General features: G+C 41.1%; 3 protein-coding genes across 5 annotated transcripts; 1 reads left to right on the top strand and 2 right to left on the bottom strand.

The window, feature by feature from the left end:
• Positions 1-29,293: 29,293 nt before the first annotated feature.
• On the top strand, positions 29,294-39,095 carry LOC130989012 (uncharacterized). Of its 2 annotated transcripts, XM_057913009.1 has the most exons (9): positions 29,294-29,486; positions 29,725-35,016; positions 35,144-35,367; positions 35,456-35,537; positions 36,340-36,538; positions 36,628-36,951; positions 37,040-37,503; positions 37,636-37,737; positions 37,980-39,095. In XM_057913009.1, the coding sequence occupies exons 2-9, from the start codon at positions 29,890-29,892 to the stop codon at positions 38,598-38,600; spliced, it is 7,143 nt and encodes a 2,380-aa protein (XP_057768992.1). In that variant the 5' UTR covers positions 29,294-29,486; positions 29,725-29,889; the 3' UTR covers positions 38,601-39,095. The 2 variants fall into 2 exon arrangements, with proteins under 2 accessions (XP_057768992.1, XP_057768991.1); XM_057913008.1 differs by having other exon boundaries at positions 37,040-37,737.
• A 1,629-nt stretch (positions 39,096-40,724) lies between these two features.
• Positions 40,725-43,906, bottom strand: LOC130989013 (pentatricopeptide repeat-containing protein At5g27110-like). Its single transcript, XM_057913010.1, has one exon. The coding sequence runs from the start codon at positions 43,828-43,830 to the stop codon at positions 40,960-40,962; it is 2,871 nt and encodes a 956-aa protein (XP_057768993.1). The 5' UTR covers positions 43,831-43,906; the 3' UTR covers positions 40,725-40,959.
• A 3,477-nt stretch (positions 43,907-47,383) lies between these two features.
• LOC130989014 (uncharacterized) lies at positions 47,384-49,974 on the bottom strand. 2 transcript variants are annotated; one of them, XM_057913011.1, is made up of 5 exons: positions 49,818-49,974; positions 49,565-49,628; positions 48,851-49,027; positions 48,546-48,605; positions 47,384-48,260 (listed from the first exon to the last, which is right to left on the bottom strand). In XM_057913011.1, the coding sequence occupies exons 1-5, from the start codon at positions 49,820-49,822 to the stop codon at positions 48,156-48,158; spliced, it is 411 nt and encodes a 136-aa protein (XP_057768994.1). In that variant the 5' UTR covers positions 49,823-49,974; the 3' UTR covers positions 47,384-48,155. The 2 variants fall into 2 exon arrangements, 1 of the variants encoding a protein (XP_057768994.1); XR_009090400.1 differs by having other exon boundaries at positions 47,389-48,260; positions 49,565-49,653.
• Between the last annotated feature and the right edge of the window lie 22,115 nt (positions 49,975-72,089).

A 72,089-nucleotide genomic window follows, 5' to 3' on the forward strand; every position in this document is an offset into this window, starting at 1 on the left:
AGATGAGGGAGAGAGAGAGATAGGCGTGAGTGATGGGTGAGGAAGAGAGAGAGAATTTTTGAAGATTTGTTTTGATACATGAGATCTTAGGGGAGATTTGAAATCTTAGTGAATATTTGGCATTAAATGCATTGATCCCCTAATCTCTACACTCTCAATTAATGCTCTAATCCACTTGGCAATTTTTGGTATTTAGGCACATGCTTAGGGGATTAAAATAATCATGTGAGAGAGTGTAGTAATTGAATAATTACAATAATTATGAAATGTTACACATTAGTGAAATGCCATAGCATAATTATTCATGTGACCAAAATAAAATAAATATAGCACTAATATTAGTGCACTCACTCAATTATAATATTCCTCATCATAGGAAAAATAATTTGAAAATATTTTGTTTGGAAAAAATTTATAAACCGGCATTCTTTGGTTTCTCGATAAAAATAAATCGCGCTTGCTTCAGAAACTCAATTAAAAATCTCAAGCGCTATAATTCTCAATAAAATCATAATAACTTGCTCATAAAAACACACGTAACGAAAATCACATAATCAATCAGTCACGTAATTTCACATAATATCACGTCAAAGCAATCGGCAAAACACGGACGAACTAAACGTCTCTCAGACCGACTCTTTTTATCAAGGGTTCTCACTCCTTCTTTCTCGACTCTATTTCCAACTCATTATTCCTATTTCTTAATAGGACAGTCAATCTCTCTGATAACTCGGTATCCGGTAACTCTATTCCCGATAGTCGGAAATAAAATAAAATCTCAACTCAATTCAATCAACATCTCTAACTCAACTCATTTCTCAAATCTCTGCACTCTAACTCTATCATTGGTTTGTCCATTCATATCTCTTATTTAAAAGACAATCTGTCTTATCTGATCATAAAAAAAAAGTAATCTAGCATTTCGATATCTCAGTATTCTCAATAGTGTTAAGACACTATTTCTAAACAAGGAAAAGTACGGGGTGCTACAACTTAACCTTTTGACAAAGAAATTAATAGTTGGACCTTAACTAGACCATATCATATTCAAGAAAGGACTCCAATGGGGAGTTGTACATTATACTTGAAATGATATCTAAGCAGCGACCACAATTTAACCTCGATAGTTAAATTCTTGAAATTAGCATACTCACGAGGACCATACCGCTTTCAATTTAACCTCTTGGTTATCTTATTTAAAATCCATCTTCTAAAGTACTTATGAAAATCATGCGAGTAAGCCACGATCGTGTGGACATTTACCGCATAACTCCCACTACTTAAATGGATTTAAATATTTTTAATAGAAACCTCAACTTAACAAACTTGTGAAATCGAACATGAAGTAAGCCACGATCGTGTGGACGTTTACTCACATTCCCAATCACTTTGTCTTGAGACCGCATGTGGAGGTCTGTATAATTTTAAGAATAAAAATTATTAAACAATAACCACAATCTAACTTTGAAATTAAATTCTCGAATTTGACATACACACTAGGACCATGTCGCATTCAATTTAATTTCTTAGTTATCTTATTTAATTCCATCCTCTAAAGTACTCGTGAAAAATTATACGAGTAAGCCACGATCGTGTGGACGTTTACCGCATAACTCCCACTACTTAAATGGATTTAAATATTTTTAATAGAAATCTCAACTTAACAAACTTGTGAAATCAAATATGAAGTAAGCCACGATCGTGTGGACGTTTACTCACATTGTCAATCACTTTGTCTTGAGACCGTTTGTGGAGAGTTTAAATAATTTTTAATCATCTATAAAATTATTAATAGCTTAGTCTTTTTCTTTCAAAAGGTTTGATCATGCTCAACACATAATCCTAAACATGTTTATCTAGAACGCAACATGTAAACAATGCACGCAGAATTCTAAAACATGCTTAAGAAAACGATAAACCTAGCATGCTTGTCTAAGCGCAGTTAATAAACACATATTAATAAGCAAAGACAAAAACAGCATGCATAGAGCATAAAGGATTAACACCACGACATGCAAAGAACAGAATAAAAGAATAAAGTTCTTCGTGACCCATTCGTGGAATCCCAAATCTAATCTATTACATTTAAAATAGAAAAGAAAAGGCTCAAAAACGTAAAACTCGGCCCGAACAGCTTCATCAGGCCCGTCTTTGAAATTAGGGTTTGGGCCCCCTAGGGTTTGAGAATCGCGCCACCTAAGGTTTGAAACCCTAGGTGCCGCCGCCACCTTGCCTCGATAGCAGCCGGATCAGCGCGGCGCGAGCAGCAGCAGCAGCCCGGCGCGCAGCAGCAGCAGCAGCCTCCCGGCGCGCAGCAGCAGCCTCTTGGTGCGCAGCAGCAGTAGCCCGGCGCGCAGTAGCAGCAGCCCGGCGCGCAGCCCCGGTAGAGCGTGCGCGCGCCGTGGCGCACGGGGCTCGCGCAGTGCGCAGCCCTTCGTGCCCTCGGCGCCCGCCTCCTCCCAGCTCTCTCCAACCTCCGTTCATTCGATGTTGATTCGTCGTCGTCTTCGTCTCGATTTTCAATTTTTACAGATTACAACGGAAAAATAAATACAATTTGAAATTCTAATCTAACCAAGGATTTTCTCGTGGTGAAAAACGATTACAACGTCAAAACGACGTACCCCACGAATCAACAGACCACGAAGAACAACAACAATAAAAACAACGCATATTATTAATCATACATAAATTAATAATAGAGCCAAGAAATTAATCCTGGGCTCTGATACCAATTGAAGGAATATTAAACTGAATTAATACTCTAATTGCCCAAAGATCGTTTCTTGGATTATTATTAATTTATCATACAACGATTAATCCTAACATGCTCCTATGAATTTAATTGCTGCACGTTGGAGATAGAAATACTTACTTGAAAAGTGTATGCAGAGGCTGTCGATGATTGAATCGAACGACTCCAGTTCTGACCTTCTGAACTGTATCCCGCTCAGCTTTCACCGTTGGATGGACAACGTTCTATGAAACTCCCAAGGGAGAATGTGCCTACACGTTTCTGGCGCCTCTCTGCTCTCTCAAAACCCTAATTAATTAGTATGTGTTTTTCCTGAGAGCAGACAGCTGTATTTAAATAATTAAAATACGAGGAGGCGCCAGTTTCTTAGTAATAGGCGTGTTCTCTCTTTGCTAGGGCAAGGAGACTTTGGGCCAGTCCAGGACCAGATACAAGGAATAAAGATGGGCCTCAAATAAATTAATTCTCCATGGTCAGCCCAGACCATAATTGATTTATAAATATTAGTTGATTCCACTAGAGAACCAATACTGACTTACCCCTTTATTACCGGTGATGAGTCGGGGCTTGTATTTAGACTTATTAAATCTCCGTATTTAAAATATCCGACATCCATTAATTAATTACAGCTCGGACAGCTTAATTTAATTAATTTCTTTGTAATCCTTAAGCAGTACCACTCAAACCTTATTATTGCGCCTGAACTTAATCAACCTGCAGGGTTTGACGCAATAAACCTTATTGAGCTCCTTAAGAAGATGTCATTATCCTATACCGGATACGGGTACTAATACAGATAACCAAATATCATATATTGACCGCTATCACCCAAGATACAGAGTACTCAAGTTACTATATAACTCTCACCCATAGTAAATCAAAGTGATATACGAATCAACATATATATTTGAAATCTTATTAGTATTAAGATCTTATAAGTCACCGAGATCTTTGATTCTTCACTTAAGTCAGATAGAAGAATACATCTCACTGTGGTCCTATCAATACGTTATGACGTACCGGTATAGACAAGTAGTCAAGACAAACTACTTCCATCTATACCGCAGCCTAAACCAATGACTCATCCTGAAGTCATCTCGACTGTGATCATTTTTATATCTCTTAAGGTTATTCCAATTATATGATCTTCTGTGATCCACAACACACCATATAATCTACTTATAAAGAGATAAGGGACATACATGTGCAATCATGAACACAATCAGATAGGAGATTAGATAGTGGTACCAGGAAACATTGTATACAAGTATAAAACGTTCTTGCTTTACAGTATACAAATCCAACAAACCATGTGTAATGGGAAAAATCCGTATAAGCCGAAACTATACGGCCCAACGGGCCAGCCCGGTAAAGCGATCCATACCACATTCGTGGCATAAGGTTCAAAGTAGGCCCATATGCGGGAAATACGCATACCCACTAGGAAAAACCCTAAACTCAACAGTTAATCGGGGACTAGGTCAGACGAGAGTCACGGAAGATCGTTCCCTAAGAAATCGGAACCGCTAGGGTTTCAAGGAGCATTCCAGTAAACCCTAACCCTAGCCGCCTCCCTGCAGGCCCGTAACCTTTATATACTAATTCACTAACACAATTAGGGGGGGAGAATCATTCATTCCCACTCTTGCACTCACACACGATCTCTTACGCCCGCTATCCCCGCTCTTCCGTTCCGCCTCCACGCTTACAACTTTCTAGGGTTCCGATCGTCCGACTGGCCCCGACGTTCGTCGCCCCTTGATCCATATCGCTCATTAGCTCTATCTCTGACTACTGGGTCATCCGAAATCGAAGAACTCCCTTATTACTATCCTTTTTCTATCTTCTTTCCATTGTTTAATTATTGTCATTACGTTACTCACGTTATTATTCATATCGATTCACTGACTTGAGCGTCGGAGGCCCTTCCATCGACACCCCCACCGGTGCTCTTCGGGGGGCTCTAACGTTGCTTGTGGTTTCAGGTTGCTAGTGCCCATCGATCCAGACGTTACTGACGTCACTTCCGTAATTGTTGGATTCACCCCCTACAATTTGGCGCCCACCGTGGGGCCCTAGCAATCAAAAGTTACACCATGAGTGCTCCGAACGACGCCCGCGACATGAACGACGCCCCAAACCAATCGGGCTCAACCCAATCGGAATTACTTGCCCAAGTGGAGGTGAACACCTGGATCTCCGCCTTGGCCGATCAACAGGGAAACACCATTCTCTCTCGCTTATGGGATGGAGGCGATAATCCCAATGGAAAGTGAAGTACCCACCGCCAGACAGGAGCTTACAACAGACGATGGGAATCAAGAGGCCATGTGCCACGAGTTAGATCTCCTCGATGAGAAACGGAACAAAGCAAATATCCGACTAGCTTCCTACCAACAAAGCATCGCCAGACACTACAACAAACACATCCGTACCCGCACATTTAAGCCGGGCGATTGAGTGTTACGAAAAGTGTTCCAGAACACAAAGGAAACAGGTGCGGGTAAATTAGCCCCGAATTGGGAAGGACCGTTTCTGATCACCAAAGTGGTTGGACATGGAGCATACAAATTGCAATCAACGGACGGATGTGACATCAACAACAGCTGGAATGCAATCCATCTCAAACAGTATCACGCTTGAACTCTACGCTACTACTTTACTTCATAAGGACTTCCGAGACCAACTCAATCTACTACATGTTTACTGACCTTTCCATGCAGGTCAGAACTACATTCGGACTTGATCCCTTAATTGGGTATGTAGGCAGCTCTAAGGAGCGCAGCCCCCCTCCCCCTCCATACTTGTCTGACCACGACGATAGTTTAGCCTTAAGTTTATCAACTAAGTCTAAATGGGGGAAAAAATTATCACATAAAAGGCGCAAGCCCCGTCTCGCCCCGAACACCCTGAATTTAGCCTTAAGTTTATCAACTAAGTCTAAATGGGGGGGAAAATTTTCACATACAAGGCGCAAGCCCCGTCTCGCCCCGAACACCCTGAATTTAGCCTTAAGTTTATCAACTAAGTCTAAATGGAGGGAAAAATTATCACATAAAAGGCGCAAGCCCGTCTCGCCCCGAACACCCTGAATTTAGCCTTAAGTTTATCAACTAAGTCTAAATGGGGGGAAATTTTTTTCACAAAAAAGGCGCAAGCCCCGTCTCGCCCCGAACATTCTAAATTTAGTCTTAGTTTAAACAACTAAGTCTAAATAGGGGGAAAAAAATTTCACATAAAAGGTGCAAGCCTGTCTCACCCCAAACACCCTGAATTTAGCCTTAGGTTTAAACAACTAAGTCTAAATGGGGGGAAAAAATTTACACATAAAAGGCGCAAGCCCCGTCTCGCCCCGAACACCCTGAATTTAGCCTTAAGTCTAAACAACTAAGTCTAAATGGGGGCAATTTTTTTTTCACATAAAAGGCGCAAGCCCGTCTCACCTCAAACACCCTGAATTTAGCCTTAAGTTTAAACAACTAAGTCTAAATGGGGGGAAAATTTTTTTCACATGAAAGGCGCAAGCCCCGTCTCGCCCCGAACATCATGAATTTAGCCTCAAGTTTATCAACTAAGTCTAAATGGGGGAAAAAATATTCACATAAAAGGCGCAAGCCCGTCTCACCCCGAACATCCCGAATTTAGTCTTAGTTTAAACGCCTAAGTCTAAATGGAGGGGAAAATTTACATATACAAGGCGCACGCCCGTTTCAACCCGAATAGCATCCATTTAGTCTTAGTTTAAAAACTAAGTCTAAATTGGGGGGAAAAAATGGTCATCCTGCCATGAAACGCTCGATTGCCCAGCTCAACCGACACGGTTCGAATACCGGAGCGATGCTGAAACTAAACGATGCGACCCTGCATGCCCCGCACCATTGGGCCCACCGTGTTCTCCCTTTTTTGAAAGGGAACATCAACACCATGCATGCCCTGCACCATCGGGCCCATCGTATCCTCCCTTTTTTGAAAGGGAACATAGACACCCTACACGCCCCGCACTAGCGGGCCCACCATGTTCTCCCTTCTTTTGAAAGGGAACATCAACACCGCGAACGCCCTGCACACCCGACGCTCCTCCATCATCCATGTTGGGGGAGCCCCAACTTCATCACCCCACGCCCGGCACGCACGCCCGTCGCTCCTCCATCATCCATGTTAGGGAATCCCCAGCCTCACCTTCCTACGCCCCGCGCGCCCCGCACGCCCGGCGCTCCTCCATCATCCATGTTAGGGGATCCCCAGCCTCACCTTCCTACGCCCCGCACGCCCGGCACTCCTCCATCATCCATAATAGGGGATCCCCAGCCTCACCTTCCTACGCCCTGCACGCCCCGCACGCACGGCACTCCTCTATCATCCATGATAGGGGGTCCCTAACCTCACCTTCCTACGCCGCACACGCCCTGCTCGCCCGGCCCTCTCGCGTCAACCATTTTTGGGAGCCCCAATCGAGTCTTCCTATGCTCGCCCTACACGCCCTACGCTCCAGCCAGCCAGGCGACACGCCCTCCTCTTCTCCGGCAAACCCCCCTCGAAAATCAAACCCAAGGACATCCGGGTCATACGAAAAACTTCAAAGAGGCGTATCTCCCGTAAGCGGAGCCTAGATCACTTTTATCTTGTAAAGCCAAAGAGGCGTATCTCCCGTAATCGGAGCCTTGATCACTTTTATCTTGTAAAGCCAAAGAGGCGTATCTCCCGTAAGCGGAGCCTTGATCACTTTTATCTTGTAAAGCCAAAGAGGCGTATCTCCCGTAACCAGAGCCTTGATCACTTTTATCTTGTAAAGCCAAAGAGGCGTATCTCCCGTAAGCGGAGCCTTGATCACTTTTATCTTGTAAAGCCAAAGAGGCGTATCTCCCGTAACCAGAGCCTAGATCACTTTTATCTTGTAAAGCCAAAGAGGTGTATCTCCCGTAAGCGGAGCCTAGATCACTTTTATCTTGTAAAGGCAAAGAGGCGTATCTCCCGTAAGCGGAGTTTAGATCACTTTTATCTTGTAAAGCCAAAGAGGCGTATCTCCCGTAAGCGGAGCCTAGATCACTTTTATCTTGTAAAGCTAAAGAGGCGTATCTCCCGTAAGCGGAGCCTAGATCACTTTTATCTTGTAAAGCCAAAGAGGCGTATCACCCGTAAGCGAAGCCTTGATCACTTTTATCTTGTAAAGCCAAAGAGGCGTATCTCCCGTAAGCGGAGCCTAGATCACTTTTATCTTGTAAAGCCAAAGAGGCGTATCTCCCGTAAGCGGAGCCTAGATCACTTTTATCCCGTATCAGGCGGAAGAAGCGCAAAAGATGTAAATCAAGGAGAGAGAAAGAAGACCCAACAACTTCCACTCTAATTCACTCTGGAAGAGCCGTCAGTCCCGTGAGACTCGATAACTCCTACTCTACATAACTCCAGAAGAACCGTAAGCCCCGCATCTAACTTTTTATTCCCCAATCTACGAAAGATAAAAAAGAGTATAAGCTCCGTATGCGGCATGAGCTCCTGGGGGTTATACTACAAAATCAAAATAAAAGAAAAAATGGGATGAAGAAACGTAAGAGACGTCAATGCAGTGCACGTCGTCTTAGCCTTCGAATTATGTAAAAAGTGGAAACACCCGTGATATCCTACACGCCCTGCCCCTGCACGTTGAAATATCAAGTGTGACGACACGCATATATCACACCATTAGCGAATTAAATTGCACTCCCTAATTGAAGACCTCTAACTAGGGAGTGGGGGACAAACTGTAATGGGAAAAATCCGTATAAGCCGAAACTATACGGCCCAACGGGCCAGCCCGGTAAAGCGATCCATACCACATTCGTGGCATAAGGTTCAAAGTAGGCCCATATGCGGGAAATACGCGAACTAACTAGGAAAAACCCTAAACTCAACAGTTAATCGGGGACTAGGTCAGACGAGAGTCACGGAAGATCGTTCCCTAAGAAATCGGAACCGCTAGGGTTTCAAGGAGCATTCCAGTAAACCCTAACCCTAGCCGCCTCCCTGCAGGCCCGTAACCTTTATATACTAATTCACTAACACAATCAGGGGGGGAGAATCATTCATTCCCACTCTTGCACGCACACACGATCTCTTACGCCCGCTATCCCCGCTCTTCCGTTCCGCCTCCACGCTTACAACTTTCTAGGGTTCCGATCGTCCGACTGGCCCCGCTGGCCCCGACGTTCGTCGCCCCTTGATCCATATCGCTCATTAGCTCTATCTCTGACTACTGGGTCATCCGAATCAATCGGAGAACTCCCTTATTACTATCCTTTTTCTATCTTCTTTCCATTGTTTAATTATTGTCATTACGTTACTCACGTTATTATTCATATCGATTCACTGACTTGAGCGTCGGAGGCCCTTCCATCGACACTCCCACCGGTGCTCTTCGGGGGGCTCTAACGTTGCTTGTGGTTTCAGGTTGCTAGTGCCCATCGATCCAGACGTTAATGACGTCACTTCCGTAATTGTTGGATTCACCCCCTACACCATGCTCCAAGGAGGGCTTCACCCTATGCCCATTCACCGTGAATTGCTCATCGGCGTTCTCCTTGCTTAAAACCACGGCGCCATGAGGGAGGATCTCCCTAAGGATGAAAGGACCACCCCAACGAGACTTGAGCTTGACCGGAAAGAGTTTCAATCTTGAGTTGAACAAAAGAACCTTCATTCCAGGTTGGAGATTCTTGGGCACAATACGGCTATCGTGCAACCGCTTCACCTTATCTTTGTAGATTCGTGCATTAATCTCATACGCCTCATTGCACAACTCATCAATTTCTTCCATTTGCAAGGCTCGGTACTTCCCCGCGGTCTCAATGTCACAGTTAGTTGCCTTGATAGCCCAATAGGCTCATCGGTGCTCAATATCCACTGGAAAATGACATGCCTTACCAAAAACAAGGTGGTAAGGGCTCATCCCTAGGACTCCCTTAAAGGCGGTGTGATACGCCTACAAGGCATCGTTTAGCTTCAAAGACCAATCCTTGCGGGATGGCTGAACTATTTTCTCGAGGATTCCCTTTATTTGCCGATTACTAGTTTCGGCTTGGCCCGATGTCTGTAGATGATATGGTGTGGCAACCTTGTGAGTGATGCCATTTTTCCGCATGAGCTTGTCAAAGAGCTTGTTGCAAAAGTATTTTCCTCCATCACTAATAATGGCCTTGGGAAATCCAAACCTACACAAATATTCTCCTGCACAAACTTCAAGACGACATTAGCATCACATGTCCTTGTGGGGACAGCTGACTCAACCTAAACACTACTCTAGATTGACTCGCAATAGTACGAGATCTATTGTAACGTGTAAGCTAACCCAAGTCGTCTCTCAAGGTGATGAGGAGTAATATATGCAGAGCAGAGGAATGACCTTTATCAGGGAACGGACCTCGCCAGAGGAACGGATGTCGTCAGAGAAACGGTCCTCACCAGAAAAATAGCCTTCGCCAGAGAAGCCACTCTCGCCAGAGGAACGGATGCCGTCAGAGAAACGGTCTTCACCAGAAAAATGGCCTTCGCTAGAGAAGCCACTCTCGCCAGAGGAATGGCCTTTGCCATAGAAATGGCCTTCGCCAGATAAATCACCAAAAGAGTTGCAGAATTCCCCGCCTGGGGGCAAATTTACTGATATACCCTCGACCACGCGGAAGGCATGCTTTGAAGGTGAAATTACTATTTTACCCCTAACATGTAATCTATAAATAGCCATGCACACGCACTCTATAATTTACGCTATCTATACTTTTCAATACTACTGCAATCTTATTCTCGTGCTCTTAGCAACTTAGCAATTCTTTCACTTTTCCGATCAAGCACTAGGTATAATTCACAATTCAACAATAATTCGCCGATAAAATGACTATCCGTTCATTCATGCTTTACCAGTTGGCATCGTCTGTGGGAAATATGGGCTAAGGCGTGAGTTTCGACCACCTGCGCATGCAGATCTGTAATTACGGTCGGATTTGCGTGCGCAGTGATTCGATTACCCAAGCGAATATGGACCGATAATGATGTTTCTCGTGTTGATCTGTTTACAAATCCTGGAGATCTGTGGTTTTTATGATTTTCCTCGCATATACATGTTGGGAAGGTGGTTGAAATTAAGGATCGGGTGTTACTTCGTGATTATCTTACGCATGCTCGTGATAATTGTGTGCGGTTATAATGTTTCCTTGCTTAATTCCTATTTTTCTTACGAATCTAACGTATTCCGCTAACGATCTGTTGATTGGTGCTCTGTTTTTGGTATTTTTTGGGTTTCATGGTTGTTTCATCGGATGATACGTTGAGTTTGGCTACGAATCTATAGGAAAATCTCCATCGTTCTCTCTGTTTATGTTTTAATCCGTGTCCTGGGTTTATTTCCTAGTGCACGGGGGTATTTCACATGGGATCTCTTAATGGCCTTCGCGCCAGTGTTCGGGACATTCTATATTCTGAATTCCTATGACAGCGGACGATCCGATCTATTTTTTATTTAAGCTTCTTTCTCACATTTTTCATGTGTAGGTACTATGGATTCTTCTGAAGCTCGCCGCACTCTTGAGAAGGAGTTCGACAATGCTGGACTTAGCTCTGCTGCCCACACCACTGAGGTTCCCACTTCGCTGTTTAACGGTCTGCAAGCCAGCACCGTCTTCACCACACCACCAGGTTTCCACATCGTCTCGGCTACGCCGCTGACGGGTCAGAATATCACCACCCAGAGATCTGCTCTGGTGACCCCTGGGTCAGAACTGCAAAGCTTGGTCCCCACATCTGGTGGTGGACCGCTGAACTTTGTGTTGGCAGAGCAGATGATGGCTCTGCTCAACTACGCTGCTGTGCGACAGGCGCTAGGGACCCCGCTGCTATCTACTGTCCCTACTACAACTCCCCTGGTGGGGGTGCTCAACCAACAAGGCACTGAAGTCCCGCCTCCCACTGCCCTGGAGGTGAACACTCAACTTGCTAACAAGCAAGCCCTGCTACCTAAGGAAACACAGAGGTTCCCTATTGAGAAGGAACTGGAGAGACGGCCAGAGGGGAGCCGCGTCAGACTAGGAAGTATCGTCAGGAGGGAGGGGGTTGACGAATCCGACAGCCACTCTATCACTCCTATGTTCGAGGAGGAAAGACCAAGGGAAACTGCAAAACTCAAGAATCAAGTGTCGCAATTGAAAAATCAACTCAAGGATCTGGAGGACAGTCTGAGGGAGAAGTCCCAGAGGGATGATAGGGTGCAGAGGTCAGAGAAATCTCACAGGTCAGAGAAATCACACCGATCAGAGAAGTCACATCAGACCCGAAGGTCAGAGGGACGGGAACATGAGTACTCCTTTGGGAGGCAAGAACACAGGGTCCATAAGCGTCATCACGCCCATGACGCGTCAAAAGAAAGAAGGGAACACGGGAGATACAAGGAAGACAAAAGGGCCAGGACGTCAAGATTCCACCCCACTAACAGCAAGAGTCCTTTCTCCGCTGACATCTTAGTGGACATTCTGCCGAGAAGCTACAAACCTATTTCTCTAGATTACGACGGTACCACTGATCCGGAGGTACACCTTAACCGGTTCGAGGGATTAGTCACGCTCCATATGTACACTGAGGGCATCAAATGCCGCATATTGTCCACCACTCTAACTGGACCTGCCCAGTTATGGTTCGGGACGTTCGCCCCAAATTCTATTCACTCTTTCGAAGATTTACAAACGCGTTTCTTGAGACAGTTCGCGAGTTCGCGAAGGGTTGGGAAGTCAGCTCTTTCCTTGATGGACATCAAGCAAGACCAAACCGAAACACTACGGGAATATACCGCCAGATTCAACCTCGCTGCTCTAGAGGTGCCAGAAGCAGAATCACAGATCAAGAACTGTGCATATGTCAAAGGGTTAAAGTCGGGGCTCTTCTTCGACGAGTTACAGATCAGACCGACTCGGGATTTCGACGATATCATGGCTCGATTGCCAGGGTACTTGCAACTGGAAAATGCCAAGATGGCACGAAAGTTGGTTGCACCTCCTGGGTCTTCCATGCTCCGTGCAGGGTGTTCTCTTAACCGTAAGCCACGAAAGTTGGTCGCACCCCTCGGGTCTTCCATGCTCCGTGCAGGGTGTTCTTTTAATCGTAAGCCGCGAAAGTTGGTTGCACCCCCCGGGTCTTACATGCTCCGCGCAGAGGGTTACCATTTAACCGTAAGCCACGAAAGTTGGTTGCACCCCCCGGGTCTTCCATGCTCCGTGCAAGGTGTTCTCTTAACCGTAAGCCACAAAAGTTGGTCGCACCCCCCGGGTCTTCCATGCTCCGTGCAGGGTGCTCTTTTAATCGTAAGCCACGAAAGTTGGTTGCACCCCTCGGGTCTTCCATGCTCAGCGCAGAGGGTTACCATTTAACCGTAAGCCACGAAAGTTGGTTGCACCCCCCGAGTCTTCCATGCTCCGTGCAGGGTGTTCTCTTAACCGTAAGCCACGAAAGTTGGTCGCACCCCCCGGGTCTTGCATGCTCCGTGCAGGGTGTTCTTTTAATCATAAGCCGCGAAAGTTGGTTGCTCCCCCCGGGTCTTCCATGCTCCGCGCAGAGGGTTACTATTTAATCGTAAGCCGTGAAAGTTGGTTGCACCCCCGGGTCTTCCATGCTCCGCGCAGAGGGTTACTATTCAATCGTAAGCCGCGAAAGTTGGTTTCACCCCCAGGGTCTTCCATGCTCCACGCAGAGTGTTCCGGCCTCAAAGGGAAGCAGCAGAAGGAGGGCTCAAAGGGAAGCCGTAGAGGGATGGCTTGAAGGGAAGCAGCAGAGGGAGGGCCAGAAGGAAGCGTCAGAGGAATGCCAAGAATAGAGGCGTCAGAGAAATCACTCAGAGAAGCCATTCAGAGCAATCACGCAGAGGAGCCATTCAGAGAAATCACTCAGAGAGGCCACTCAGAGCAATCACTCAGAAGAGCCATTCAGAGGAATCACTCAGAAAAGCCACTCAGAGCATTCACTCAGAGGAATCATCCAGAAGAATCATTCTGAGGAGCCGCTCAGAGGGAGGTCGACCAGAGGAATCGCAAACACTTCAACAAAAAATAAAAATCCTACCTTATACGGAGAAAACAACCGCCACATCCTGAAGTTTCAAAGTACAAGTTCACATCAACAATAACAATAAAACAATGTGAAGGAGAGATTGATGCAAAGCCAGAATAGAAATTGAAAGGAGAAAGAAGTCATAAAGAAAATTCATTAATAACGCCAAAGCGGCGAGGCTGTATATAACGATCAAGCACAATAAAGTGTTTACAAAATTCAAAAAAAAATGTACAAAGTTTGAAGGAGAGGGAAGGGAAAAGCAAAGGCAGCTAAGAGGGAGGAGCAGGGGCCGAGGAGAGTGGAGCCAACGGACCGAAGGGGACAGCAGCTTCAGAGGGTTCGCCAGAGGGACCCCCTTCCTCGAACACGGGCAACGTGCCCGAGTCCTTCACCACAGGGAGACGAGCCTCCACATCTAACAACTTCAATGCCTCTTGGGTATATGTCGTTTCATTTTTGTACAGGGCATAGAGTTGATCCACCGCTGCGGAGAAAGAGGCGGGATCCTCAAAGGCAGAGGCCTGGAAGCCGGAAGGCAGAGGGGGCTCCATGCTGAACTGCGAGAACCCCAGGGAGCTGTCACCAGTCTGACCCCTCAGCTGGTTCACGAATTTCACCAGGGAAGTGCAGAAGGGAGGCCGGTATACAGGAGCAGTAGGCACCGGCTCAGAGCAGACCCCAAAGGAAAATTGGGGAAGGGTCTTCTCCCAGACCGGGTACCACCACTCAGGCTTCTTTGGGGACTCAGCAGTGATCCCCAATAGCCTGTTCAGATCCTCGTCCTTTATGTGATCCATCAAGGCTCCCATGTCCAGAGCAGCGGCCTGCTCCGCTGATGCTCCCAATAGCTCTACCATCTTCACAGATGTTTCTTTTATCACGTGGGTGAAGATTTGGGAGAATCCTTCCAGGTAATCCGGAGTCCGCTGAAAGACCGCTAAGGTGCCCTCCAACATCATACCCAGGAATTGCTGGCCCTGGGGAGAGAGGAAAAACTCCAGCCGCTGGTCCCGGGCCCCCATCACGTAGCCCCGATTTTGGGCCCCTTCACAGGCTCTTTTCCAGTTGCGCCTGGACTCCCGGTGCTCCTCCTCGTACCTCGTCCGGAAGCGGACAAGGTTGTCATAACCCTCCTTCTTGGTCCTCTCTAGCTCAGAAGCCAGAGAGGCCTTCTCCACCTCCGCTTGGGCAAGTTGGGCCTGCAACGCGGCCACATCTGCTTCAGCCTTGCTGAAGCGCTCCACCATACCCGCGACCTCCTCGTCGCGCTGCGCTTGCGCCTCTCTTTCCTTCTCCAGGTCTTTTTCCAGTGCACCGTATTCATCGATGCACCGAATCGCCTCTTCGATCCGGGACTCCAGCTGCAGGGAAACAAAGGGAAATGTCAGAGCAGAGAAATCATAAGGTCAGTAACAAAACCACTAAGATAAAATGAATAATGCAGGGTACCTGAAGGCACAGCTGGCCGAGGTTGTTAGCCAGCACCGCCCGCTTCATCTTTTTTGCCGATTCCCGATCCTGAGGATGGATGTGGGAATGCAACGTGCGGACCCAATCTCGCCCCTTCAGAGACAAGATTGGCTTGGAGCCAGAAGCTTCTGACTCCCCTGCGGGCAAGGCCAGAGCCTCGCCTCCTTCAGCATCCACGGAGATTTCCTCCGCTTCGCCTGCTGACCCAGCCTCAGGGTCCAAGAACTTGCCGGCCTTTTGCAGGCTCTCCTTGCTTCTCTTCTCCGCAAGGGCGTACACGGCGGCCTTTCTCTTCTTTTGGACTTGACGGGAAGCGGGAGTTGGTATGTCTTGGACTGGTGGAGGAACGGGAACGTCATCGAAGATATCCACCACAGGAATGGCGGATTTGCCGGAACCAGAGCCTCCAGCCCCCTGGCTGTCGGGGCTGAACAAGGTCTTTCCTCTTGCCTGGGGGAAAGCGTTGCACAGGGGTGGTCACCCCAGCAACACCAGACATTGTTTGGGAGATGTCAACCCAGAATCTGCAGGTCGCTCTGCAATGCCTGTCCGGGAGCCGGTGTCCCCAGAACCCTGCCCTTCGGCGCCAGAGGGACGATCGGCTAAGAGGGTAGTCCGACATTTTGCCCTCCACGACATCCCTGCAAATGGACGAAGTCAAATCATTAGAATCAAGGTAATAACAGTTTAAATATGATTGCTAACATTGGACTTTACCTATAGCATTACGAGGAAATAGGGGTAACAGATCGTTGGCTGCCAGAGCCGAGTGGTTTTCGGTAAATTCCTTGCAAGGGAATGGCTCTCGACGATGAAGGGCATTAAGGTTATTTAATACCCCCAGGTCATAGCCACAGGGGACATCCGGGGAAGCAGGTTGGTATTTGGTGTGGGAGGCATGCCATCCTAACTCTTGGACACCATATTGGCGCCAAGTGTCGGTGGTGGTTATTACGTAACAATAGGAATGCAAAAAATCTTTGTCATAAGAGCTCAGTGAGCTCAAGAAGGTGGCAGGGTATTTCTTTCGGGCGGCAAAACTGTACAAGGGGCCGCCTTGCAATCTCAGGGCTTGGGTTTGGATAAACAATTTCATAGTGTCTTCGACACCGTGGGCTTTGCACAAAATATGGAAACAATATAACCTCCGAATGGCGGAGGGAGCTATTTGGTAGAAGGGAATTCTGAAGTGGTTGGCAACGTCCACTAGGAGCCTAGGGGGGGAAGTCTTAAATCGACATCTATCTGGGCTCGCCAGATAACTACCCTATTCATGTGCATTCTATCGAGGGCAGGCTCTGAAGCCTTGGATTGAGGCTCAAATTTCAGGCCTTCAGGTTGCCTACATATGTCAAACATTTTGTGCATATCCGCGATACCCAACCGGGATGCGGGAATGGTCTTGGGTGTTTTAAGGGTAGTAGGGAGAGGCTCGGATGAGGCCGGAGAATCTTGGGGCTGACTAGGGTCGGAAAGAGTGGGAAGAACTGGAGGATTTTGAGGACGAGAGGGAGAAGCAAGCGGAGAAGCTTGAGGAGAGGGAGAGGGGGAGGGGGAGAAGTCAGGTTGGGCACCGGAGGAGGAGGCCATGATCGGAAAAACTTAAAGAAATTCTAGGCCACGCACGCTCAATCAGAGCACCAACAAACTTACACAGAACTAGTCTACACCAAACAAGAACACCAGGAGAGGGATATGCAATTTACCTAAGTCAAGTAAGGTCACGGAGCGCACGTCGAAGTAGAAGATGGGGATCGCCGAAAATCGGGAGAGCAGTCGGAGGGTTTGGAGAAAAGAGCGAAGAAGATGAATAGTGGAAAATAAAATTTGAACTGCCTAAGTATAACGTACGCGGGCATCTATCAACTAGCGGGATGAATGACACGTGGCACAAGGGAAACAATCAACGGTCAAGGATTTTTACGGAGAGGTGAAAAGACGCAAAGGTTAAAAAGTAACCTCGAGATACGGGAAAGTACACTGTAAAGCTTCGGGCATTTAATGCGGATGACGTCAGCCACGCGGGAGAACACTCTGACTAGATTACTCTGTTCCAGAGCGAACTAGTCAGACCAGAGGGGGGAGTAGCTGATGAGGAGTAATATATGCAGAGCAGAGGAATGACCTTTATCAGGGAACAGACCTCGCTAGAGGAACGGATGCCGTCAGAGAAACGGTCTTCACTAGAAAAATGGCCTTCGCCAGATAAGCCACTCTCGCCAGAGGAATGGCCTTTGCCAGAGAAATGGCCTTCGCCAGAGAAATCACCAAAAGAGTAGCGGAATTCCCCGCCTGGGGCTAAATTTACTGATATACCCTCGACCACGCGGAAGGCATGCTTTGAAGGCGAAATTACTATTTTACCCCTAGCATGTAATCTATAAATAGCCATGCACACGCACTCTGTAATTTACGCTATCTCTACTTTTCAATACTACTGCAATCTTATTCTCGTGCTATCAGCAACTTAGCAATTCTTTCACTTTTCCGAACAACCACTAGGTATAATTCACAATTCAACAATAGTTCGCCGATAAAATGACTATCCGTTCATCCATGCTTTACCACAAGGAAGATCTTACAGGGCTTCTAGTTGTATCGTAGGAAAACAGTAAAGAGTTGATTTAAAAACAGTAAACTTGAATTTAAACTTAGACGTGAATTTAAACTTAAACTTGCAAATTAATCTAGGAACAAAACTATAAAAATCCTAGGCAAGAATTAAACAACTTAAATTAAATCTAACTTAAGAATTTAAATACTTGTAAATTAAAAACCTTCTAATCTAGGCATGAAACGAAATTGCATAATTTAAATTGCATGATTGAAAAGAAAGCATAAACGTAAAGGCAAAGCGTAAACATAATGAAACGAAATAAATTGAATTAAAATACGAAATACCGTAAACGTCTTGAACGTGTAATTGTGTCACTCAATCACAATCCAAGAAGAAACTAAAAAACTGAATCGAAACCTAACTTAGAACAATGAAATTCAAAAATTATGAAGAAACTAAGAAAGCAAGAAAAATGACTAAGTCTTGGTTGTCTTGCAGAAGAATAACTCTCTCTCAAGGTGGAACGAAGATTAGGGCACGGAAGGATTATTTTTACAAATAATAAATGGCCCTATTTATAGACTTCAATTCAATCTTGATCACCATCAAACTTGCCATGCAAAGCTGGACTCTGAAGGAAATTGAATTGTGTGAGGGAAGGTAAGTCCATCAAAATCGTGCTCTGCAAGTTATCTCCACTCTGGCGAGAAATTGGCTACTCTGCACGTTCAGCTCTGGAAAGGAAAGTGCAGAGCTGAAAGTCAGCTCTGTATTAGCGAGCTCAAAAAAGCGCAGAGCTGAAAAGTCAGCTCTGCATAAGTTAACTCTATCGATCTTTAGCTCTGCTCTGTCAAATTTACTTTGGCGATCATGGCAGAGCTGGAAGTCAGCTCTGGCGGTCATAGCAGAGCTGGAAGTCAGCTCTGGAAATTTAGCTCTGGCGAGAGTAACTCTGCTCTGGAACTTAAGCGAACTCTGGTGCGTCAACTCTGGAAAGGTAATCAGAGCTGGAAGTCAGCTATGGTGATCATGACAGAGCTGGAAGTCAGCTCTGGCGGTCATAGCAGAGCTGGAAGTCAGCTCTATCGAGTTCAGCTCTGCTCTGAAGATTTTAGCTATGCATAGGGAAGTTCAGCTCTAGAAATTTCGGCTCTGACTCTGCAAGTCAGCTCTGCACTGCTACAGAGCTATCCTCTCAGCTCAGCTCTGTCGATAGAGCTATTCTCGCAGCTCAGCTCTGGCGACAGAGCTATCCTCGCAGCTTAGCTCTGTCGATAGAGCTATCCACGCAGCTCAGCTCTGGCGACAGAGCTATCCTCGCAGCTCAGCTCTGGCGACAGAGCTATCCTAAAAACGCCATTCTTAACCCAAAATCTCCAAAATTGCACTCTTCTATCTATAAAACCTAAATCTCCTGCAAAGCATAAAACAAACCATAAAACGCACCAATTTCCAGAAGATTTAACTTAAAATATGCATATGCAAACCCCTAAAATTAGAACAATTAAGCATAAATCAACCCCCCACACTTAGCCTTTTGCTTGTCCTCAAGCAAAATCAATATGAATCCTAGGAAGAAATTGGTTTCAACGATGCTGATTTCCATCCAAACATTCAACAAAGTCAATTCAAAATTTTACAATCAACACACATCTCTCGATCACGCAAGTAACTCAAAGTTTACGAAGCAACAAAACAGTAATGCAAGTAATTCGATCAGACCCAATTCTCCGCTAGAAGTGAATTCCCTAATGTGATCGCCTTTATAATCAATATCTCCATTTTTCACACTTTGTGTACTTAATTTTTTGGACAGTTGAGCCATAATTCATGAAATAAGAACCATTTGGATGTAATCCAAAGTATTTTCACGTGGTTTTCCATGCTCATAGTTAAACTAGAGGAGCAGAGACTCAGAGCTGTCACGTTTCAGGGCTGGCCAGATGTTTCAGAGCTGGCATTTTCAAAACTAGCAATTCGTCCAACATTTTCACAAATAAGGATACGATCGTAGGCAATCACAATGACAACACTCCTTCTAGCATCTACCGGACAAATCACGTTTTACTTACTTACAATCGCGTTGCAACAAAACTCATAATTCTTTACATAAACAAGAAACATATATCAAAAGTAAAATAAGAACAACCACCATTCATCCACAAACCCGAAACTCACATCGAAAACCATGTTCTCTTCCACAAATTCATAAAAATTAGCAAGTATCAAAGAAAAAAAGACTAAGCATAGAAAGACTAATCTCGCTCAAGTGAAAGCATGCTAAATAAGACACACCCCCACACTTAAAGCATGCCATGTCCTCAGGGCACAAAGTAAAAAGAGTTAGGAAAGCATCCCTGATTATCGACATTGAAAGGTAGAAGCATTGTGAGAGGTGGCGAAAAGTGGGATTTGCGCTCTGTTGTAGAGTGGAGAATGTCAGTGCTGGCAGCTGCAGAGTAGAAAATTAGCTCTGACTCTGCACGGCAGAGTCAGAGTAGAAGTGCAGCGCTGTCATTCTGCAGAGTAGGAATTCAGCTCTGGCCAGTGCAGTACTGGCCTTGTCAGCGCTGTCGGCAAAGACAGAGGATAAATTGCAGCGCTAAAACAGAAAGACATGAACACCCAGAAAATCAAAGTATCCGCACAGCAACCAAAACTTAGGACAAACATAAAACAAAAACTAAAAACAAAGAAAGAACAAGAAAGACAAAAATGCAAAAACCAAACCAACGGTGGGTTGCCTCCCACCAAGCGCTATTTAGAGTCTCCAGCCCGACTTCAGTTCTGATCCTTAGCTTGGATTGTGCAGAGCTTGAGGCTCCGCCACCATCAGAGTACTCAAGTGCCCATAGGAGGATTTCATGCTTTGACCGTCTCCTCCGAAATTCTCCTTAGCGTTCTTAGTGTACAGCTCGGCTGCACCACGGTCAAACACGTCCTTGAGCAACACACCGTCTTTCTCCCGAGATAACTCTGCCAATCTGAACCTCGGCTTCTCCTTGTTTTCTTCTAAGAACACGTGCTTGAGATTGTCGGGGGGTTCATTCAGTTCTAGCGCTGGCTTCCTGGCTCCTACCTGTTCATCCAACGGTAGCTCTGTATGGCACGCCTTTTCAGAGCTGAGTAGTGCAGAGCTGGGCAGTGCAGAGCTGGCGAGTGCAGAGCTGAATTCGGCAGAGCTGAACTCGTCAACTTTTCGAGCTAGCTCCTCCATATTGGCCGATCCTGCAAAAATATCCACACACTCATGGTCCTGCACAAATACCGTCTCGACCAAACCATCAATAGGATCTATAAATGAGCATTCGTTGATAAAACTTACAGACGGCAGTGTACGACTATCATGCACAGAGAAGGACACCGACTCCCCTAACACAGCCATTTTAATGGTTCCATCTTTAACATCGATCAAAGTGTTAGTGGTTGCCATAAACGGTCTTTCTAACAGCAGTGTGTGCTCTATACCATTTTTGTACACCTCTTCAATCTCCAGAACCACAAAATCAATGGGCACAATCAAACCCCCAACATTCACCAAAACATCTTCTACTATCCCACGGGGGTATGTAACGGACCTATTGGCGAGTTGTAGATACATGCGAGTGGGTTTCAAATCACCTAACTCTAATTGTTTAAAAATAGAGTAAGGCATCAAGTTAATTCCAACACCCAAATCTAACATTCCCGTAGCTTCCTTACCATTTCCTAAAGCAATTTTAATCACGAAGCTACCTGGATCGCGTTGCTTTGGTGGTAGAGGGTGTTGTATGATCGAGTTTGCAATTTCCAAGACCAGAACCTTCTCATTGTCCCCGAACTTCCGCTTGTTGGAGACCAACTCCTTGAAAAACATAACATATGCCGGGATTTTTCTGATCACGTCAAGGAGGGGCAGATTCACGTTCACCTTGGCCAGCATATTGTAGAAGTCGGCAAACTGTTTATCCAGCTTTTCATTCCTCAATCTGCTCGGAAAAGGAATTGGTGGTCGATAAGGTGAAATAGACTTGTGAAGTTTCGACTCCTTCTCTTTCTCCATCTCTCCTTGTTTCCGCGGCTGCCGCTGCCTTCTCTTCTTCGCAGGGGCTCGTCGGAGTTGAGCTCGGCGGAGCTGGGTTTGCCAAAGCTGGGTTGGGCAGCGCTGACCCTTGCAGAACTGGATTTTTCAGGACTGGATTCTGCATAGCTGGATTCTCCATGGCTGGGTTCTGCAGTGCCGAATTCTGCAGAGCTGGATTTGACAAGGTTGAATTCTGCAGGGCAGAATTTTGCGGATCTAGATTCTGTAGAGCTGGATTCTGCAGTGCTGAATTCGTCATAACTGAATTTTGCAGAGTTGGACTCTGCAGAGCTGGATTGGTCATAGCTGAATTCTGCAGAGCTGGAGTCTGCAGAGCTGAATTCTGCAGAGCTGAATTTTGCAGTGCTGGATTATGCGTGGCTAGATTCTGTAGGGCTGGATCCTGCAGGGCTGGATGTGGCATCGCTGAATTCTGCAGGGCTGAATTTTTTAGTGTTGGGTTCTGCAGGGTTGGATTTGGTAAGACTGGTTCTTGCAGAGCTGGATTTGACCTAGCTGGATACTGCATAGCTAACTTTGGCAGGGCTGAACTCTGCAGAGCTGAATTCTGCAGGGCTGAATTTTTCATTGTTGGGTTCTGCAGAGCTGAATTGGTCAGGGCTGGACTCGCCAGGGCTGGTATCCATGTCTGCTCTGGTACCCTGGTCTGCACTGGCACCGTAGTCTCTCGCATCCACAACTGCTCTGGTACCGTAGTCTGCTCTGATATCCAAGTCTGCTCTAATACCGTAGTCTGCTCTGATATCCAGGTCTGCGCTGGTTCCCATGTCTACTCTGCCCTGTCCACTTTATTATTTACTATCCTACCACTGCGGAGAACAGTAACAGCTTGAGCTTGGTGAGTCTGCAATGGCTGGCCATGAAATTTTCCGGGCTGCTACTGCTGTTGCAATTGGTTCAAAGTGCCGCAAAGTTGGCCCACGGTAGTCTCAAGTCTTTTGATGGTTGCGGACTGAGATTCCATATTCTGCTTGCTGATCTCCATGAAAGACTGCAAAGTCTCCTCCAGAGACGACCTCTGCTGTGGAGATTGCTTTTGAGATTGCTGCGCATTCTGGAATTGTTGAGGTTGAAAGTTCCCTTGCTGCATTGGGAATGGCTGATATTGTTGTGGATAGCTCTGCTGCGGTGGGAAGTATGGTTGCTGATTTTGATATCCCATTTGACTGGACTGCGGTAAAGCATATTCTCAAGTACTTGAAAAAGACTCGAGATTATAGGCTAGTTTACCAGTCAGACAGTCTAACTCCTTTGGGTTACACCGATTCAGATTTCCAGGCTGATCGGGATGAGAAGAGATCTACCTCTGGCTATGTGTTTACCTTGGGAGGTAGAGCCGTATCATGGCGGAGTGCAAAGCAGAAGTGCATTGCAGACTCCACCATGGAAGCCGAGTATGTAGCTGCTTCCGAAGCTGCTAAAGAGGTTGTATGGTTCCGAAACTACCTCTTGGATCTAGGAGTGGTACCTAATTTGCCTAAGAGTATCATAATTTATTGTGATAACTCGGGTGCAGTGGCAAATTCTAAGGAATCCAGGAGCCACAAGGCGACCAAACACATAGAGAGAAAGTACCACATCATACGAGAAATCGTAAGCAGAGGAGATGTGCTGGTTGAGAAGATATTGGAGAACTTAGCTGACCCTTTCACGAAGAGTTTGCCGCAAAAGGCCTACGAGAAGCATGCTCGAGGGATGGGATTGCGGTTGATGCCACCCACTTAAGGAAACTTTCAGTATAAGTGGGAGAAGAAGTTATAGTGTTGTAATAGCTAGTATTTAGACACATTGTATACTAAAAGTTTGCTTTAGTATAAGTGGGTAGTGTTGGATTTGTATACTGTAAAGCAAGAACGCTTTATGCTTGTATACAATGTTTCCTGTTACCACTATCTAATCTCCTATCTGATTGTGTTCATGATTGCACATGTATGTCCCTTATCTCTTTATAAGTAGATTATATGGTGTGTTGTAGATCACAGAAGATCATATAATTGGAATAACCTTAAGAGATATAAAAATGATCACAGCCGAGATGACTTCAGGACGAGTCATTGGTTTAGGCTGCGGTATAGATGGAAGTAGTTTGTCTTGACTACTTGTCTATACTGGTACGTCATAACGTATTGATAGGACCACAGTGAGATGTATTCTTCTATCTGACTTAAGTGAAGAATCAAAGATCTCGGTGACTTATAAGATCTTAATAGTAATAAGATTTCAAATATATATGTTGATTCGTATATCACTTTGATTTACTATGGGTGAGAGTTATATAGTAACTTGAGTACTCTGTATCTTAGGTGATAGCGGTCAATATATGATATTTGGTTATCTGTATTAGTACCTGTATCCGGTATAGGATAATGACATCCCCTTAAGGAGCTCAATAAGGTTTATTGCGTTAAACCCTGCAGGTTGATTAAGTTCAGGCGCAATAATAAGGTTTGAGTGGTACTGCTTAAGGATTACAAAGAAATTAATTAATTTAACCTGTCAGAGCTGTAATTAATTAATGGATGTCGGATATTTTAAATACGGAGATTTAATAAATTTAAATACAAGCCCCGACTCATCACCGACAATAAAGGGGTAAGTCAGTATTGGTTCTCTAGTGGAATAAACTAATATTTATAAATTAATTATGGTCTCGGCTGACCATGGAGAATTAATTTATTTGAGGCTCATCTTTATTCCTTGTATCTAGTCCCTGGACTGGCCCAAAGTCTCCTTGCCCTAGCAAAGAGAGAACACGCCTATTACTAAGAAACTGGCGCCTCCTCGTATTTTAATTATTTAAATACAATTGTCTGCTCTCAGGAAAAACACACACTAATTAATTAGGGTTTTGAGAGAGCAGAGAGGCGCCAGAAACGTGTAGGCAGATTCTCCCTTGGGACTTTCATAGAACGTTGTCCATCCAACGGTGAAAGCTGAGCGGGATACAGTTCAGAAGGTCAAAACTGGAGTCGTTCGATTCAATCATCGATAGCCTCTGCATACGCTTTTCAAGTAAGTATTTCTATCTCCAACGTGCAGCAATTAAATTCACAGGAGCATGTTAGGATTAATCGTTGTATGATAAATTAATAATAATCCAAGAAACGATCTTCGGGCAATTAGAGTATTAATTCAGTTTAATATTCTTTCATGGTTCTTCTCCTGTTGTGGTGGAGTCCCGAGTACTCCATGATCCGGTTTCGTAATCGATTTATCGTGTGTCGAGCTCTCAACCTTAACTAGAGCGCTCTTGTGGGAGGCAAGCCACTTTTTTTTCCCTTCTTTTGTCTTTCTTGTCTTTCCTTTGTTTCGCCTTGTGGGGTTGTTTCGTTCTTGTTGCATGATTTTTTTTAATGGTTAGTGTCCAAGTGTGACTCTTGTGTTCATGTTGTGGTGCAGGTTTTGAGCTTGGTTGCTCTTAAAGAGGGGATCGAAGTGATGAAATTAAGGTTCAACGCATTTTTTTGATCAAGCTGGGCGCCCACTGGCGGCGGGCGGCGTAGGCTCACGTCATTCGTCGCCTCTCCTGTTGCGAATGGGGTAGTGGGCGCCGCCGCACTGCGGCCACCGCGGCCCTGTGGGCGGCCACCGCCTCCTCTGCGGCCCAGCCCGCAAAGGCACTTGCCCGGCCTATTTTTCCCCCATTTTTTTTCCAAACCCTATTTTTTTTCCTTCCCCCCACTCAGCCGCCTCTCTCTTTTTTCCCTCTCTACTCTCTCTCTCTCTCTCTACCCTTCCACCATTAGCACCTCCACCACCAACCACCACCACCTTCAACCACCACCACTACCGCTATTCACCACCGTCCGCCACCCTCCCCACGCCGCCACCGACCACCACCACCATCTTCCTCCCCAAAACCTACCACCATCCTCTTCCCAAAACATCCACCCACCATCACCACCACCACTCACCTTCCACTAACCACCGCCTCCAAACCGCCACCACCCGCCACCACCACTCACCTTCCAGATCCCCTGCCTTCCTCGCACCTCTGCGGCCGCCGCCGCCCGACAGCCACTTCCGCCCCTCTACGACTGTCGCCCGCCTACGGCCACCGCCTGCTCACTGCTTCCAGCCTCCGTCACCATGTCCAATCGTCATAAGCGCCGAGCCATCGTCGCCTCTGACTCCGACCCCGATGAAGGAGACCCTTCTTCTCCCATTCCTCGTCCTCCTACACAACGAGAAGACCTTTGGCGCCTGTATGGCGCTCATTTCGCCATCTTTGAAGCATGGGAAGACACTAGATACAAAGAGCTCAAGAAGAAGACAATTACACAACCCCGTTTTTTGCATTCGCCTTTACTGCGGACTTTGAAGCTGGACATGAAAGTTGAGACGTATCTTCAGCATCTGGGCGTTCTCACGTACGCCAAAACCTCTCTTCCCGGACTGGAGCCATTAACTTTGGAGTTCCTCAGTACCTTGTTACTCACAGCAGACAAAATGGAGCTTCATTATCGCCTTCTTGATAGGCCCATCATCCTCACTTACCGGGTGATGAAGGAGATTTTCGATTTTCCTCCCACAAAGCTGAAGAATAAGCCCGCAAGTTGATTAGCTTGGGATGCATGGCGTGAGCTCACCGGGTTCAACAACTGGACTGCCAGGGCGCTCGAAGTGGTTTTCTCAAGGATGCTGAGCTGGGCATTTCGCACAAGTTCTTTGCCTTTTGCATCTTCGGGAAGGATCAGGCGAACAAGGTTAACTCTTCGGAGGTCAACCTGTTGTGGTGTGCTTTGTACAAGAAGAAGATTGACGCCATTGCTTTTATTTGGAATCAGATGGACCTCATGGCCCGGCGTGACAGTTTCATGCCATCTCTCAGCTCTGTTGTTACTGTTGTAGCCTTGCACTTCTCACTTTTCTCTGCGACAACTGTCCCGGCGTCTCAGCATATCATCGAGCCTCGGCCTATCGATCGTGCAGAGCTCAAGGTGTTAGTCGCCTCCAATTCTTCCATCATTTCCCAGTCCCAGCGCCCTCTTGTTTGTACTTACCTGCAGACCTGCAATCTTAGGGCAAGCTCTTCCCAGGCTCGCGCTGCACCAGATGATGAAGATGAAGAGGAGGAAGCCACTGCAGATGAGCCTATGCCACCGTCTTCTTTCACATATGATCCTGATGCAGCGCCCTCTGACGCTTTTGCACAGTTTCAGGCTTACTTTGATGCGTATTTTGGCCAGTTTTGCCAGGATGTCTTTCAGCGTTTTGATGAGGTCCATGATACCATGACTGGACTCTATGGCCGGATGGATGACTTCTATGGTCATTTCGACACACTTGAGGATAATGTCCACCCGATGCAGACACAGATGGGCCACATGTACGGCCAGGTTAACTCTTTATCCGGGGAGATGTCGCATCTGCGTGCCCAGGTGTCCGCCTATGACGCTCGCATGGCTTCCTACAATCAGCACCTAGCTGATAATGATACCAGTCTACGGGCTCTCCAAGCTTAGTGGAATGCATTCTTTTTGCAGCATCGTGACCAGTTCCACCACTCCCCGCTCCCTTCGGGGCCTCTGTGAGCACTTTTTTTCCCTTCTCTTTATACATATTGTGTTTTTTCTTTATTTCTGTTTGTCTTGTCTCTTTTTACTATTTTGGTGTTTGTTTCTGTTGCTTACTGTGTTGGTTCCTGTACCACCCTCTCACTCCACCAAGGGTTCATTGGCTGCACTTCATTTCATTCCGAGGGAAGTTCTCTAACATTCATGTTTTTATGCCCTGAGGACAGTGCATGTTTTTATGTGTGGGGGGTATGTGTTTGGTTTGCGTCACATGTGTGCTGCTTTGGTCGTGGATTGTATTTTCTGGGACGACTGGTTCCCTTGTTATGCTTGCATAGAATATTTGGTTTGGGGCGAATGGCCCCCTTGCTCTGATTATTTAATTGTCTTTGAGTGTACCCTTGATTCTGGCGGGATTCGCTAGTGATCCTGGTTTTGTGTTGGTTTGGTTGTTGTCCTCGTTCACCTTGATAGATATATTCCTGAATTGGGTTATAGGTCTAACGTTTTGGATGCAACACCTTGATGAACAACTTTTGATGTGATTTGTCGGTAGATGCTAGGAGGAGTGTTTTCATTGTAATTGCCTAATATCTTATCTCTTGTGAAATGTTGTGGAAATTTGGTTTGTTATTGAGTTCTTGATAGCTCTTGGTCTCTGCTGCTCTGATGTTTAATTATGAGCATGAGAAACCACGCGAGAACACTTTGGATCACCTCAAAATGTTGTAATCTCGTGAAATATGGCTTATTTGTCAAGAACAAAGATAATGAGACTAAAAAAAAAGAGAGAAAAGGAATGTGATTTGATTGTAAAGGCAATTACATTAGAAAATTCACTCCTAGCAGAGAACTGGGTCTGATTGGATTAAGTTGTATTATCCTGTTGTTGCATGTTTAAGCTTTAACCTTGGACACTTTGTGAGAATGTTAATATCTTGAGGGACTTGGATTGGTTTGAGAATTGTTGGTGAGTAGGATCACGAGTGATTTTCGTTTGATGATTGGGGTATTGCTTAAGGACAAGCAAATGATTAAGTGTGGGGGGGTTGTTTACCTCATTTCCAAGCGTCATTTGTGGATGTTTTTAGTGCACTTTCGAGCATGCTCTGCGCTTTTTGGTGTCATTTTATACTTGCTCGACTGTTTTTCGTGCACTTGGGTGTTGTTTGCAGGTTCTTAGGTTCTCAGGCATTTTTAGAAGTGACGGAGGCATTTTTGACGTTTTGGAGCCAACCGCCGCCGCCTGCTTTCTTTTGGAGATGATCCGCGAATGGGGCAGGCGGCCGCCGCCGTGGACCGCGTTAAAACGGCAGTTACAGAATTTTGGTTTAAAACCCATTTTTAGGGTTTTCTTGGGGACTCTCGACTCCAGCAGCCTCCTAGGCGATTTTTACCCTTTTTCCCCTAGTTTTTGAGTCATTTAAACATCATCAAACATCTTTTGAGTTCGTTGGATTGAAGATCATGTTAGTTTATAATTATAAAGCGTATGCATAGCTCAAGTGAGTCTAAAATAATAATTACCGTGCATCGTGAGAATGGTAAACTAATATGAGATAAAAAAATGAGGATTATGATAATTTATTTACTTTTTTATTACTATTTATTTTTAATGATAACTTTGTAATTAAAGATAGAGTAAAAAGAAAAGGAATAGTTTTTTTTTTAATTTGAAAAAGAAAAGGAATATTTGAGACTTGAACTAAGTCACTATTTGCCAAAACGGCAAAACCCAAGGCAGACATGTAAGAACTAAGAAACCCCTAATAATAATAAAAAAAAAACCCGAATACATAAATAAATAAAAAACCCCCTAATAAAACGTGTTACCCCGGCCCCGCTTAGGTCTTTTGTTGAAAACGGAAAAAAAAGAAATAGGAAAATGAAAACAAAATCAAGCACACTCTCGCTCTCGCAATCTATGAATCTGTAATCTGTCTCTCCCTCAGACTAAAGTACGCAGTAGGGCTTCTCTCTCTCCCCCTCTCAGCAAGGCGCACGTTATTAACTTGCTGCCTTTTTATCGTACGCCATTTCGAGGTACCCTGCCCTAAGCACCCCACCCAACAACTCATCACCATTTCGTGCATGATCCACCAATTTATCGTTTATCTCTCGACCACACTCCGTAATCAATTTTAAATGATGTTATTGTTTCATTTTTCTTCTGAAGAAAATGTTAAGAATCTGTAAAATTAATATTCGTTTTGTTGATTACTGTTACCGCTTTCAATACCTAGGGTTTTTATTTCATCTCCGTATTTATTTGTTGCTGCAGCGAGATCTGTTCAGGGCAACTGTCGATTCATTTATTTTGATTGTTGTGGAAGGGGAGCCGTAGAGTGTGTGTGAGAGAGAGAGTTACTCAGGGTTAGGGTTTTGATGCGTTGGCGTGGTTTGGGAGATCCTGTGTTCGGGTTTGGGTTTTGGCTCCGGTTCGGACATGGCCAATCATGGCTCTAAGTTTGTATCCGTGAATCTGAACAAGTCGTATGGGCAGCAACATCATAGCCATTACACACATTTTAATGGAGGCAGCGGCTCCTATGGGCAGGTGCCTGGAACTGCTGGACGGGGGCGGGTCGGGGTTGGAGGTGGTGGAGGGATGTTGGTTTTATCTAGGGGACGAGGAGGTGCCCCCAAGGTTGCTCCAAAATTATCTGTTCCGCCTCCTTTGAATTTGCCGTCGTTGAGGAAAGAACATGAGAAATTTGATACAACCGGACCGGGTGGGCCAGGTGCTAGTGCTGGTACGGGGAGTGGATCAAGACCTTCTTCATCCGGGGTAGGCTGGAGCAAACCTATCGCAGCTGCCACTGCATTGCCAGAGAAGATCGATAGTGGTGCGGACACTCCTGGGGTTAATGGAATGAGTGATGCAGCTGGGGCAAGTAGAGTTGGTTCTTATATGCCACCGTCTGCTCGTTCTGCAGGGGTTGGGGTTGTGGGTTCTGCATCTGCATCTCGAGAATTTGTACCATCTGCAGAGAAAGCTATGCTTTTGAAAGGTGAGGATTTCCCATCTCTGCAGGCCGCAAGGCCTGTCTCATCTGGGGCATCACAGAAACAGAAGGATGGGTTAAATCAGAAGCAGAAGCAAGTCTTACATGAGGATTTAACTCAGGATAAAGAGGAAAGCTATCATTTGGGTCCAATGGCTGATATGCATCCACCAGGACAGTCCTTGGGAAATACTGGTGGAAATCGGTTGGTGGAAAATGGTGGTGCAGTCCACAAAATTGTTGGTGGACGGATGTCCAACCAAATTAGGAAACAGGAAGAGTTTTTCCCTGATCCACTGCCACTGGTTCGCATGAATCCAAGGTCTGATTGGGCCGATGATGAGCGTGACACAGGTCATGGATTTGTGGAGCAGGGACGAGATATTGGATTTTCAAACAACGGAAGTTATTGGGATAGAGATTTTGACTTGCCAAGGCCCAGCATTTTACCTCACAAGCCAGCTACAAATCAGCATGATAGATGGGGCCAACGAGACAATGAAACTGGGAAAAATATTTCCAGTGAAGTCATTAAAATGGACCCGTATAACAAAGATGTGAGGACACCTAGTCGGGAAGGTAAGGAAGTCAGCAAGTGGAGAACTTCTATTTCTAAAGATGGAGTTAGCGAAATTGGAAATCATAGAGTTGATATTGGTGCAAGAATGACTGGTAATAATATGGCAAAGGAGAATAAATACACCCCACCTCATTATGGAGACACCGTTCGAGATGGCAGTGCCGCACTTAACAAGGATTCTGCATTTGGGAGGAGGGATTTGGGACATGTAGGACAGCAGATGCAACGAAATAGTTCAATTGATTTATTTAATAACAGAGGGGCTGACCGTAATTCTCGGGATCGCCAAGTCTCTGACCAACCTAATAGGTATAGGGGTGACAATTTTCAGAATAATGCATTATCCAGACCCTTTATTGCTTCTAGTGGGAGAAGGCCTCCTATAACTGACCCCATACTCACTATGGGTCGGGAGAAACGATTTTCAAATAGTGATAGACCCTTCTCAGATGATCCTTTCTCGAGAGACTACAGTTCTGCAGGGTTTGACGAAAGGGATCTCTTCTCAGATGGTCTTGTTGGTGTAATTAAGAGGAAAAAGGATGCCGCCAAATCTACTCATTTCCATGATCCTATTCGAGAATCTTTTGAGGCTGAACTTGAAAGAGTCCAGAAAATGCAAGAGCTTGAAAGACAGAGGATCGTTGAAGAGCAAGAAAGAGCTTTGGAGCAAGCTCGAACGGAAGAGGAGGAGAGACTGAGAAGAATTAGGGAAGAGGAGGAGAGGCTGAGAAGGCTGGATGAAGAATCCCGTGAAGCTGCATGGAGGGCAGAACAGGAGCAGCTTGAGGCTATTCGAAAAGCTGAAGAGCTGAGGATTGCCAGGGAAGAAGAGAAGAAAAGAATTCAGTTAGAAGAAGAGAGGAGGAAACAGGCCGCGAGACAGATGCTTCAAGAATTGGAAGCTAAGATGGCCAAAAGGCAGGCTGAAACTGCAAAGGTTGATGCTTCTGTACCTAAAACAATCGTGGATGAGAAACTAAAAGCAACTGCAAAAGAAGATCCTGTATCTAGGAATGTAGATTTGGAAACCTGGGAAGATGGTGAGAGAATGGTGGAAAATGTTATGGCTTCAGGTTCGTTTGATTTATCTGCTCATGGCAGACCTGCTGAGATGAGCTATCCTCCTAGAGAAAGTTCTTCAAACTTAATTGACAGAGGAAAACCTATTAATTCTTGGAAAAGGGATTTTCTGGATTATGGTGGTAGCTTCCCTTCACCTCAATCAGATCAAGAGACTGGTCATTACAGTCCTCGGCAGGATGCAGTAGCTGGTGGCAGAACAGGTCCACGAAGAGAGTTCCATGGTGGACCTGGTTTCATGCCGTCTAGGTCTTACTTAAAGGCCGGAGTGCAAGACGCTTACTCAGATGAGTTTGGATATCAAAAAGAGCAAAGATGGAATCTTTCTGGCAATGCTGACTCTTATGGAAAACTCAAGGAGATGGATTTAGATTTTCAGGATGTCACAGATAGATATGGAGATAGTGGATGGGGGCAGGGGCGCACTAGAAGTGGTACTCGTTCTCCTTACCCAGAGCGTTTGTATCCTCATTCTGATGCAACTGAGTTTAATTCTTATGGGAGGTCTAGGTACTCTGTCAGACAGCCTCGCGTCCCTCCCCCTCCTTCACTTTCTTCAGTTCAAAAGACTAACCTTAGAGGAGTTAGTGAACACACTGACCCTTCAGCTTTTCTAGATGACAGCATTCATTATACTCATGCTTCACGAACTGATTCTGCCAGGGAGACAGATTATTATGGCACTAATCATGGAGGTCCTGAGCCATCTGAGTTTTTGGGAATGTCGCTAGAAAATAGTACTTCTGAACGCCAGAAATTGAACAGTGGATCGAGGTGTGACTCACAATCTTCACTCTCTGTTTCCAGCCCCCCAACTTCTCCACCTCATCTATCCCAGGACGAGCTGGATGCATCTGGAGATTCTCCTGTAACATCAGCTCTAGCAGAAGGGAAAAACAATTTACTTACTGGGACTGGATCTGTTGCTCACAATTGTGACTCTGGACATAATGCAATGATGATTGTGCCAGATTCTGTTTCAACTGTTGAGGATGAAGAATGGACTCTTGAAAATGAAGATGTGATGCAGCAGCAAGAAGAATATGATGAGGATGAAGATGGTTTTAGAGAAGAGGAGGAAGTGCGTGATAGGGATGTTGAGAATCTTGAGCTGAACCAGAAGTTTGATGGACTGGAACTTGAGCAAAGAGGCTCGCCTCATGTGATGGACAATGTCGTCTTAGGTTTCGATGAGGGTGTTGAAGTTGAAATACCGAGTGATGATATTGAGAAAAGTATAGGGCAGCAAGAAAGATCATTTGGGATGAATGATGGTTCTATCAGCATGGTTGAAGAAAGAGTTATCGTTGATGGGTTTCCCTCTGATGAACAAAATCTTCTGACGACAGATGATTCTCATGGGACAAGTGCTGATAGCTCCTCCCGGAAGGTACTGGATACGTCAGCTTTGTCATGTTCTATTGGTCAACATGTTGGTTCACCCTGTTCAGCAGCATCAGCAGATATCTTAGATGGTGCTGATTCCTCTGTTAGCACTTGTTTAGCTTCCCAGCCAACTGTATTTTCCTCATCAGTTGATGTTAGAACTGCGACAAGTCAGCCTATTGCGCCATCTGTATCTTCTGCTGGAAGTCAGGGTGATTTACCAATCAAGCTTCAGTTTGGGCTATTTTCTGGTCCTTCTTTAATACCTTCTCCAGTGCCTGCTATACAGATTGGTTCCATACAGATGCCTCTGCACATCCATCCTCCTGTTGGTCCATCCATTACTCATATGCATCCATCACAGCCTCCCATGTTCCAATTTGGTCAGCTGCGATATACTTCTCCTATCTCGCAGGGAATTTTGCCAATAGCCCCTCAATCAATGTCTTTTGTTCCGCCTAACATGCTGGGCCATCTTAATCTAAATCAGGATGTTTCAAGCTCTGGAACTCACAAGCCTGCTCAAGATGCTTCCAGACAGAACACAAACAAGGATGAGACACCATCTGTTTCAATGAATAATCAGCCAAGTTTTGTTTCTGCATCATCTGTGCAATCTAATGGTGGCCTTCTTTTGGGTATAGATACAGTTTCAAATGCAGACAGTCGTGATGAGAATTCTGCTGTCCATGCATCTACTACTGGGGCCTCTGGGCCTTGTGATGAAAAATTGATGCCAAACTCTGGCTCACATGCTGAAGAGAAAGGGATGCATCATGCTGCTTCAAAGAACTATCCACCATCATCAAAGGCAAGGGGATCTGACAGACAGTCACATCATGTACATCCAACGATGCAGTCTGTTGCTGTTGAGAAAAATTATGGAGTAAGAGGTCTAGGTGCATTATCTGGTGGCAGGGGGAGAAGATTTGCTTATGCAGTTAAAAATTCTAACACAAGATCATCGATCCAGGATCATGATATGCTGGCAGATTCAAATGGATTTCACAGAAGACCTCGAAGAACTGTCCAACGAACTGAATTCCGGGTTCGTGAAAACAATGACAGGAGACCAGCACCTGCAGTAGCTTCTTCTAGTGCTGCAGGCTTAGATAAGTCTACATACACTGGAAAAGCTGTGGGAGTTTTCACTAGAAGTGGGGCCAAGAGAGGTAGCATGTCTAATAGAACTATGAAGCATACTGAGCCCTTGGCATCTGGTAGGCCGTTGTCCTTGCAGGTTGATTCTGGAAATAGGGAAGGGAAAGAAGTGGGAAAAGATTTTTCGAGTAGGGGTCAGAATGTCTCAAACCCTGGTGAAGCAAATCTAAGGAGAAATGCTTCTGAGGAGGATGTAGATGCTCCTTTACAAAGTGGTGTTGTGCGTGTATTTAAACAACCTGGTATTGAAGCCCCCAGCGATGAGGATGATTTCATTGAAGTCAGATCCAAAAGGCAAATGCTAAATGACCGGCGTGAACAAAGAGAAAAGGAAATTAAAGCAAAATCACGGACCAAGGTAATAATTGTTGCAGAAAAAATTCCTAGTACATGTTTGGCAATTTTGTGTTGGTATCTGTTTCTTCTCTTGAATTTACATTTCTCCCTTCTAAATTGTAATTACGTCTTCTTTTGTAATATATCAGCCACCACGTAAACCACGTCTTTCCAGACAAAAGGATGTAGTCTCTAGGAGCAATAATAAACACCCAGTAGCATTGGGCAGTGAAGGAAGTGTTGATCCTCAATTGGATTTTTCTGTATCTGAGAGCTCTCACTTTGGAAGTGGAGGATCAACCGAATTTGCTGCTTCAGCTTCACAGCCTCCAATTGGCACTCCTCCTGTTAATTCTGAAGCACAGACTATCAAGTACATGTTCCTAAGCAGAAACATCAGTTCTGGTATTTTGTATAGGAAAATAACTTATATATTCTTCTACCTGTGCTTGTATTTGCAGGCCTTCACAATCAAGCTCTGTATCTGCCGTTTCTAACAGTGGAACAAAATGTGAACCTGGCGTCTTTGACAGCAAAAATCAGGTAACAGATTGTGTTGAATCACCCTAGGTATTGGTGTTTATTACAATTGCTCTTATACTCAAGGCAGTTGTATTTCCTGTCCATCTGGTACCCTTAGTTTCTGTGACTGGCAGACTGCATCCTTTCTGATAGTCCAAAAGCAAAATGAGAACTAGTTTAGAATTTTAATTCAGATGGACCTGGTCTTCATCCGTAGCTATATGCATTTTGAGATTGTGTTGACAATGGTATATGTTAACATTAAGTGGTTCATATCTTTCCTGTCCCAGAAACACCTTAAGTTTTAGTGGTTGCTTCCTTCCTGTTAAGGTGTGTTCTCTTTGGTTGATAAATTTATCATGAGAAAAAGAGGGATAACAAAAATTTATCCCTTTAGATCCCTTCTTTCTTTTCCCTCATTTATACAAAAGAGAATTTCACCCTTTCTCATTTCTCCTTTTCACTTCAAAGAGGGATAATATTATCATACCAAAAATGGAGGGATAATATTATCCCTCATTGGAGTGAAAAGAAGGAATGAGAAAGGGTAGAATTCTCTTTTATAGAAAATGAGGGAAAAGAAAGTAGGAATTTAAAGGGAGAATGTTTTGTTATCCCTCATTTTCTCATGATAAATTTATCAACCAAAGAGAACACGCTCTTAGTTGAAAATCAAAATGAAAATTACTTTAAACAATTTGATTTGAATGGACCTTTCTATTGTTCAACAAATGCTTGGAACTTTTAAGTTGTTCAGCTATATCTTGTTTTGATTGTATCTTTTCTTCGAAAAATTGTGTAAATACATTTCATTTTCTGATAGGTCATGTCTTTAAGCCAGACACAAATTGATGAGGCTATGAAACCTGCTCGGTATGATTCACACATTTCTGCTGTTGGAGGTCATCCCAGCCCAGTTAGTGGCTCAGTCTTGCCATCATCTATTTTGACGAAAGACAAAGCATTTTCTTCTGGTGCAAGCCCAATCAATTCACTGCTTGCTGGAGAGAAAATTCAATTTGGTAAATTTTTTGTTGCAATGAACTTGACATTTGCTGAGATCCTCTTGAAAAAGTTACGATTTTCTTTTCCCACTTTTTCCTGTTGTCAGGTGCCGTTACATCTCCAACAATCCTTCCTCCTAGTACCCGTGTTGTATCACATGGGATTGGTGCTCCAGGTTCCAATCGACCTGATGTGCAAGTATCCCGCAATTTTCCTGTAACAGAGAAAGACAATTCACTTTTCTTTGAAAAAGAGAAGCACCCGAGTGACTCTTGCATTCCACTACAAGATTGTGAGGCTGAAGCTGAAGCAGCTGCTTCTGCTGTTGCTGTTGCTGCTATCAGCAGCGATGAGATAGTTGGGAATGGCTTAAGCTCAGTCAACGACAAAAAAACTTTTGGTGGTGCTGCTATTGATGGCATTACAACAGGTAGCTCTGATGTTTACAGTATTCTAGAGGGGTGGAGAATAATATAGTGCTTTGCGTCTTAGTTTAATTGCTCTACTTCTTTTTGTAGGTGTGGTTGGAGATCAGCACATGACAAGTCAATCACAGGGTGAGGAGTTGTTAAGTGTTTCTCTTCCAGCAGATCTATCCATTGAGACAACACCAATCTCCTTATGGCCACCATTGCCAAGTCCTCAAAGTTCTACAAGCCAGATGCTTTCCCATTTCCCTGCAGGTCCACCTTCCCACTTCCCCTTTTATGAGATGAACCCGTTGTTAGGGGGTCCAATTTTTGCATTCAGTCCACATGAAGAATCATCTGGTACACAATCACAACCTCCAAAGACTACATCATCCAGTTCTGCTCCTCTTGGTAACTGGCAGCAATGCCATTCTGGTGTGGACTCATTCTACGGTCCTCCAGCTGGATACTCTGGTCCGTTCATTGGTCCTCCTGGAGGCATTCCTGGGGTACAGGGGCCTCCGCATATGGTTGTCTATAATCATTTTGCTCCAGTTGGACAATATGGGCAGGTAGGTTTGAGTTTTATGGGTACCACCTATATCCCCTCTGGGAAGCAAGCTGATTGGAAAAATCCTGCTTCGTCCACTGCCATGCATATTGGTGAGGGAGACATTAATAATGTGAATATGACTACTGTGCAGCGAAGTGCTCCCATTACGGCTCCCATTCAGCATCTTGCCCCAGGATCTCCGCTCTTGCCTATGCCCCCACCATTGCCCTTGTTTGATGTATCACCATTCCCGGTAAGAGCATCATGATTAATTATATCCTTACCCCCATTCTTCCTCTGCTAACATTTATTTGCTTGATAAAGTGTGCATAATATGCGTGGACAGTTGATTCTTTTGAAAGTTGCTTCGTATTTTTGTCGTGGTTACTTTGTTAATCAGCGAATAATTGGAGTTGCTTCAAAGTTGCTTTGTATTTTTGTCGTGGTTGGTTTCTTTCATTGTATCTTGAAAAATGTGGTATTTTTCTTTTTCAGACTGCCCCTGATTTGCCTGTCCAAGCTCGATGGGGGCACATTCCTGCTTCACCACTTCATTCGGTCTCTGTGTCTCGACCATTGCCGCCACAAATGGAAGGTGCATTGCCTTCTCAAGCCAATCACGGACACTCAATCGACCAATCATTAACTGCTGACAGGTTCACAGAGTCTCGTACTCCTACATCATCAGATAGTGGCCCAGTTTTCACTCCTGCTGCAGATACAAATGCTTCCCCATTTCGTGCTGAATTAGGGTTGGTGGATTCAATGAGATCCAACACGGCCTCATCAGGGCAGACTGCAGTACAGAGCATGTCTGCAAGTGCAAATGCTGAATCTGGCAAGACCGATACAATTGACAGTGTGAAACGATACCAGAGTGCGAGTTCTGTCAAGAATCAATTCCCTAAGAAGAATTTGTCTGCCCAACAAGGTAATACTACCGGCCTTTATTATCAAAGAGGCCATGCGTCTCAAAGGAACAACACAGGAAATGAATTGCCTCATCGTAGGATGGGTTTCCATGGAAGGGGCGGTGTAGATAGAAATTTCCCTGCTGCAAAGATGAAACAGATCTACGTGGCTAAACAGACCACTACTGGGAGTCCCTCCACATGAGTCAAGAAGATTGGGAATTATGGATGTTAGAAGGTGCATTTTCCATGACTAACACCCGATTTTGGGGTACAAACCCCTGCAGTTTTGGAGCTATATAGAAGAACATATTTTTGATCTGTCGTGTCGTGGTCTGGCTGGTGAGTGGTGAGTGCTCCATCCTAATTTAAGCACTGAAGCTGCTAGAAAAGAAATTGATCACGATGAATGTGTGGCGATCTGAAATCGTGTTTGTTTTGACTGCCAGGCGACATTTTTATGTCTCGTTTTAATTTGTTGATTGATGTACTGGCGTATTCTATTTAGTTAGTATATGATTAAAGTAGTATGATTTTTGTCAAGCATGATGCTGTGGTTTTAGTAGGGGAAATATCATATTCAATTACTACATTATCATGTTACATTTTTGCCCTTTGGGATTTTGCTGATTGCATCAGAGAGTTCCAATTCTCTGTTAAATTATTGTAATAATATCATGTAGTGGCTTTGGAGATACAATTGTTAACTATGTCGCTGTATTTTAGGTAAGTTTACTTGAAAATTATACTCCTATTAATAATGATAATTTAATTTAAAGAATCACTTTAAAATGTGTAGTACTTCCTCTGTTCCACTAATAATGATTCATTATTGTTCGGCACGATTATGATATATAATAGTGATAGAAAATGATAGTTACCACAATTTTTTATAAAAGAATGATTTCTTTTTTGGACTGTGACATTATTTTTTTATAAGAGAATGATTTCTTTTTTGGATTGAGACATTATTAATGGGATAAACAAAAAACGTTATTAATATAACAAAGGGATATATTATATTATGTGGATAGCATTTCTTGAAAATGACAATACTAGAGAAAAGACTTTAAAGCATGATTCAACATCAACTAGAAATCGAATGGTAAAAACCGAGCTAGGCCCACACACACACACACACACATATATATATATATATAGGCTAAAGTTCAATGAAGAAGGCGTAAATGTAAGAAAGAAGAGAGAAGTAATCTAATCCGTTGATCTTATCTAATCTAACGGACATGATTTATTCACGCCATGTTCAACGGATTTTTTCGTTGAACATATGGGGGGTCGAAACCCAGAACCCCCAAAAATATTGTATATATTCACGAATGTTCAACGAAAAAATCCGTTGAACATGGCGTGAATAAATCATGTCCGTTAGATTAGATAAGATCAACGAATGAGATTACTTGTCTCTTCTTTCTTACATTTAGGCCTTTTTCATTGAACCTAACCATATATATATATATATATATATATATATATATATATAGGGGAGCGCTCCAATGAGACCCCTTATTTTTAGTGAGACCTGAGACACGATCTCGTGCGTTTATTTCATCAATCTTATGACTGATATTGTATCTAGAGGGATTTTTTTTTCTCAGGGTTCGAATCCTGAAGGGAGCGAAATATTTTAAATTTCGATATTCATCAGTATATACTGCATTATTCATCGGTATATACTGCCTTATTCATCAGTTTATATGTCTTATTCATTATCAATTTTTAAAATTTTGTTATTCATCAGTATATACTACCTTGTGGCCCTTGTTCATCAGTATATACGTCTTATTTATTATACTCAGTGTCTTACGAAAAATAGGGGGTCTCACTGGAGCGCGCCCCTATATATATATATATATATATATTTGAACTTTTTTTTTATATATATATTTTTATCCTAATTTCAAAGTATAAAGATCATTTTTTTAAAACATCACGAGTATAAAATAAAATATTAATATTTATCACATCCTTTTTATATAAATCCATTTATTCTATAATAATTTTAAGAGACCAATAGTTTCACGAGAGGTACGGTACTTTCCTGTCCTGACCTATTAACAACTACTTTCCCGTCCCTCTGTAAGTGACATGAAATTTTTGGACACGTAAGGTAAGTAAAATGTGTAAATTAATTAAAAGAGATAATGTCTATATTTTTTTAAGAGTTAAATTTTGTTATTTGTGGAAACAGACAATTTATAGTTGAACAGTCTTAAAATAAAATACATATCACTTTTAATTATGGATGTCAATTAAGCCTGAAATTCGCGGACTAACTCGATTAGCCCGTTAATCCGAAAGAGTCTAAGGCTGAAAATTTTCAATCCGATAAAATTATAGTTCGAATAGTGCTAACACCCGAATAACGTGTTATTGTGTTTTAATAATACTAATTGCTAAATAAAGAACATAGTATATATTAATGCATCGGTTACCCCTAAACCTATCGATTCTTAAATATTTGAATCGAACAGAAAATCGAAATCTTTAAAACCTAACAGACCCGAGCTGACTTGAGTCTGGCCCCTCCGCACCATTCCATTACATCAACAAACAAGGCTGATGCCAGGAGCTTTAGCGAGCTGGTTCCGCCCCAGCAGCAGCCTCACGTCGTTGGCGTCTGCCCACTTTCCGGCAGCTGCATAGATATTGTAGAGGATCACATAGGGTGCAGAATCTTTAGGCTTCAAATCAAGAAGAAACCTCCCTACTTCCTCTCCAAGCTCATAATTCCCATGACTTAGACAAGCACCTAGTAGAGATGCAACGAGACTCCCACAAGGCTGATTCTTCACTATCTCATACGCCTCATCCAACCGCCCGGCTCTGCCTAGAAGATCCACCATGCAGGCGTAATGCTCCCTCCCCGGCAACATCCCTTCGTGTATCATAGTGTTGAAGACCATCCTGCCTTGCTCAACACTACCGGCATGGCTGCAAGCTGATAAAACGCTCATATACATGATCCTATCGGGCTTCAAACCTAAAAGCCTCATCTGCGTGTAAAGGCTCAGAGCCTCTTCACCATGGCCGTGCAGTCCGCACCCATTTATCATCACGCTCCATGATACATTGTCCTTGTGTGGCAACGAGTCAAAGAGCACCCCAGCTGAGGAGATGCTCCCGGTTTTCGCATACATATCAATCAAGGAGTTTCCAAGCGCCACATCTCTGTCAAAACCTTCTTTTACCAGATAAGCCATGATGGAATTCGAGATGTTCAAGTTCTTGAGGTGGAGACAAGCTGAGATGAGGTTATGAATTGTGATCTCATCCGGCTCTACTCTGCTATGTAGAAGCTCACAGAAGAAGGAAAGTGCGGTGTTTCCATCCTCCATAAGTAGATTTGCAGATATAACAGCATTCCACACGGAGATACTCGTTTTATCCCCAAAATGGAACATAACCAAGCAGGACTTCAAGTTCTTGAATCTAGCATACATGATCATAAGAGATGTAAGAAGAGGAGTTTCAAGTGGAATCATCACTCTCCTAATGATGTAACCATGGACCGATTTGCCTTGATGAAGGGCCTCGCATGCAGGCAACACATTCAACAAAGTCACACAGCTTGGCATTTGATCATCCTCCTCTATCATATCATGAAACAATTCAATGGCATCCTTTTGCAAGTTGTAGAGACGATAGCCGGTCAAAATAGCATTCCAAGACACCACACTCTTCTGTGGCATATCATCGAAGAACAACCGTGCTGCATCAAGCTCTCCACAGTTGATATACATGCTGACAAGAGCATTACCTAAGGAAACATCGCTTGCCAGAGCAGTTCGGATAGCATAGCCATGGATAGTTGAACCGAGTAGTGAACCTCGAGAATACACATGGCAAGAGGGAAGGATGCTTATCAAGGTAACCATGTCAAATTTGCACCCTTCTTGCCTCATGTGATGGAATAAGAGCATTGCTCTCTCTAATTCGCCTTCGTCTATGCATCCAGAGATCATTGTGTTCCACGTGACAACACTTTTGAGAGCCATTCTGTCGAATATCCTGAAACAGCAGACCATCTCAGAGCTATCAAAGTAAAACGCCAAAAACGCATTGAGCAAACTGAGGTTCGAATCAATACCCCTTCTAATAACAAAAGCATGTGCAGACTTGCCCAGCATGGCTGCCTCGAGCTGAGAGCACGACTTAAGGAGGCTAACAATCGAGATTGCATCCGGATCAAAACCATCCGCCTGCATGAGACGGAACAATTCCAAACTCTGCTCACAAAAGCCGTGACCAGCATGTGCTGAAACCATTGAATTCCACAACAGGAGGCTCCTCACTTTCGTGTCACGAAAGAGGAACTCAGCTGAATCCATCTCCCCTAGCTTGGCATATACAGACACCAGAGCTGTGACGACAGAGGCCTCTCTGTCGTATCCAAATCTAAACACATGAGCATGGAAAGACTCCACACTCCCAATATTCTCACAAGAGGGAAGCAGAGACACAAAAGTCACCATGTTCGGCTTTATCTCATCAACTAGTATTCTCCGAAACAATGCAGCAGCCTTTCTTGGAGCATGACTCCGCGTGTAAGCAGATATCATGGCATTCCAAACAACGACATCTCTTCTTGTTGAAGCATCAAAAATCTCTTCAGCTGCCGACAGATCCCCACAGTTAGAATACATCGAGATCAAGGCAGGTGCTAGAGATTCCTCCTCAATGCATCCAAGTTTATAAACCAATCCATGAAGACAGACACCAAAACGACGATCAACTTCTTCAACACGAGAGCAGACGGGAAGTACAGTCGCTAATGTGCTAGAATTGGGCTTCATACCGGCGACAAACATGTCCCGGAAAACCCGAAGAGCCTCACAATCAAAGCCATTAACGGAATACCCAGAAATCATCGCATTCCAAACGACCAAATCCGGTTGCGGAATTTCATCAAGCACCTTGCGTGCATTCCCAATTTCACCAATTTTGAAGTAGAAATCAAGAAGTGCAGTTTGAACAACCAGATTCCCTCCAAACCCATCTTTCAAAGCAACGCAATACATCATACTACCGAACCAAACATCGCGCAGTGCAGCACACGCTTTGATCACAAAAGGGAAACTGTAATTATTCGAGGGAGATCCGGAATTTCGAGATTTCTTGTACACAGACACCACATCTTCGAACAGCCCATTATCACACAGACTCCTGAGAAGTAAATTCTGCGAGTAAAGACTCGGTTTCTGGACGATTCTAAATGCGGGGAGAGCTAAATCTGGAGAACCCAGACGGCAGCAGTGGTTGATGAAGTGATCGACTAAGGACTCGTTCCCGATTAATCCACGTGATATTAGTATCGAATTCAAGGCCTTTAACTCTTGGCTTTTCCGGCAGAATGGTAATAGAGAAAGAAACCGAACTGCGAAAGGTGAATTTTGGTGAAGTGAGAGGTTGAACATTGAGATGAGAGAGCAAGAATTCGGAAGGAATGGATTTCGCCATGCTACATTCAACGGTTTCTCTCTTTGCCGCTTTAACGTTAAAGATTATTACGACAAATATTGAAATTAAATGAAATTTTAAATAAATAAATATAAGTATTAATTATAATTAAATGTGAACTATATTTTCTCAAATAATATAATCTACACAAATTTTCTCAATAAAGAACCCGAATTCAAAAATATATAATTTTTTGTTTTTATATTTCAAATAGTTGAAATATATAATAAATTGTTTTTATATTTCAAATAGTTGAAATATCAATTAATTATTTTTAATTGATAATAATTATTAATTATGTATCATGTAAATATTCTAACTTCTAAGTTGTACAAAATTATTTATTTGCATATTGTTTATTTTATTATATGCATATCCAAATCATATTGATCATTTTGTTTAAACACAAAAATTTGCGTACACTTGAGTCGTATCCGACTCGAATCTGACCCAACTGGACTATTCTAGCCGAATGTCAAGTGTTAGTGTTATTTCGATATAGTGTTAGTGTCATTTACATGTAATATTAGTGTCATTTCAATATTGTATTAGTGTCATTTTACACGTAGTGTTATTGTCATTTCAATATGAGAGGATTTTTAAAATGGCCACTTTCATATTGTAAAGATAAAAAATGTTCATTAAAATAAAAAACTTAAAAAATGTCCACTGTTACCAAAATACCCTTCACATTAAAAATTAAAAAAATGTACACTTTACATCACCCCTTTAAAAAATCCCGCAATTCACAACCAAAAGTTTTTGGTTGTGAATTCACAGTGGTTGTGAATTGTGAATTCACAACCAATCGAATTCACAACCAGAATTTTTTGTTTGTGAATTCACAATCAAAATTTAATTCGCAACCAGATTTTTTTGGTTGTGAATTCACAACCTAAATTTAATTCACAATAAGAATTTTTTGGTTGTGAATTCAAAACTAGTCGAATTCACAATTCACAACTGTAAACCCTAAACCCTAAACCCTAAACTCACTCTAAACCATAAACCCTGAACCTTAAACAGTCAAACTCACAACAAGAATTTTTTGATTGTAAATTCACAAGCCTAAGCCCACTCTAAATCCTAAACCCTAAATCCACTCTAAACCCTAAACCTTAAAACCTAAACCCTAAACCGCAAACCCACTCTAAACCCTAAATCCTAAATCCACTCTAAACCCTAAACCCTAAACTCACTCTAAACCATAAACCCTAAACCATGAACCTTAACCAGTCGAATTCACAACAAGAATTTTTTGATCGTGAATTCACAAGCCTAAGCCCACTCTAAATTCTAAACCCTAAATCCACTCTAAACCCTAAACCCTAAAACCTAAACCATAAATCCTAAATCCACTCTAAACCCTAAACCCACATTAAACCCTAAACCCTAAACCCTAAAACCTAACCTAAACCCTAAACCCTACACAGTCGAATTCACAACAAGAATTTTTTTGTTGTGAATTTACAACCAAAATTTAATTCATAGCCAGAATTTTTTGGTTGTGAATTCACAACCACAATTTATTTTGGTTGTGAATTCAAGTAGTTTCGAATTTGAGTTTTTAAAGTTTGAATTCACAACTAAAATTAGAATTTATTTTGATTGTGAATTCGAGTTTTAGTGAATTAATTACAACCAGAATTTATTTTGGTTGTGAATTCAAGTAGTTGTGAATTTGAGTTTTTAAAGTTTGAATTTACAACTAAAACTAGAATTTATTTTGATTGTGAATTCGAGTTTTAGTGAATTCACAACCAGAATTCAATTCACAACTAGAATTTATTTTGGTTGTGAATTCAAGTAGTTGTGAATTTGAGTTTTTAAAGTTTGAATTCACAACTAAAACTAGAATTTATTTTCGTTGTGAATTCGAATTTTAGTTGTGAATTTATAAATTTGGTTATGAATTCAACAATATTAAGTTGTGAATTTATCGAGCTGGTTGTGAATTCTAGAATATTAAATTGTGAATTCATAGATCTGGTTGTGAATTTGAGAATATTCAATTGTGAATTCATAAATGTGGTCGTGAATTCATAGATCTAATTGTGAATTTATAAATCTAATTGTGAATTTAAGAACATTAAAAATAAATATACAAAATCACTATCATATTATCGGTTTGCAAATTCCTAAAAAATATAGCTCAACAGAAAATTAATTGTATCTAAATCAACTATACATCAGTGAAAAAAATTTCCTCGGTTTTTTCACATCTATTTCTCATTCATCAAAGCTAAAACAAAAATCTCAACAGAAATTGTGAAGGAAAATTAGATCGAAATTCTTCAATCTCGACAATATCACAACAGCTTTGATCACATTAGATCGAAATTCTTCAATCCTCCTCGGACGCTGGAAAATTCTTCGGTGAAGAAGAAACGATCTCTTATAAAGGAAGAGGACCAAACGAAACCCTAGAGAGAGAGATCGAAACCGCAGCACAGAGAAGAGAGGGAGAGCCGGAGAGGGAGGGAGAGAGAGAGGGAGAGGGAGAGGGAGAGAAGTGAGAGAGACAAAGATTGATATAGAATTCGACCGGATTTTCCCAACCGGATCTACACCGGATCTTCCCAGCTGCTGCAGCCACCCACCGCCGTGCGACCCCACGCCACCCACCGCCGTGCGACCCCATCCTCTATTGCTCGCGCCAGATCTGCCGTTCAGTGGGCAGCTCACGGCCGCGCCAGATCTGCCCAGCCGCTGCAACGACTCCGACGAGGCGAATTGGAATTCAGGGGTGGGGCGGACTTGAATTCAGGTGTACAGAGGAGGCGCTGATGTAGGCGAACGGAGGGGGAGGCTTCCGAGGGAGCGTCGAACCAGGGAGGCGGCGCGTCGGACCGGGGAAGGCGGAGCATCGGACCGGGGGAGGCGGCGCGGCGGAGTCAAAGGTGCCGAGCCAGAAGAGCGTCTTCTTCCCCGGCGAGTCAGCAGTGGCGGAGCAACACTGCCGCGTGCGCGGCTCCCTCCGTCTCAGAACAGCAGTGTAGCGGTGGTGGTGCGCGGCAACTGTGGAGCGGCGACAAGGACGAGAAGGAGAGGAAGAGGGAGAGAGAGAGAGAGAGACTACAACAAAAATCCTTTAATAGGACTATCATAAGTGTCCTATTATGCAATATAATAGGACTTTCCCTTGTATGGGACTTTTCCAAAATGAGTCCTATTTGCGCTAGTCACAATACGTATAATAGGACGCATGCAAATGTCATATTCTGGGACGTTTCATTTTAGGATGCTCAGGAGTGTCCTATTAAAAGTTTACCAAAAATGCATAATAGGACATTTTTTGCCGTCCTATTCTGGGATGATTGAAGTATCTTATTTTAGAATCCTAGGAGGCTTTTAAAATACAATTATAGTATTAAAATAATGTTATAATTAAATTAACTATTATTTCCTAATATCCACGACATTCTACTTAACAATAATCCAACAAATATGAGATCAATCCCAATATAACAATGCTTTATTTCAAATCTGAAATTTAAAACATCACCAAGGAATATTCTGGTGAAGGAACTCAATCATGCAAAAAAAAAACTTATTACATAGTGTATATTATATTCAATTTGTAAGGAAGCTGCAACGATGGCTGAAGGTCAAGTTCCCAGAATGCTTTTCAATTCGGGGAGCTGGCTTCAGTATCACTCTCTTATCTGAAGGCTGGGCTGTGAAATTTGTTCTTGAGGAGTACTTGAGCTGATAATCGATTTTCTGTCATAGATTATCGTTCGAGTTTGCATCATCCATTGCCTCATATTCTGATACATTGCCACTTAGTGCCGACTTGATTGTATCTTTCTCAACTATCCTCTTTGACCGCCTTGCTAGCAACGAGTCGGGATCTGGCAGGAGCTCCATAAATAGGTCCCTTTTTTAGCTCAGCACTTCCAATGCATTGGAGAAAGATTTGGACTCAGAGCTCCTCCTTTCTCCCAGAAAAGCCTCGGCCCTCATCTGAACTTGCTGAATGTTAATTTCATCAACCTCATCATACTTTCCAAGAAACCTATTTCTTTGTAAATGTTCATAGAGCTTAATCTCTTGCTGCTGATTCTGAGCATAGACGGCCCCTAATATCGCAGCTAGAGTCAGAGATTTCTCAGCTGAAGTTGAAGGCAGCTCATTCATCAACCAAGTTGCATTACTCGAACAACAGGGGGAAGACGACTGATAGATGCCTTGGCTGCTTTTCCACGTTTTCCTGTGAGTTTTTGTCACTTGATCAAAGTTCACCATCCATTTTAGCATGTTGCTGCCTCTTAACTATGTCTCATTTACTTGTGTGCTGCTCAACGGGCATTTCGCCTCCAATGCAGCCCCTCGCACTTCTGCCTTTACCATCAACTCCAACACTACTTCTCAGACCTGCCCCATTCTGAAACAAAACAAGTGGTAAACCAGTTCAAATTCCTTTCTTGAAATACTAGCCAAGACTCCTCATCGAGTCCAGAAAAACTTCAAGGAAACAATTTGGAAGGGAGGAGTAGAGCAGAGTGATGCATTTTGGATACAAAAATCAGAAAATATGAATTACTTGTATATTTGATTCCTCACAAAGAAAGGTTAACACAGAATAATTGAGTAGATCTGTTTCTTTTCACTTGTAATACACACTTGCAAGAATTTTTTTTCTTTCAAGAAAACTAAACTGAAAGCTTACATGAAATCTTTCGACATTCTTCATCGAAGCTGGCAATCGTGTCAAGTGGTCTCGGATAATCTGTTGCAATAAGATTCAAAGTGTGTAAACAAATCATTGACAGTAGAAGGAGACATGATGTTATAAGATTGCCCCAATCTTTCCTCTAATATAAGAGTCCCCACAGCCCCATTTTGTTGTAGTGAGAACAGTAGCACGGAGGAAATAATATAAAAGACGAAAATAAGCAAAGAAACAAACTTTAGACACAACAAGTAGATTTTCTTAAGATGTTTTACCCGGAACCTCAACGGTATAGAACTCACCTTTGTGATAAGACTTAAATTAGGAGGATAGGCCCCTCCATTTGCAAATCTTGCAGCTTGGTTGTTTGCATAAGGCTGAGGAAGACGATCACCAAAAAGTGCAAATATCTTGAAAAACTTTGTACTAGTAGATCCCGATTCAGCTTGACCATGCTTGGAAAAAAGCAACGGAGCAGCCTGGAAAATTTGATCAAACTAATTAAACAAGAACTTAATCCACCAATAGTCAACATCACACTTCATCAACAATTTCTTGTCCAAAATGCAGGTACCTAATTTTGTACTAGAAAGGCTACTAACTTATTTCACTAATAGTCAGCATCATATTCCATTTTGATGTTTCAATTTGGGCATATCTGCAATATTCAGTGGAAGCTTCAAAGCATTTGTATACTAGAGGATAGAGAATTTGAGCATAACAACATAAATTGATTCACAAATAGTGGCAACAACTTTTGTCCTAACCGAACATCTAAAATTAGCAAAGCATACAGATTTCAGTCCAAGATTGTTCAGTATAGAATAATTAGCAAAGCATAAGTAATTAAAATTCAAAAATATGCCTACATTTTAGACATAAGGATTTTCAGAACATGACATCACCTTGAATGTCCATGTAATAATATTACTTACAAGTTTTTTCATCAAGTAAAGGATAGCAAACACCAAATGAACTGAGCATATGGTGCCCTAGCTACAGAGGATGGAAGATACCTGAGAAATTTTCCAAATTTCTTTTGGCAACTGATGAAGTATACTTGGGGAAACAAGTAGCAAGCTTCCATCAAGATCAAATACAGAGGCTGAAAAATAAGCATAAAAAAGCATCACCCATTCAATAAGTAATTACTACAATCTCAACAACTCATCCAATTTTTCTAACCCAAACCTCTCACAGATACATAAAAACAAAAGAAATTCGCTAATTGAGCCCTAATTTGAGGCAAACAAGTGAACAACAACTAACCTCATGCTAAGGAGGATAGTCGTCTCCGTTGGATGGAGCAGAGATTGCGATGGCGCTTGCTGCTGATGCAGACGGTGACGGTGGCGATTCGAGGCGACAAGAAGGCGGCGATCCAGTGAAGAAACGAGTGACGTGAAGGTGAAGAGAGAGAGGAGAGAAAGAGAGAAATGAGTGGTCATTTTTTTAAATTTTAAAGTGAGGGGTATTTCTGTCTTTTCAATCAAAAAGTGGACAGTTTTTATTATTTTTATTTTAGTGGACAATTTTTATCTTTACAATATGAAAGTGGATAGTTTTATATATTAACTCTTTCAATATAGTGTTAGTTTCATTATCTAAATAGTGTCATTTGTAAAATAAAATAGTGTTACTGTTATTTTCGAAATAGTGTTATTCCAAGATCATGTTAGTGTTAGTGTCATTTCAAGAAAAAATGGATCAAGATAATTCAACTGGGTTAGGATCTGGATCGGGTACAATTCAGATGTATGGTGCACTCGGGTGTACAGGAGACCAACTCTTGATTAAATACAAATTTTAAAAATAAACAATCTTTTGAACATTTAAGGGCAAACTACGTTAAAGGTCTTCACTACCCCACCTTCTCCCGACTGAAAAAATAAAAAATAAATGATACAAAATAAATATTTTGAATTTATGAATATGGATCTCTAAACAAATCCCATGCAACGCACAACAATTATATATATATATATATATATATATATATATATATATATAGGGTTGAGTTCAATAGAGAATTATCTTTTTATTCATTATGAACAAATCTATTCATTTTATGAACAGATCAACATAACTAACGAACATACGAATTTGGTAAAAATAAAGAAAAACTCGCCCCCAGCAGGATTCGAATCCGGGGCTAATTGTTGTTCATGCGGTACACTGATCTGTTCATTAAAATTATAGATCTGTTCGTTTTTATTTTACGAATTCTCTATTCTCCACAATATTTAGCTTCTCTGTTGAACCCTTCTCTATATATATATAGAGAAGGGTTCAACAGAGAAGCTAAATATTGTGGAGAATAGAGAATTCGTAAAATAAAAACGAACAGATCTATAATTTTAATGAACAGATCAATGTACCGCATGAACAACAATTAGCCCCGGATTCGAATCCTGCTGGTGGCGAGTTTTTCTATATTTTTACTAAATACGTCTGTTCATTACTTATGTTGATCTGTTCGTAAAATATATAGATTTGTTCGTTCTCTCGAAAAATATAATTCTCTGTTGATTCGAACTCAGCACCATAAATCCATCCAACAGGATTACGAATCAACCGTAGATCTTGATGATCTAAGAGTTTAAAATGATTCTTATTTTATATCTTAAGAAATGCTCTTATTTTAGCCCTTCCCCATATATATATATATATATATATATATATATATATATATATATATAATTAATTAATTAATTTTGTAGTTATACTAAAATTGAAGGTTTATTTGTAAATTATATTTTTTATATTTTCTTTTTAATTTTTTTCTTTATCTTCTTATTTTTTTTTCTTTTAGTTCTTTATAAAATTTTAAAATTTGACCAACTATAAAATATTTAATATGCATATCTAATTAAAGATCATGATAATAGCTATAATTTGATATATTTTATATGAATATTTAATTTAAAATATAAAAGTTATATTTATTTAAAGATTAAATTTTTAAAAAATTCTCTCTCCTCTCTCATCTTTAGTTTAATAAATCTATTTTTTAATTTTTATTTTTGTTTTAATTTTTTGACCTTATTGTTTTTGCATTTTCATAATATTTGTTTTTAATGTTATGCATTTTTTTCAATAATCAGCTTAAATATATTCGGTTAAAATTATTTGTTTATTATATTTATACATATGATAATTGAGTTGGTATCAATTTTATGTTAATATAGAAATATAAAAACGTTTTCCACGCATTGGATGCGATGTAAATGCTAGTTGTAAGAATGAAACACTAAATTAGAAATTTCAGTTCCCCCTTCTCCAACTCAAAATTAAAAAAGAAAAAAGAAATACGTAGGAAATTTCAGTTATTACAATATTATAAATACATATAATAATGTTCATATATATATATATATATATATAGGGGCGCGCTCCAGTGAGACCCCCTATTTTTCGTGTAACATGTGTACAATGAATAAGACATATAATACTAATGAACAAAACGTATATCTAATGAACAAGATGTATATACTGATGAAAAATAAAATTTTAAAAATTCGTAATGAATAAGACATATATACTGATAAACAGGGCTGTATATACTGATGAACAATACAGTATATACTGATGAATAACAAAATTTAAAATATTATGCTCCCTCCAGGATTCAAACCCTGCGAAAAAAAATTACCCTCTAGATACAATATTAGCCATATTATTGATAAAATAAACGCATCAGATCGTGCACTAGATCTCACTAAAATTAGGGGGTCTCATTGGAGCGGCCCCTTATATATATATATATATATATATATATATAGGGGAGGGCTAGAATAAAAACACTCTTAAGTGTATAAAATATAAATGATTTTCAGCCCTTAGATCATCAAGATCTACGGTTGATTCGTAACCCTTTTGGATGAATTCGTGGTCCTGGGTTCGAATCCCAAAGGTAGCAAAAATTTATTTTTCACAATTCGTAACCATGTTGGATGAATTCGTAACCCTGTTGGATAAAATTCGTACATTAAAAAACGTTTATATTTATATTTTAAAAAGTGTTTTTACTGTAGCCCTCCCCTATATATATATATATATATATATATATATATATATATATATATATATATATGGTGCAGTTATTCCACAAACTCCTCTTAGTATATAAATTAAGAACTAATCTTAACCTTAGATGTTCCTATTCTAACGGTTGAGATCATGTTGACAAGATTTCCATTCGTTCATTTTAAGTAACTAAGTAATGCATGCGTTATTGAAATTGAGGGTACAATTGGAATGGGGTGTTGACTTTTTAAATACGCAAAATTGGAATAAAATTCGAATCCCCCAAAAAACTCATTATTGATTGGGAATAAAGATTTGATGGCATTTGGATATCATAAAATTAGTTGCGTGAATTACAAATATAAAAGCTGCGAAATTATGATTTATTGGTGGAATTAAATGAATATACTACCTAAATCAAACTACCCCATCTGAGACGATTCACAAACCCTCAAAAATATTTCAAAAAAAAAAGTGGACGACGGGAGAGTTGAGGCGGCGCATCTGAAAGGCATTGTAATTCATGTGAATTTTTGGGGTTTTCACGTTTCTTGGTTCTTAAATAAGAATGAAAGTATTATGCACTGTTTTGGGTAGGGGGTTGTACGAACTATGATTTTTTTGTGTCGGGTTGAACGAAAATTGATTCTTGGTGGTCGCTAATTTTTTGGGGTTACTTGTTGTATTTTGAATTAATTTTTTGTAGTTTTTTTTGTTTTATTTTGCTTGTTAGTGTGGTAACTATTTATGTAAACTGTAAATCTCAAGGAAATGGCACTAAAAAAGACAAGGGGAAAGACATTGTTGATGGGTCGGCAGTGTGTGATGGTAGTATTACTTCAAGAAAATGTGACGATTTTTTCTTGGCTAGAATTTTCATTTTTTTAACGAAGAAGCATGTGGGATGAATATGTTCTAACTTTGGGGAGAATAGTCATTGTGGTGTTGCATTTTTTTTATTATGCAGAGTGAAACCCATTTCAAATTTTTGTAAGTGCTCGTTGCATTAGCTTGCTATCTGTTAGTTTAAGAGATGGTATATGTAGATTCGTTCGTAGGGATGCAGGCATGAACTGAGATTTTTTTCTGTTGTTAATGCTACCATGCATAAATATTTTAAACAAACCACAAATGGCTTCTTGTCTCATGCTCGACATGGAAACTGAAGCAACAACGAATGCTCACTAGTGTTCGTGAATGCATTATCATGTTCTCTTCTGCTGAAATAGTTTACTTTTCGCAGTATATAGGTATATACTGCGGAGTCTTTATTTGCTTATAGTGGTAACAACTGAATAAGCATAAGTAGTATATAAACGGGTTGTTGTGTAACTGAACATATATCCAAAAATGTGATCATAAACTTACTAAGCCAAGATTAACCAAAACAAATGTAAAGGCAGATCCTTCACCCTAAATCATGACTAGGTTTAGGATCTTTATCAGCACTAAATATACAAGCATTCTAGATTTTCGCTTTTTCATCAGTGATGCTTACTCAATTATTATTTTTTAGTTATATGAGATATTTGGTTTGTGTTTCATTAAATTATGTGTACGAATATTTTGTCTAACCATGTGAAGCGGTATGTATTTGTGCATGAATTTTCTTGTAGGAAGATGTCACTATCAATAATTATAATGCTCAACGGTATAATGTATTTTCTGTAATAAGATTCAATGAAGTATGTGACATGAATATTGTTAATAATAATGTGAATTGGTATTTGTTTGAACATGAATAATTTAATTTTGAGTTGTTATATGTTCTTAAATGTCATTGCCATTTATTATACTGTGCAACGCTTGTTATGTTGGATAAGAACAGTATTCACAAAGCAATGGAGTCAAGTGCGAAGTTAGATTTTGAATCTCGTGTGGAGGCTGCATATTCCAACGTCAACATCACTTTGCTTGGAAAGTGATTTATTATTTTTTGTTTTTCGACAATGAGCAAGAAACTTTTAGTTATTTTTGGGGTTTGAACAAAATTTATTTGTATGGCGAGTTTGGCGTAAACATTATACCCGATAGGTTTTTGTGATCGCTTGTTATGAACAATAAATTTCATGAATAACTGGATGCTGGTTTATTATCTTTTTTGGGATATACTTATTCTGAAAATTGGTTTATGAAATTGTTGGATTTTGTTATCTATTGTTGTTATCCGGAATAATAATTTTCTGTAATTTGTGTATTTATAAATAATTTATGTAAATGTGTGATATATGTTCATAATCTGAACGAATATAATGTTAAAAAATTTAATGTTGTTCTTCATTTATTTAATCCGTCATTCTTTTGTTTTTATAAATTTCACAAATGGTACAACTATATATGTTGTTTGAGCGTGCAAATTTATGTTACTTTAATTACATAAATGGTTCATGTAAAATATGTCAGTGTATGTGAATTGAATGCAATCGTCAATAACACATTAAGCATGTGCATGAATATAATTCAATGGTGTGTGAATATTTGGGCTAACACATTATACTGATGTATCATAATGCGAATATTACGATGGAGCGAATATTTTAGTGTGTACGCATGAATAACCTGCAAACCAACGTGAATATGATGACGTGAATATGATGACAGATTCATTGTAACAGTTTCATGTATATATTTTCTATCACGACCTGTGTAAGATTTGAAGTTAAAACTTTTTATTACTTCAAATTAGGCGATTAACAATAGAAAAATAATTAATAAATTCTGAAAAAATCCGGTTACAATGAAGTTCATATAAAATTCACGCAATACTTTGTATGATTCATAGAAAATATAAGTGTTCATTCCATTTAAATATTTAGTGCTATGATTATATGTATATATTTGAATTTTGGTGTATGTGAGTATTATTCATAAAATTCGAGCAATCTGTTTGCAAATTAAAATGCTATGAATGATATTTTTCGTGAATCGATATAAAATTTACACAACATAAAGAATATAGTGTGAATTGACAGTATACATATATGAATTTTTTATTAACGCACAATTATACTATGAAAATATTAATTTTATGATGAAGCAATATGAATACATCCTAAATGGACAAAACCACCATACAAGCAGAAAATGTTGTCTTAGGTTTTGAGATGACAGATAACATGGAATAACAAGATTCATACGTCAATTCACATAAAATATATTGACGTATGCATATGATTAATATATACTGATTCATTGTGACTCAACCTAGAACACCTCTAGTTTGACTTGCAATAGAACAAGGACATCCTAGTGATGGTAAGTTGACCCAGTGTCATCTCTCAAGGAAAGTCTTTAAGGGCTTCTAATTGTATCGCAGGAAAAACAGTAAAGAAAGCAGTAAAAAGATTGATTATTAAACTAAAACTTGAAATTAAAAACGTAATTAAAAACCGAACTTAAAATTAAACTAGGCGAATTGAACGATTAAACCCTAGGCAAGATTTTAAAGAACTTAAATTAAACCTACTTAAGAAATTAAATACTTATAAATTTAAAGACTTTTAATCTAGGCGTGAAACTAAAGTGCATAATTTAAATTGCATAATTAAAACAAAAGCATAAACATGAACGAAAAACGTAAACATGATTAAACGAAAATAACTTGAATTGATATACGAAATACCGTAAATATCTTGAACGTGTAATTGTGTCACTCAATCACAATCCAAGAAACTAAACTAAAAACTAAATTGAAATCTAACTTAGAACAATAAAAACTCGAAACTATGAAAGCAATTAAATTCCTAAGCTTCGGATGCCAACAGATCTCTAAGATGGCGTCTAAAACTAGGGCAAGGGATTGATATTTTACAATGAAAAGTATGGCCCTATTTATAGACTTCAAAATCCTTCTGGATCACCATGGAAGTTGCCATGCAAAGTAGAACTCTTAAGGCAATAGAATCGTGCATGATAAGACAACTTCCAGCTGTGACGCGCGCTCTGGAAATCATCTCCTCCCTAGCGGAAATCGCGGCTCTCGCCAGCGGAACGGCTTCCGCTCTGGCTTTCTCCAGCGGAATGGGTCGCCAGCGGAATGGTGATTTCTCTGGCTATCGCCAGAGGAACGGTGATTTCTCTGGCTATCCAATTCCGCTCTAATGGACTTCTATCCCCTCTGCTCTGACTTTCAACTTCTCTGGTGATAACTTCGCTACACTGGATTCTTGATTTCGCTGACTCAAGAGAAATGGTGATTTCTCTGGCGTTTGATTCCTCTGCACTTATGATTCCAGCAGCGAAGTGATTTCTCTGGCGCTTCCTCGCTCGCTTCGATTCCTCTGGCATTTCCGCGCTCGCCTCGATTCCTCTGGCGTTTTTCTCATTTCTCTGGCTTGAGCGGATTTCGCTTGAGCGCACTCCTCTGCTCTGAAGCGGGCTTCTCTACTCTGGCACGGGCCTTCAGAGAGAAGTTCAGCTCTGCAATCAAAGTGTGCCTAAAAACACCATTCTTACCCCCAAAATCTCCAAAATCGCACTCTTCCATCTATAAGACCTAAATCTGCTGAAAAGCATAAAACAAACCATAAAACACACCAATTTCCAGAAGATTTAACTTAAAATATGCACATGCAAATCCCTAAAATTAGAACAATTAAGCATAAATCACATAGTTCATCAAAATTTATAAGCTTGTTTATAGGTATTAATACACGAAAAACTATGAATTGATATACGAATCTTTCTGTCAACATGTATGAATTTAAAATATGTGAAATTCAGTACAATAGTATCAATGATAGCATGAAAGTCAGTGATGTATAATCGTCCACACTTCAATATAATCACATATCTTTATTCTTCATATGAATGATTAGCATATTCTGAAATTCCATGAACAGATGTGTTTTTTTTTTCTTTTCTCTTTCTTTGTTTGCGTGATTCTGAATAATAAAGAATTAATGTGACACGCACAGTATCTGTGATGGTATAACACATTCCTGTAATTAAGGAAATGATATTTATTGAAAAACTAAAATTACCATTCTAACCTAATAGTGTATATGGTGTAAATATCAGTAAATTAAATGGGACAAGATCTGTCCGTTGATGATTATAAATCCAATGGTTTATAGTGGTTCTTATTTTATATCCTAAATCTAGTTTTTATTTTAGCCTAATCCTATATATATAGGATTGAGTTCTGGTAGTATCAAAGCTTATAATAGATCCGTAGATCCAAATCTAGACCACACATTTATGACATGTGGCGCATCAAGATGGTGACACGTGGCAAGAAACTTCCAAGCATTTCAAGGCAAAATCTGGAGAGGGGTAAAATTGGAATGTAATTTTCGGATTTAATAATTAAAAAAATTTTTAGATTTTCTCAAAATAGATATATTTTAAATGCATAAAGTTTAATATGAAAATGCATGAAGGTTCATATAAAATTGCATAAAGTTTCATATAAAAATGCATAAGATTTCACCCCACCCCCTCACACCCCTGAAACCCCCCCCCCCCAATTTTTTTTCAAAAACTGATTTTCTGATTGCTGACTCACCCCCCCCCCCCCCAATTTTTTTTTTCAAAAACTGATAATCAGTTTTTGAAAAAAAAAAATTGGCGGGGGGGGGGGGTGGGTCAGCAATCAGAAATCAGTTTTTGAAAAAAAAAAAAATTTTTTGGGGGGGTGGGGGGTGGGGCAGGGGTGGGGTGGCGAAACTACCAGATTTATTAAAATGAAATGCATTTTTTGTATAATTTAATGCATTTTTATGTGAAAACTTTATACATTTTTGTTTGATTTTATATGCATGTGAAACATGCCTATTTTTGGGGGGTGGTAATGGGGAGGGTTGGGGGGTGGTGTGGGGTGGGTTGGGGGGTGGTATGGGGTGGGGTGGTGAAAATACCAAAACTGTAAAAATCAAATGCATTTTTCTGTTCAAATTCATGCATTTCATGTGAAAACTTTATGCATCTTCGTGTGAAACTATATGCATCTAAAATATATCTATTTTAAGAAAATCTAAAAAAAATATATATTTTTTTAATTATTAAATATGAAAATTACATTCCAATTTTACCCCTATCCAGATTTTACCTTGAAATGCCTTGCCACGTGTCACCATCTTAATGCGCCACATGTCATAAATATGTGGTCAAGATTTGGACCTACGGATCTATTATAAGCATTGGATACTACATGATCTCATTCCTATATATATATATATATATATATATATATATATATATATATATATATATATATATATATATATATATTGAGTTCAATAAAGAATCTCCTATGTATAAAGAATTAAGAAACAATCATATTCATCCATTTATTCCAAATCAACGATCAGTAATTCTCAATTAATTAGAATTAAAAATTAATCAACCCACAACTAAATTAATTTTCGGGATTTAGTATAGGTAGAAATGAGCTTTTCCACCACCGAATCTTCTCTCATCTAAACACATCGCATTTTTTTCGCCACTTACCATATTCATCAATTACCATTTCTTCAAGCTTATGGTTAATGAGATTGAAGCAGAACATTTCATCGACAATCAGAGAATTTTAGCTTATTTTATTTATTATATTTAGTGAATATTATTCAGTATACTTTTAGTAATTTTTTATATTTATAAACTGAATAAACTTTCAATGTTTGCGAATAAAGTGAAAAATGTATCGAATATATTACAAAATATGAAATACAGACTCTGCTGAATGAACATTTATCTGCTGAATGAACATTTAACTGATCTGAATAATTTAACATATTGCATTTATAAATTGAATAAACTTTCAATGTTTGCGAATAAACTGAAAAATGTATTGAATATATTACAAAATATGAAATACAAACTCTGCTGAATGAACATTTAACTGAACAAACTTTCAAGTTGTGCGAATAATTTGAACAATCTATTGAATTATAATGTTTCAAAATATTCGGATATGTCATAAATAAGAAGGAACATGTTGAATAATATACATGAATACAATATATTTACGAATACAAAAATCGAAGCATTTAATTAATGAACATATTTTGTTAGTTTCATGAATAATTATATGAAATTGGTGAATAACAAGGAATATGTTCAAAAAAATGACGAGGACGTGTTGAATATTGTTTGAATTGAATTGAATAAATAAATAATTGTGATGAATAAGATAAATATTATTTCACGAATTTTAAATATTAATATGAAAAATACATAAAAACGAAAAAAATACAACATACATATATACAAAATCCAATAATAATAATAATAATAATAATAATAATAATAATATAATAATAATAATAATAATAAAGTAAAGTCCGAAAGGCACACAGTGGAAGAAAGTAATTAATGTTGACTTATAATAATTAAATATATTTATGGATAGATTAATCCTACCTAATATAAAAAAGATATGGTCTTTAGTGAATCACTGCAGAATCCGTTACTCAAAGTACAAAGTTACACTATAGCCCTTTTGATATTAACATAAATAATTTAATCCCTAAATATATGGACCGTTTGATTAACTGAAATGGAAGCTTGTGATTAATTCTTTATTCTTTGTACATATGTAATTCTTTATTGATCCTTTCCCTATATATATATATATATATATATATATATATATATATATATATATATATATATATATATATATATAGGGGAGGGCTACAGTGAAAATACTTCTTAAAATATAAATATAAACTTTTTTTAGTGTACGAATTTTATCCAACAGGGTTACGAATTCATCCAACAAGGTTACGAATCAACCGTAGATCTTGATGATCTAAGGGCTGAAAATTATTTATATTTTATATTTTAAGAAGTGTTTTTATTTTAGCCCTCCCCTATATATATATATATATATTATCAAATGTCCATATAATACTTATGTTTATTTTATGTCACTAATTATCTTGTCAATCTTTTCCTAAAAAAACAATCTTGTTAATCATCTTTACTTTGTTGGAATGGATTTGAGCTTCCAATAATATTTTTGGGAACTGAAATACATTCAATAAGTATGAGAAGTTCGGAGGAATTTGAAAAAATTATCTTGTCAATCTTCTTATTTTGTTGGGATGGATTTGAGCTGCTGAAATATTTTTTTTATTGAAAGAATGAAAAGTTCAAAATCCTTGAAAGCACAGGCGCAGACTAAGGGAGAGCCTCAAGAAAGAGAGCTCAAACAAATAAAACAGCGAAAAAATGAAAGAGCACCAAAAGAAAACAAAACGGGAAGGGGCGAAAAAGTCAACCTCAAAGGCTCCGGCCGAACCATTGCCCCTAGGATAACTGGCCCCCAAACCCGAAATAGAACCCAAACAAAACCACAAAAAACCGAACAGCTAGACCGGCTGAAGAAAAGAAATGCCTGAAGCAGCAGGAGCAGGGACGATCCAAAGCCGACGCCCAAAACACACGAAGATCACCAGAAGAGCCACAGAAGCCGGAGCTAGAAACACTAGCACCGAATTCCAAAGCATCCTTGAAACTGCAAAACCAAAGGAGAACACAGAAGAAGCCGAGCAAAACAAAGAAAAACACAAAGAACCTCACGAACGAGCCCGACAACAACCCACGAAAAACCAACAAAGGAAAACAACCCTTCCCAACATGACCAAAGCAAGCCCCAAACATACACCTCTAGATCAGAGAAAGAACACAAGTGGTTCCACACCAAACATGTCTCATACCAGACCAAGTCCCCCAAAAGACTACAATCCCCAAGAAGTGTGCAAACCTAAGACTTTGAGAAGCAACATCAAGATGAAATAAATCAAAGTTGACTGGCCAGTCTATGTTCTCAAGTAAGTACCATATCTGTTAATTTGTGTACTGAGAGGGAGGCCTCCCTCTGCAGCACTGCAATCGGCCAACCTGGAAGCTGACTCACGATCACTGTGTACACTAATTCTACCTCGCGTAGAACCGATATCATTATGCTAAGACAGATAGATAACATACTAAAATCTCAAATATTTGGCAATGCAATAACTTAAAAATATATTTTCAGTTCATGCTTTGAAAGGAAAATAAAACATCAATGCATTTAATATCCATTCAATCATGCATCATACATCAATACATCAATACATAAAACGCGTAAACATCTTGATTTTAGCATAGAAAAGCCCACCTCGTTGCGTCTCTGCAAAAGGTAACGTCATTCTCTCCCTCTCGTCGTCACTTCCCAAACGGACCTTCATTGTTATGAAGAATCGATGAGAAGAAAGGTCATCATAACAGAAAACTCACTTCCAAACTTAAGCTTAAATAAGGGAAATAAAACTTAACACTTTTAAAACCCAAGTCTTGCCAGCACTGACTTGGCAGTCAGAGCTGACAACACGACATGGCTGGACATTCCAATCCAGCGCTGGCTACTTGTCATAGCTGGATTCTCATTCCAGCGCTGACTACTCGTCATAGCTGGACTCTTATTCCAGCGCTGACTACTTGGCATAGCTGGACTCTCATTCCAGCGCTGCCTACTTGGCATAGCTGGACTCTCATTCCAGCGCAACCTACTCAGCAGAGCTGAAATCGTCATAGTTGGATTCTCATTCCAGCGCTGACTACTCGTCATAGCTGGACTCTCATTCTAGCGCTGCCTACTTGGCATAGCTGGACTCTCATTCCAACGCAGCCTACTCAGCAGAGCTGAAATCGACATAGCTGGACATCTTATTCCAGCGCTGTCTACTCAGCAGAGCTGAAATCGACATAGCTGGACATCTTATTCCAGCGCTGACTACTCAGCAGAGCTAAACTTGACATAGCCAGAGCTGACAACTCGACAGAGCTGCACTCAACAGCCAGAGCTGGCAACTTGACAGAGCGGAGCTCAGCAGTTAGAGCTGAACTCAACCTGACAAAGCTGAACCCAATAGCCAGAGCTTACTCGCCAGAGCTGACTTCATTAGCCAGAGCTGACTCAACAACCAGAGCTGACTCAACACCCAGAGCTGACTCGTCAGGGCTGACATCAACAGCCAGAGCTGACTCGCCAGAGCTGATTTCAACAGCCAAAGCTGACTCGCCAGAGCTGACTTCAACAGCCAGAGCTGACTCGCCAGAGCTGACTTCAACAGCCAGAGCTGAACTCAACCCGACAGAGCTGAACTCAACCGCCAGAGCTGAATTCAACTCGACAGAGCTGAACTCAACAGCCAGAGCTGAACTCAACCGCCAGAGCTGAACTCAACCCGACAGAGCTGAACTCAACAGCCAGAGCTGAACTCAACTCGACAGAGCTGAACTCAACAGCCAGAGCTGAACTCAACTCGACAGAGCTGAACTCAACTCGACAGAGCTGAACTCAACAGCCAGAGCTGAACTCAGCCGCCAGAGCTGAATTCAACCCGACATAGCTGAACTCAACAGCCAGAGCTGAACTCAACTCGACATAGCTGAACTTCAACAGTCAGAGCTAAACTCAACAACACTCCAACTGCCAGAGCTGACAAGCCTGGCAGAGCTGAATCCACTCGTCAGAGCTGACCAGCCCGGCAGAGCTGAACTCAACTGCCAGAGCTGACCAACCCATCAGAGCTGGATTCCGCCGCCAGAGCTGACTAGCTCGGTAGAGCTGGAATTCACGCACCAACTCTAAAAGTTCAACACTCACCACTTATGCTCAACAAACAAAGGGTTCTCATGCTTCTCTCTATCTAACACTTCTCAAAACTTTAAACTTAGTCTATCATGCTCAACCTCTATCTTAGAACTCAACAACACACTAACATAGCTCAAGCAATGCTCAAAACTCACGACACATTTCAGCCATGCACGACCAAAACCTAAAACTTATCATGCTTGAAAAAAAACAATTTAAACATATAATCATCCTAGCATGCTCCTAAGCACAAAATAACAAGTCACAACGATTTAAGAAAAATCGAAGGACGAGCTATGACGAAGAACACAGCCGGGCTGCCCTCATGGGTTCCCTAGCTATGGTTCGAACCAACCTTAACTCCTTCATTAAACATGCTTGACATCTATCCAAGAACAACATACTAAAAAAATACGACGATCCGACGTCGTTTCAAAATAAAGTCGAGAATCGACGTTTTTCGACGTCCACTAAAAACAAAAATCAAACCATCAAAACGTAGGTAGAGATGTTACCTACGTAAAAACGTGATCGAAAAGATGATCGACGCTCGTCTCGGTGCTCAAATCGGAGCTCAAAAGCTTGAAGAAGCTTTAATGGAGTAGTGTGTGTTCTTGGTGTGAGTGTGTGTTTGTGCGTGAGTGTGGAGAGAGAAAGGGTGGCTGCTACAGCCACCTTTTTATAAGGCAAGGGGCCTTGGGCGGTTGGGGGGGGTGGTCTTGGTAGGGTAGGCCTAGATATTTAGGATATTAATCCCACTTAGTCGCTAAATATCTCGTTTTAACGATTAACTACCCGTACTCTTCGTTACTCGCTCTCTTGACTCCCACTCACTTTCATCACACTCGTAATTCTATATAAATATAGAAAACGTAAGCTCGTTCTCGAAATTCTGATAAACGAGCTCGGTTCGTTTATCGAGAAATTTCGGTTTACTATTCACTCGGCGTCCAAAAATAAAAAAATTCGTCATTGGAGTCATATCGAAAAACTAAGAATATTTCTCGACGACGTGCACGTAAGATTTTGAAAGTCGACAAAAAGACGAAATAGCAGTATTTTACTATTCATCATCAAAAAGTCTAAAATTTCAAAAACGTCATAACGGACTCAGATTTCACTTCCGAGTTTATCGTTCTCATTCAAATAATTATCTCTAATTATTCAAATACTCGAACTTAATTACGGATATAAAATCCCACATCATCACATCATCAAAAGAACATCTCAACATCACTTCATCAAAATAACAAGAAACTTTACATAATTCATCGTCTTTTTACAAAGTAAATTCTAACAAGGGATCTAAACCCTAAATACTCAAACTTAAGCAATTACACACGTCATCGAAAGCCCGGGTATTACATACCCTCCCCCTTAAACAAAATTTCATCCCAAAATTTACACCTCCTGAAAAAGTTTCGGGTACTTCTCCCGCATCTTGTCTTCAAGTTCCCACGTCGCTTCCTCGTAACCATGATGTCTCCATTGGACTTTAACCAATGCAATTGATTTGCTTCTCAATTGTTGAATCTTACGATCCAAGATTATCTCGGGACTTTCTTCATAACTCAAGTCTGGTTTTAAGACCATTTCCTCTTGGTAGACCACATGCTTTGGGTCGAAAACGTATCTCCTTAATTGTGATACGTGGAACACGTTATGCACATTTCCAAAGCTAGGCGGAAAAGCCAACCTATATGCTACTGGACCTATCTTTTCCAAGATCTCATAAGGGCCGATAAATCTGGGTTTAAGCTTCCCTTTTACCCCAAATCTATTTATCCCTTTCGAGGGTGAAACCTTCAAGAAGACTTTATCTCCTATCTCGAAATGTAGTTCTGTGCGGCGGGTATCTGCATAAGATTTCTGTCTATCTTGCGCTTCTTTGATCCTCAGCCTTATCTTTCGGACGATCTCAATCATCTCTGCGAATGTGTCAGGTCCTAACACTTTTCTCTCACCAACTTCATCCCAGTAAAGTGGTGATCTACACTTCTTTCCGTAAAGAGCTTCATACGGAGCCATACCAATAGTCGCCTGATAACTGTTGTTATAGGCAAACTCAATTAGTGGCAAAACCTTCTCCCAATGTACTCCTCTATCAAGGATTGTAGTTCTTATCATATCTTCTAACGTCTGGATAGTCCTCTCTGACTGTCCATCAGTTTGGGGATGAAAGGCTGTGCTAAAATTCAACCTTGTACCCAACTCTTTCTGTAAACTCATCCAAAAGCGTGACGTAAATTTTAAATCTCTATCTGAGGTGATCGATACCGGTACTCCATGCAATCTTATAATCTCGCGGACGTACAGATGTGCTAACTTATATGATCCATACGTGATTGGAATCGGTATGAAATGTGCAGATTTTGTTAGTCGATCTACTATCACCCAAATCGCTGTATTTTCTCTCTGACTTTTGGGTAAAGCCGTCACAAAATTCATCGCTATGTGATCCCATTTCCACTCGGGAATCTCTAATGGGTTTAACTTCCCATAGGGTCGTTGGTGTAATGCTTTCACTTGCTGACAAGCTAAGCATCGCTCTACAAACGAAGCTATGTCTCGTTTCATTCCGTCCCACCAAAATCCCTTTTTCAAATCCTGGTACATCTTTGTACCTCCAGGGTGAGCGGTGTAAGGTGTATCATGAGCCTCACTCATGATCTTATTCTTAATTTCATCATCATGGGGAATGCATATTCTCTTCTCAAACAAGATAGCATTGTCTGATGCTTCTTGGTAATTCTTGAGATCTCCCGTCCTTATCCTCTCTCGTAACTTTTCCATTTTCTCGTCCTTTCTTTGTGCTTCAACCACCATTTTCCTCAAACTAGGCATCGTCGCAACAATACTCGCTATTGTCCCTGGTGGTTCTATCACTTCTATCCTCATCTTGTCAAAGTCCTTTATAAGCTCATCCTCCCTCGTGAAGAGACATCCTAACTTTGACGAGACTTTTCAGCTCAATGCGTCGGCTACTACATTGGCCTTTCCGGGGTGATAGTTAATGCCGCAGTCATAATCCTTCACTAATTCGAGCCATCTCCTCTGCCTCATGTTAAGATCCTTTTGGTCGAAAAAGTATTTCAAACTTTTTGTGGTCCGTGAAAATCTCACATCTAACTCCGTAGAGATGATGCCTCCAAATTTTCAGGGCATGCACAACAGTTGCAAGTTCTAAATCATGCGTTGGATACTTTATCTCGTGGGGTCTAAGTTGTTGTGATGCATAGGCTATAACTCTTCCTTCTTGCATCAGAACACATCCTAGCCCATTCTTTGACGCATCTATGTAGATGGTATACTCTTTATCCATTTCTGGGACTGTCAGCACTGGTGCTGTAGTCAATCTTGAAGGAATATTAAACTGAATTAATACTCGATTTACCCGAAGATCGTTTCTTGAATTATTATTAATTTATCAAACAATGATTAAACCCTAACATGCTCCTATGAATTTAAGTGCTGCACGTTGGAGTTCAGAAATACCTGAAGAATTCAGAAGAATTCGTCAAATCGCAGCTGAACAGACCAGTCAGCTTCAAGCCTTCGTTTGAAGCCTCAAACGTCCTCAAATCGTATTTTGCCCAGAAATACGACTTTTTCATCTTCGAGAGAGCTTTCCGTGGCCGCCTGTTTCACCTGAATCGGAGTTCTGTGGAGGAAGTTATGGCTGTTCTCCCGAATCTGCCAGAACTTGATTTCCTGCGAAAAATCTGACTCCAGCTCTGATCTTCTGAACTGTATCCCGCTCAGCTTTCACCGTTGGATGGACAACGAACTGTGAAAGTCCCAAGAGAGAATGCACCACACGATTTCCTGCGCCCCACATAGCTCTCAAAAACCTAATTTTATCAGTGTGTATTTTCTGAGAGCTGACAGCTGTATTTATAATAAAATAAATACGTAGGAGGCGCAGATTAGGTGTAGGAGGCGTGTTCTCTCTCTTCTTGGGCTAGGAGACTTTGGGCCAGTCCAGGGACCAAATACAAGGAATAAAGATGGGTCTCAAATAAATTAATTATCTATGGTCAGCCCAGACCATAATTAATTTATAAATATCAGTTCATTCCACTAGAGAACCAATATTGACTTACCCCTTTATTGCCGATGATGAGTCGAGGCTTGTATTTAGACTTATTAAATCCTCGTATTTAAAATATCCGACATCCATTAATTAATTAGAGCTCTGACAGCCTTAATTAATTAATATCTTTGTAATCCTTAAGCAGTACCACTCAAACCTTATTATTGCGCCTGAATTTAATCAACCTGCAGGGTTTAGCGCAATAAACATTATTGAGCTCCTTAAGGGGATGTCATTATCCTATACGGATACGAGTACTAATACAGATAATCAAATATCATATGTTAACCGCTATCACCCAAGATACAGAGTACTCAAGTTACTATATAACTCTCGCTCATAGTAAATCAAAGTGATACACGAATTAACATATATATTCGAAATCTTATTAGTATTAAGATTTTATTAAGTCACCGAGATCTTGATTCTTCACTTAAGTCAGATAGAAGAATACATCTCACTGTGGTCCTATCAATACGTTATGACGTACCGGTATAGACAAGTAGTCAAGACAAACTACTTCCATCTATACCGCAGCCTAAACCGATGACTCGTCCTAAAGTCATCTCGGCTGTGAACATATTATATCTCTTAAGATTAATCCAATTATATGGTCTTCTGTGATCTACAACACACCATATAATCTACTTGTATAGAGATAGAGAACATACATATGCAATCATGAACACAATCAGATAGGAGATTGGATAGTGAACTTAGGAAACATTGTATACAAGCATAAAACGGTTCTTGCTTTCAGTATACAAATCCAACAATCTCCCACTTATACTAAAGCAAACTTTTAATATACAATGTGTCTATTTACCAATCACCTAACACTTCTCCCACTTATACTTAAAGTTTCCTAAGTGGGTGGCATCAACCGCATTCCCATCTTTCAATGACCATTTGCGATAAGCCTTTTGTGAAAAGATTAGTAGGTTTTTCCAATATGTGAGAATTTATTCTATGAGCACAAAAACCTCGATTTACGAATAATCGTATAACTTGGTACTGCTCCATGTGTTTGACCCCTTGTGGTTCTTGGATTCCTTAGAGTTTGCAACTGCACTTGAGGTATCACGAAGGTGATGCTCTCACGCAAACTAGGAATCCCCTTAGATCCTGGAGGTAGTGGTCAAACCAAAAGGTTTTACCTCCCAAGGAAAACACATAGCTCGAGGTAATTATTCTTTGTTCCGGTCAGCCTGGAAATCTGAAATTGTATAATCCAAAAAGGAACTAAACTGTCTAATTGGTAAACTATCCTTATTCTCTAGTCATGGACTTGAGAATATAATTTACCACAGTTCAGTGTCCTTAACTAGGACTATACTGATATCTTACAACTATGCTAACTATATAGCAAATATAAGATCTCGTACATAGTAATCCATACATGAAGCTATCTACTGCGGAAACGTAGAATACTGCCTTCATTTCCTCAACCTCAACAGGCATCTTAAGACATAGTCTTTAGATAAAGGAACGCTATATCTAAAAGGTAGCAATCCTTTCTTGGCGGTATTCATACTAAAACGAGCATTCACAGTATCAATGTAAGACACTCAAGATAAGCCCAACATCCTTTTCTAGTGATCCCTTATAACCTTGATCACAGAGACGTATACTGTACCTCCTTAGTCTTTCATCTGAGACTGTTCGGATAACCATTACTTTATGTCTTGACAATAGCTCCATATTCTCGCCAATTAGGAGGATATTATCTACATAAAATGCAAGATAAACCACATCACCGATGACACGAGAGCGATTGATACGAGATGCTTCTCTCCCTCCCTCACGTAACCTTCAGGTTGTTGCACATGGCTGTCCTTACCTTTTTCAAGGTAATATATATGACATCCATTTGCCAGACCTCGATGGTTTAAGTGAGCTGCTATGGGAAAAATGGTCCGAATGTTCTGAGCATGGCACTGGCGAAAATATCACCATAACCTATACCCTTACACTGGGCATAACGTTTCGCCACCAGTCTAGCTTCGAAAGCTACGACTTTGCTCATTCGGGCCTGTCATTATCTTGTATACTCACTTACAACCTAAGGCTTTACTGCCTCCTGGTAGCAAGATTTTCTAGTATACACCCATATTCTTAATGGATTGCTCCATTGAGGCGTGCCAGGAATCTACATTCTCGTCTTCCACTAATTCCAATATCTGGGTCGATTCTCTTGTATTCACTACCAGGGAGTGAATCCAAAGATTCTCCCAAGAACATAAATCGATCGGGTTGTCCCACAACCCTCCCACTACAATGGATCTGTGGTGGCACATGTGTGTCAACAGTGCGTGCAGTGTCTTGTGGTACAAAACTCTTGCACACTTGGCTTGGGTGATGGAATTGCCTGTCTAATGTCTTCAATTTCTTGAAGCACACTATCTGACATGGATTAGTGATTATTCTCATAGTCCACTTCTAAGAATCGTGTGTCATTGCTAATAACCACCTTCTGATTCTTTAGGACTAATTGCAAAGATATATAACTCATCATCGAACATATTTTTCCAAGAGTGACCTATTTCTTCTCTCCACCACACCATCTTATATAGGGATTACACGGTGTAGTAAACTGGGTTGGAATCCCAAACACTGACAATGAATCAGAAAAGATCATTCCTAACACAATATTGGCCCTTTATCCCCTTTGCCATGAATGACCTGGTCTTCATCTTTTCCTCTATACAGGATTCGCAGGTTCGAAATAGTACAACCCGGATTGAATCCAATGTACTTATTTAGACACGAGCCTTTGGATCCTGTTAAGATAGATGTGACCTATTTCTAGGGTATCAATATATGTGTAAGATCCTCATGAGAGATTAGCCTAAACTTTTCTCTTTCTTTTGTTCGATGATGTAAATGCAATATAAAGGTATTTTGTAGACAAGTTATAGTATGAAGAGAGATGTTCAAAATACCAGAATAGACAACTTTGTCATTTCTTATGATAGAAACACCACTATCAAAAATGACATAAGATCCATCTATTCAAAATTTTGGAACATGATAAGGAACTCTAAAAAACTAAACTATGTCTTTAGGACTTAAAGACAAGTCTTCAATTGCAACAACTGCGGCTCTAGTCACGTTGCCTACGAAGACAATCATCTCATCACTTCTCAGCATCCTAGTCAGCTTATAAAAAGCCATGCAAGGTGTAACAATCATTATCAGTTTCTCTCGTTATCCACTACTCACAACTGAGTAGAAAATGAGCTGATATGTTTAAGTTACTATAGCAGGTGAAGTACCTTAACCCTTTGCCTTGAGTATTGAAAGAAAAAATCTCCAATACTCATTCTTATCACACCACTACTCCCACTATTTCCCTTGTCTTTCTTGCCCCTTGGACCCTTCTTCTTCCCGTCATTCGACGAAGAAGATGGCTCTCCTTTGGCAATAACAAGTGCTTGCACATCTCTTTCCCACAACTTCCTTAGCCGTAACTAGAGCATTCAACAACTCAAAAGAAGTATTATCTTTCTTGCTCATAACAGCATTGAGGCGGAAGTTCTTAATTAAAAGAATTGGGAAGAGAGTTCAGGATAATATCGACTTTTGCCTCACCGTCGATACTCCCACTGAGCAAGTCAAGTTCGTCAAAAATTGCATGACATGCTCGTGCACTGAACTGTGCTCACTCATAAAAATAATCTACTTGTATAGAGATAGAGAACATACATATGCAATCATGAACACAATCAGATAGGAGATTGGATAGTGAACTTAGGAAACATTGTATACAAGCATAAAACGGTTCTTGCTTTCAGTATACAAATCCAACAAATCTCCTCTTGAGTTCTTGAAAACTCTCTTCGCACTCCTCTGTCCAATTGTACTTAGCTTCTTTTCTAAGTAATTGGGTCATCGGTCTTGCTATCATGGAAAATCCTTCGATAAACCTCCGATAGTAACCTGCTAAGCCTAAGAAGCTGCGAATCTCGTTAGGCGTAGTTGGTGATCTCCACTCATGTACAGCTTGTACCTTGGCGGGGTCAACCTTAATCCTTTCGGATGAAACAATATGTCCTAGAAATGTTACTTCGTTCAACCAAAATTCACACTTGGTGAATTTGGCGAAAAGCTTCTCAACTCTAAGCGTTTCCAACACTACTCTCAAATGTTGTTGGTGCTCTTGCTCATTCTTCGAATAGATGAGAATATCATCTATGAAAACTAGGAAAAATTTATCCAGGTATTGATGGAACACTCGATTCATGAGATCCATGAATACTGCTGGTGCGTTCGTCAAACCGAATGGCATAACTATGAACTCATAGTGTCCATATCTCGTTCGAAAAGCTGTCTTAGGTATATCCTCCTGTCTTATTTTCAACTGGTGATAACTCGATCTCAAGTCAACTTTCGAGAAAACGCTCGCTCCTCTTAATTGATCAAACAACTCATCTATCCTTGGCAAAGGATATTTATTCTTGAGTGTCAATTTATTCAGCTCTCGATAATCTATGCACATTCTCAACGTGCCATCCTTCTTTTTGACAAAAAGAACTGGTGCTCCCCACGGGGATACACTAGGTCGGATAAAACCTAACTCGAGTAGTTCTTGTAGCTGAATCTTCAACTCTTGTAGCTCTTTAGGTGCCATTCTGTAGGGTGCCTTCGACACTGGTGCTGAACCAGGTTCTAAGTCGATAGTAAACTCCAACTGTCTTGTTGGTGGCAATCCTGGTAACACCTCGGGAAATACATCTCCATATTCCCTTACCACTGCTACATCCTCTAAGTTTTTACTTGATTCTCCTCCATCATTCAAGTAAACTAGGTAAGCTTGTGCTCTTTTCTTCTTTACCAA

Source organism: Salvia miltiorrhiza, chromosome 6 (assembly GCF_028751815.1).
Source record: "Salvia miltiorrhiza cultivar Shanhuang (shh) chromosome 6, IMPLAD_Smil_shh, whole genome shotgun sequence".
In the NCBI taxonomy this organism is placed as follows: domain Eukaryota; kingdom Viridiplantae; phylum Streptophyta; class Magnoliopsida; order Lamiales; family Lamiaceae; genus Salvia; species Salvia miltiorrhiza.

Coding starts and splice junctions, on each gene's coding strand:
- LOC130989012 (XM_057913008.1), top strand. CDS start 29,890: ATGGCCAATCATGGCTCTAAGTTTGTATCCGTGAATCTGAACAAGTCG. Junction 35,368..35,455: donor TCTGAAGCACAGACTATCAA/GTACATGTTCCT, acceptor TTGTATTTGCAG/GCCTTCACAATCAAGCTCTG. Junction 35,538..36,339: donor TCTTTGACAGCAAAAATCAG/GTAACAGATTGT, acceptor ATTTTCTGATAG/GTCATGTCTTTAAGCCAGAC.
- LOC130989013 (XM_057913010.1), bottom strand. CDS start 43,830: ATGTTCAACCTCTCACTTCACCAAAATTCACCTTTCGCAGTTCGGTTT.
- LOC130989014 (XM_057913011.1), bottom strand. Junction 49,028..49,564: donor AAATTTGGAAAATTTCTCAG/GTATCTTCCATC, acceptor CAAATTTTCCAG/GCTGCTCCGTTGCTTTTTTC. Junction 48,261..48,545: donor AGAATGTCGAAAGATTTCAT/GTAAGCTTTCAG, acceptor GTTTTGTTTCAG/AATGGGGCAGGTCTGAGAAG.